The sequence below is a fragment of the Aedes aegypti genome, unplaced genomic scaffold, assembly GCF_002204515.2.
Source record: "Aedes aegypti strain LVP_AGWG unplaced genomic scaffold, AaegL5.0 Primary Assembly AGWG_AaegL5_hic_scaff_1270_PBJ_arrow, whole genome shotgun sequence".
NCBI lineage: Eukaryota > Metazoa > Arthropoda > Insecta > Diptera > Culicidae > Aedes > Aedes aegypti.
Genome location: NW_018734698.1, coordinates 1 through 59,996, shown reverse-complemented (window position 1 = coordinate 59,996; position 59,996 = coordinate 1). Strand labels below are relative to the sequence as shown.

Genomic DNA, 59,996 nt, shown 5'->3' with positions numbered 1-59,996 from the left:
ACGACGATGATGCACAATCCAGGTGCAAACCCTGCAAAGATAGAAAGCAGAAGAAACGTATGTTAGAAGTTGAAACTGATCGATACACGGTGCTCCCCAGAACGTTATTATCAGAGATTATCTCCATCAAATCTTTATACGTTATACGGCTAAGCTGTATATCTAAGCAAGAACCCGTTTTGAAGTTACCACCTCGCATGATTTTTTCCCAAGAAATTACAAAATTTTGGAAATCGATATACAGCCAACTCTCCATAACTCGATATTGAAGAGACCATCTAGTTAGGGAGGTATCAAGTTACAGAACACAACTACGATACTAGGGACCATCGAGGTAGCCATGAAACCAACTTTTATTATGGTTCGTGGCCGTGCGGTTAATGTTACCAAGCATTTAGCCGTATCAAGTCAAGGGGTGTGGGTTCGATTCCCGCTTCAGTCCGGAAAACTTTTCATTAGGAACGTATTTCGACTGTGCCACTGGGCGTTGCATGCTAGTCCGTTGTCTAGTGTGGTGCTTCCTTCAAAGGGCAAATCGTCCACTGGAAGCATTTACGTGTCGGTGTATGTAAGATACGATTTTCTAGTAATCGAAAGTCGACTGTAAAAGCATTGTATCACCTTATTTGTTACTCAATAAGCAATGCTTTAAATTGAATTTGAACCAAATAAATAATAAATATGGTCGCAATCGTATTTTAAGTACAGTATATAATTTTAATTAACTGTAGAAAAAGCATGATTTTAGTCTTGTTTGTCTTGCGTCCCAGTTTTGACCACTTAATTTGCTGCAGGATATCAATGTTAGTTTTGCACCAATATTTCAAAACACAATCATTGTTTTACATATAGATTCTAGTGGTTCTTCCCCATTACCTCGTATGTCATGACCCTGAATTTCATTTCCCCAAATGTACAATTACCCTACATAACATTTTCTTGGTCTAATGGGATTCGGAGTTATAGATTTCGTGCTAATGGTACATTCGAGGAAATGGAATTCGGGGTCATGGCATTCGGAGTAATGGGGTAGAATCTAAGATATGCAATAAGGAATAGAATAATGAACATTGAGAACAGCATAATGAAAGGTATATTTTATAATTCATATAATAAGAATAATAAGACGTGTTTTGATAACTGTCAAATTATTTTCAACTAAAATGTCGCATGTCAATGTCCAATACAATTTGAAAAAGCAACAAACTACTTATTTCTGAAGTAAATATATAAGTTGGTGCAAATTTAATAACTTTGAGGTACTACCAAAATTCAATGTCAAAAGTCGTATTTTTGTTTTCAAGTTCATTTTTGCCATGAACGAGTAATCAGGCTGTATACAACCAATAACTTCAGCGATACTTATTTTGCGGCTTAGGTGTCCGGTATTGGGGGATCTACCACGATTATCAGATGGAATATACCAGAAGAAAATAGTTCAAAGTATGTTTGTTTAGTTATTTGTAACCTCTAGGCGGAGTTTTGACTAAGAAAATCTATCAAATATTTAGTTTCGTCCTTCTTGCTGCATAACCGTCAAAAGCATTGATTTTAAATAAATTAATGAGACATTCTAATACTGTTGATCAATTCCGAATGTTATCAATGACAAACTGTAAACTAACTGTAACTGTAACTGTATGCCTCGAAATTTGTTAAAAAAAATACTGATTTTTGAAAAGCTCAATATATATATGGCATTATGGAGCCAATTTTAATAGCACAATAATTCATATTCAACAGCTCTGCAAATAACTAATCAAAGTTTGGATACATTTCTTCCGATAATATTGGAAAACAGGTAAACGATCTCTGATTTCATTTAATTTTTTGACTTATATCATCAAAAGGCTTAACTATACGATTTTTTTTTAAATTTTACCCAGACATGCAGGTTAGCTATAGAATACTACTGGTTTGATGGAAATATTTATCTGATAATAACTTCCTGGGGAGAACCGTGCGATAACGATCGTTTTCGTTATATAATCACATCATGTTAGATTACCTCACAAAAATAAAACAGATATAAACAAAAACAACGTTTGACCACGCAACCGAACAACGCAAAAGAATATCGACGAATTAAGCCGGAATGCACTGAATCGAGAAAGAGAAACCGAAAAGTCGATAGCAGAGAGACAGAGCGAGTAAGGAAGGCGAATACGTTCTTAACCGCACGATCGTTCCTTCTAGCTGCTCCGGTTATTTTCGTTCGCGATCACGATTAAAATGACAAAATCCACTTGGAATTGGAACACTCCGATATCGGGAAAACACTTGTAGCCTTGATTCTATGGCTGGAAAACACCGCACCGCGCTACTATTCGAATGAACTTGAAAACTGCTAATAACTAGAGCTCCAAATGAAAACTAAGCGGAAAGCGAAGAAAATAGTTGAAAAAATCGCGACTTAACTTGAGTCGCATGCCCGGAGTGATGCGCGAGAGTTTGTGTGAGCAAAAACACGCTCAGCTGGAGTAAGCCCGATGACGACGAAGGCGGCGACGACAACGACCGATTGCGCTTACGTTCACTGCACTTGAATATCGTTACATGGCCTACTAATGTGTGTGCGCGATTCGAATCTCTTCACTAAGTTAATAACACGATGCACCCAACCACCGCTTACAGCATCGTAGATTTGGCCACGCCGTGCGATGGGACACTTGCTCCGGAAGTACCTACGCGGGTTGCTGCCGGTTTGACCGTGATTACGCGACCGACTCGTTCCAGAACCGGACGGTTCCTTCCATTGCTGCCACTTTCCACATTCGAACTAAATCCTAAAGAAATTGCACTAGCAATAGATCCGCAGCAATGAATGACCGTTGGAAAATCTGATGCAGACTTAACCCTTTGGCTGTGTTCTGGGGTCACTATGACCCCAGTGCACTATGAAGGGCTGTAACTTTTTTTATCATACGTTTGAGCGTTTCCACTAGTTTTTTTTTTTTATTCACGCTTCAAATATCTTGTAAAAAATTGTTTAGTGTTTTTGTTGAACAAAAAATTTGAATCTTGATAACTTTGCAAAATTCAAACTGATGTTTAATTTCTCAATTGCTTTGGAGATAAGACTTAGCTTCTTTTTACCCCTATAGGCCTGAGTGAAACCAAAAATACTAAGACCCTTCCCGTTCAGCGAATACTCAGCGGATTCAAATATTGTTTTGTCAGTATACTCGTACACATATCTAGTTTCTAAAAGTGGCCAGAGGACCACGGGAATATTCACGAGGCCCGGGTTATTCCGGTGGCTCACTAGGTCAGGTTGAGTAAAAAAGGGCTACTTTGTGGGACATGCCAAGTTATCTTAATTCATTTGCAACGATAATCATTTTAATTTGCATATACCATTAAAATCTTATACCGGGTACCCCCGTTGGTTCGACCACATTTAAACACTTTTTAATTTGTACCCCGCTAATTTGCGCATCGTTCAGATTAAAAACGGTTCAAACGTCATTTAGCTCATGGAACGGAGTAAAGTGAAATGGAACGTAGAATCAAAACAAAACAGCCAAAGGGGTAACCAGAAGTAAGATTTTATTTTGCTCGTAGGGTGACTAGAAGTTCAAATTAAAAATGAACCCCGGTGGTTTGCATGAGGTACCGTTTAAATTATCGGGGGTGCACGATATTTCAACATTATAAATTAAGAATTTTTGACCGTTTAACATACACCGAATGTGGCCAATCGGACTTAATGCCTAAAAATTTGTTGGATACTAAACCTTTTCAATGCTCGAAAAAAAAGAGATCAAACATAATAATTCACAAAAATGCGTATCTATAAGCTTGGCCCAGGCGTCAAGATACAAATTAATCGCTTTTTTTTTAATTTGAAGTGACCCGGGACCCGCAATTGGTAGGATCAATCAAATGCATGAAACATTATTATCCAATTCGATTGTTTCTCAAAAGGTTTGCACTGAACTTTAGCTTGATTGGTCGCCCGTGATGGCTACTCCCAGCAGATCAGCTGTACTTACACAAGGAACCAACCAGATGTTCGCTTGGGACTAACAGACACCTTGGCACCAGCAACACCTATCCCTACCTCCTCGTGGTACTGGCCAGCCCGCATAGCAAAAAACGCTTTGGCAAATTTTCCAAACAACATTTAAATCATAAATCATACGTTAACTGCTTCCAATATTGTGGCTTAATTGTGTTACTATAAATATATTTCGGTTTTGTACTGTATCTCACACTACATCTACTGTATCGCTAATGGTTACCGTATAGCTAATTGCTATCAATCAGTTCCATATAGTCCATATTTGGAAACTATGAATAAATCAACTATTTCTAAACATACATGGGTTATATCGGAAATGGTTACAATTTGGCAAAACATTCAAATATGATTACATACTGTTTAGTATCATGAAAAGTTGTCACACATACTTTGAAGTCTTATGGTTTGATAGTAAACATACCGTACGCGGTATAGTTATATTGCACTTGTGTGCGTTTTGTGAAATCGGAGAAATTTTTCATCAGTCAAACCGCCATGTTTGTGTTCATTTCTGCGAATCGAGTGTCGAAACTTGTTTGGTAAGATATTTCATGTTAAATTGCTCAAAACAACGCACTTAATTTGGTTTCTGTGTTTTCAGAAGTGAATGCTTTCATAATAGTAAAGTTGATATAATTTGTGTAACTGAATCATGGCTATCGGATAAAACTTCTGATGATGTTGTTAGTATGATGGATATAAACTGATTAGAAACGATCGTTGCTATAGTAGAGGTGGTGGCATTTGTATCTATTATAAAAAGTGATCTATCCTGTAAAGTAATAGAATATTCTGAACTATATGTAAATGCAGAAAACAGTAACATTACAGAATATTTGTTAGTTGAAGTTACTGTACGTAACGAAAAATTCTTGCTGGGTGTTTTTTACAATCCACCTAGGTGTGACTGCGCCGAATTCCTTTTCGAAAAGCTTACAAATCTATCCTTGCAATATCAAAAATGCGTTCTAATTGGTGATTTCAACACTGATCTCATGAAGCATGATAACAGATCTAATAGGTTCCGTAGCGTTATAGACAATTTAGGTTTTAGTTGCATTGGTTCTGAACCAACGCCATTGTTCTTCAGAAAGCAGCTCCTTGATCGATCTTTTATTGACAAGTGATACTGATTTCATCGTGAATCTTAATCAAGTTGCTGCTCCAGGATTTTCTTATCACGATATAATATTTTCTTCTTTGAATATTCGACGCACTGAGCCAAAGTCTGTTTCGTACTTCAGAGATTACTCTCGTTTGGATAGAGCTAGTTTAGAAAACACCTTAAATTGTACTGATTGGTCACTGTTTTGCGCTATCAATGACTCTGATTTGGCATTAAATATTTTGAATCAATACGCTTCCCAGTTATATGATACTTTTATTCCTCTTCGCAGACATAAACCTAAGAGATGTAACCGCGTGGTTCAATAATGCGATTTCGTTGGCTATGATAGAGCGTGATATTGCTTATCGGTCTTGGGTCAGAAGTAAAAATCATCTTGATCATGAACAATATAAGAGAATTCGAAACCATGTTACGAACATGATTAAGGAAGCAAAAATGCAATTATGTTACTAATGTTGTGGATTCTCATATCACCAACAAAAATCTTTGGAAAAAACTTAAGGATATCAATGTCACTACTGATACTTGTACAATTCCGTTAGAAAATACCTGTGATGAGATTAATGAATATTTTTGCTCAAATTTCAATGTAGATCAAAATTTACCACCATTCGCAGTACCTAATGAACATGGCTTCAAATTTACATTAACTGACGAATATTCTGTTCAAACGCAATCAATGCTATAAAATCTAATGCGTTGGGATTAGATGGAATTCCTCTTAAATTTGTTAAAACTAATCTTACATTTCATTATTACTCCTATAACTCATGTGTTTAACACTATTATCAAAAGTTGTAAATTTCCTACTGTTTGGAAGCTTTCAAAAGTAATTCCTATAAGAAAAAAACCAAGGAAGAGTGATATACATAACTTAAGACCGATAAGTATATTGTGCGCTTTATCCAAAAGCACTAGAAAAAATTTGAAAAATCAAATTCAGGAATTTCTTACCGATTTTAGCCTTTTACACCCACTGCAATCTGGTTTCAGATCAGGACACAATACTTCTAGTGCTCTTTTGAAAGTACATGACGATATTCACAAAACTATTGATCAGAGGGGAAAAGCGCTTCTACTTCTCATTGATTTTTCGAAAGCTTTCGATAGGGTTTCACATTATCATTTATTAAGAAAGCTTTCAACTCAATTTTACTTCTCCAGAGATACTGTGAACCTTATACGCCTCGTATCTAACCGACCGTTTTCAGATAGTTGATGTGGATGGAAAAATGTCTAGAAAGCTGGCATAACGTCTGGAGTCCCAAAAGGATCAGTTTTTAGGTCCACTCTTGTTTTCATTGTTTATCAATGATTTACCTTCTATCTTGAGATATTGTAGCATACATATGTTTGCAGATGATGTTCAAATCTATATTTGCTCTACCAATCTTTCTGAATCAGAATTAGCGCGTCTAATTAACTATGATCTTTTAAATATTTTGGCTTGGTCGATTCTTAATCTTCTCCCTATAAATTCATCGAAAACAAAAATAATGTTTATTTCACGGTCACGCAGCGCACCTAGCATTTTACCTGAAATTAGAATTGGCAATGACATAATTAGCTATGTTAATAAAGCATCCAGCCTCGGTATTATTTTCCAAAACGACCTTGAGTGGGACTCACACATTGATTCCCAGTGTTGGAAAAATTTTTGGAGGTTTGAGACACTTGAAACAAACAGGAAGCATGTTACCAGCTCATGTCAAGCTTCGACTCTTTAAGGCCTTACTTTTACCTCATTTTACATACGGTCTCGAGTTAATTCTCAACGCCTCAGCAAGAGCTATCGACAGATTACGGATAGCTTTAAACTGTTGCGTTTGTTGGGTCTTCAATCTATCGTTCTACTCCAGAGTCACACACCTGCAACCAGAGTTACTCGGATGCAGTTTTTATGAATTCTTCAAAATCAGAACAGTTATAGCTATTTTCAAAATAATTACCACTAAAACGCCACGTTTCTTATCAGACAAATTTCAACCATTTCAAAGTATTCGAGTAAATAATTTTGTAATACCGCAATATAACACCTCACATTATGGAGCATCGTTTTTCGTTCGTGGTATTGTATACTGGAATCAGCTATCGTCCGAAACAAAATCATGTTCTAATATATCAGAGTTCCGTAGGCAAAGCACACAACACTTTCAGGAAGGAATTAAAGTTAATGTTTAAGAATAGATGTAGTATAACCATAATGTTAAAAACATAATAATTTGAAAATTGAATTCCGATTGCTAAATTTTAAAAGGATTGTCCTTACTTAGCAAGTATTTGTAATAAATAAAAAATAAAAATAAAAAAAATAATCCAATAACTTCACAAATTGTAAACGTTTTTATTCAAATATATTGTTTTACAATTCTAGAACTGTTTCTTTTGTGTAGATTGAGTGAAAAATGGATAGTATGTCTACCATCTGATGAACGGTAAACGAAAAATTTTGTTCGATAAAATCGACGATTTTCTATGGTTACATAACGTAACCGCCTATTCCCCACATTGTTATTTGTCTGATTACCGTTTCCCATAAGGGCAAAACAGTCTGTGGTACTGTGGGTATATTGTTATTCTGGATGTTGTCCGGAAAGGTTCAGATATTTGGGTTTATTCTACGACTGGCGTGAGGTGACAATTGTCGGTGTCGTATAGCGAGGTGACAATTCTCGACTCGAGTGAAGTGACTCGCCGTGCAAATCAAATGGAGAGTCACTTCACTCGAGTCGACAATTGTCATCTCGCTATACGACACCGACAATTGTCACCTCACGCCACTCGTAGATAAGCCCAATTGTTTGAAGTAGTTGTAGACAATATTGGAAACAATGCTAATATGGTTCATGATTATGCGGGAGAATACGAGTAACCTTAGGGAACGCGGGTAGATCACCTTTTCGTGGTGCGTTATGGGGTAAAGATCTACCAATGAACCCTAGTCCTGACTGCTTCAAACGAAGAGAACAGGATGCTATAGTAATCAAAGGAACACTATTAGTCCTTGTTACATTTTAAAACCTTGTAAAAGTGACAAGTCTCGGTTTTCCAGAAGCCGAGAATGACCTTGAGACAAGGATAAAATAATCTTTATTTATTGTTCTCTAGTTTGAAGAAGTAAGGACTAGGATTCTGATGCATGGACAATATCGGTGTCACTTCCCGACTTTATCAAGGGATCCGATTTTGACTGATAAAGGGGCGCGCCTGCGGAGAGTGTACCCACCACACCCTTCGAAAGGTTTAAAAAGCGGAACCTTTCAATTAGAATCCTTTCCTGTGATCAAGTTAGGAATGACAACTGTAAAAAAACCGAATACTTTATCACTTCTCGATAGTGACAAAGTAACACGACATGCACTACACAAAGGACACAGGATATGCTACAAAGGATCAAATATTGGTCGCAGTGGTTTATGTTCCGAACAGAAAAAAAAATAAAAAAAAACCTTAGGGAAGATTGGGTAGCAAACCCCGGTGGGAACTCTGGTCGTTGGTTGACAGGGAAGGGGAGGTTTGCTTTTGCTTCTGCAAACCTGGAGCGTCTGCACTCCGTGTTAGGAGCGGCTCACAACAACGTCTGTTCCCCATGGAGCGGCTGATCATCGTCCGAGTGCCAGAGAATGACTCTAAGCTTAACTGCGCGCTATGGTCCTCCGAAAATTTATTGAGAATGGTCCTCCGGAAATCTAGGAGGTTGGTGTCAGGTCCTGCAAGCCAGCCGTAAACAAATCAAGCAACGAATAATCAACGAAAGAATACGAACCGGGACAATCGGCGAAGACCACAGTGACGTGAAGGGACTAGCGTGTGGAAGCTCGGTACGTGGAATTGTAAATCTCTCAACTTCATCGGGAGCACACGCACACTCGCCGACGTGCTGAAGGACCGCGGATTCGGCATCGTAGCGTTGCAGGAAGTATGTTGGAAGGGATCAATGGTACGAACGTTTAGAGGTAACCATACCATCTACCAGAGCTGCGGCAACACACACGAGCTGGGAACAGCGTTTATAGTGATGGATGATGTGCAAAGGCGCGTGATCGGGTGGTGGCCGATCAATGAGAGAAAGTGCAAATTGAGGCTCAAAGGCCGGTTCTTCAACTTCAGCATAATAAATGTGCACAGCCCTCACTCCGGAAGCAGCTTTTACGCGCAGCTCGAACGCGAGCACGACAGCTGCCCAAGTCACGACGTCAAAATCATAGGAGCACGGAGAAATATTTTTACTTAATTTTTGAGTTTACTTTACCCAAAATTAAGTATATCGATTAGAGTTTCAACCCAAAATCTCTCGGTTTTCTCTTTCTCCCACACGAATGTTGTCAAAAATAGAGAGAGCTGCATCTACCCAATGGGGGTACTTTGGCCCAATAAGCCAAATTTGGGTAAATGCAACTTTTCTTATGTTTGGGTCGAAAGAACTCAATTTTGCGTTAAATCAACCCAAAATTGAGTATATTTTTCTAATGGAATCAAAGCCAAACTACCTTGTGGGGACCATGGAAATTTAGCCAAAATTGAGTTATTGGGCTCAACTACGGAATTGCGTTGAAACAACCCAAAATTGAGTTGAATTCCGTCTCCGTGAGATCTACACGTTCAGGTTGGCCAGGAGGAAGAATTCAGAACGACGATTGGAAAGGTTAGCGCCCACCGGCAGACGAACTAAAATGGCCTACAAATAATTGATTTTGCCGCCTCCAAGAATATGGCCATTCGTAGCACCTACTTCCAGCACAGCCTTCCATACCGATACACCTGGAGATCACCATAGCAGACAGAATCACAAATCGACTACGTTCTGATTGATGGACGGCACTTCTCCGACATTATCGACATCAGGACCTATCATGACGCTAACATCGACTCTGACCACTATCTGGTGATGGTTAAACTGCGCCCAAAACACTCCGTCGTTACCACTTCAGTCGTCGCGCTGTTGTATTTTGTACAACACCACTGAAAAAAAACCTCGCTTTTCGTTCACAACAGCAGCGCGGTGGTTCTGACGGTGGGGTTAACAACGTACGGTACCGACGGTCGGCTCGGTATGATCTAGAGCGGCTTAAGCAACCGAATGTCGCAGCTGCGTACGCGCAGCACCTCGAGTCTGCATTACCGAAAGAGGGTGAGCTGGATGAAGCCTCTCTTGAGGACTGCTGGAGAACAGTTAAAGCAGTCATCAACGATGCAGCTGAGAGCAACGTCGTATACCTCCGACCCCGGACGGAACGATTGGTTCGACGAGGAATGTAAGCAGATTCTGAAGGAGAAAAATGCAGTGCGGGCGGTCATGCTGCAACAAGGGACCCGACAGAACGTGGAACGTTGTAGACGGAAACCAGGTCCGTCACACTCGGGCTCAGATTGGGTACCACTTCTAGTACTGCATTTTGGTCCCTCGGTAGTGCAAAAGGTACCCAAGTTTGACAGATCGCAGTACACTTTTCACGGCATTCTAGATTACCTCATGAGCCATAAAATTTTGAGCAACTGCAAGGGACATGGAGGTCTTTAATTTGTCTTTGCGGAAACGGCAACAGCAAACCCACCTCTTTCGGAAGAAAAAAAACGCCACCTGGAGGAGACGGAGTGTGAGGAGATGGAACAGCTGTGCTGGTTTCAAGAAACACGCAAGCTCTATCAGAAGCTTAACGCATCCCGCACGACTTTGTGCCGCAAGTCGAGATGTGCAGGGATAAGGGTGGGACCATTTTGACGGACGAGTGGAAGCAGCAGTTCGACGAACACCTGAGTAGCGCTGAGAGCACGAGCCTCACTTTGAGGGAGATTAAGGATGCCATTCATCAGCTCAAGAACAATAAAGCTGCTGGTAAGGATGCTATAGAAGCTGAACTCTCGAAGATGCGCCCGGAGAGGCTGGCCATTTGTCTGCACCGGCTGATACGCACAATCTAGGAAACAGAACAGCTACCGGAGGAGTGGAAGGAAGGGGTAATATGCCCCATCTACAAGAAGGGCGACAAGTTAGATTGTGAGAATTTCGGGCGATCACCATTCTAAGGACCAGATCTTTACTTTACGGCAAAGCAACCAAAAATGTCGTGAATACAAGGTCCCAACGCATCACCGTTTTATCGATTTCAAGGCGACATACGATAGCATCAACCACGTAGAGCTATGGAAATTCATGGTTGAGAACCGCTTTCCCGGGAAGCTCACGAGACTGATAAGAGCGACGATGGAAGGTGTGCAAAATTGTGTGAAGGTTTCAGGCGAACACTCTAGTTCGTTTAGATCCCGCCGGGGACTGCGACAAGGTGATAGACTGTCGTGCCTGTTGTTCAATATTGCACTAGAAGGTGTTATGCGGAAAGCCGGGTTTAACAGCCGGGGTAAGATTTTTACGAGATCCAGCCAATTTGTTTGCTTCGTGGATGATATGGACATTGTCGGCCAAGCTTTTGAAAAAACGACAGACATGTAAACCCGCCTGAAACGCGAGGCAGCAAAAGTTGGATTGGTGGTGAATGCGACCAAGACAAATTACATACTAGCTGCTGGGGCCAAGCACGACAGGGCTCGCCTAGGTAGCAGTGTTACGATAGACGGGGATCCGTTCTAGGTGGTCGACGAGTTCGTCTACCTTGGATCCTTCCTGATGGCTGACAATAACGTTAGCCGTGAAATACGGAGGCGCATCATCAGTGGAAGTCGGGCCAAGATCCAACCTGCTAGGACTTTTGAAATGATTCTCAAAATATTTTCCAAAAAATCCTGGACATTGGGGTTGATTTTCAGTATTTATTGGGAAAATAGATTTTTTCAGGACTTCATTCATTACTTCCTTCGGGTTTTATCCCAATCCAGAGGATTACATTGGTTTCTTCCATACATATTGGAAAAAACTGGATACGTTTTGAAGGACTTTCTAAAAGAATTTCGGAAGTATTATTAGAAAAAAAAATCCTTAAAATACTTCTGAAAGGAATTTTCAGGATTTCTTGGGAAAAATTATGTAAAATGAATGGATAAAATTCTGGAGAAATATTCTAAATTATGTTCGAAGAAATATTAAGAACAGCTTCGGATAGAATAACTTTAAGGTGTTTCTAAAGAAACTCACAAAGTAGCTTTAAAATAAATTGATTTAGAAATGTTGGTGATCAAGGAGTTATTCTCGATTCTTGGAATAGTTGTTTGTGCTTATTCTGAAGAAGTTCTAGAAAACAAATCTAAAATAAAAATAATTTTTTACAGCATTTTCTTAAAGATATCCCTGAAAGAATTTTTGGAAAAATCTTTGGATATTTTTATTAAAAATCTCTAAAGAAATCCTTCCAAAGAGTTCCATAGCAGAATCCTTGTTGATAGAATTGTGAGACATGTATGGCAAGGTTCCAATAAAATACTAGGAGTAATGTTTAATGAAATATCTTGACAATATCCCAAGAAACAAAATTTGGGGAAAAAAATTGAAACAATTTTGAATTGATTCCTGAAATGGACATTGATAGCTTCCATGAAACAATTATGAGCATATTACCCCAGGTAACATTTTGGTTGGTATAAAATTTGTTGTACATCATTCTATATGAATCAATTCAATCGTATAGAATGCATGAAAAGGCTATATACATACCAAAGTGGAGGCTATATGCGTACTTGACACGACTTTTACAGACTTTCTGCGACCAGAAATACGATGCCTCAAAATTATGATGAAAATAAAAAAAAGTTTTCAGCAAGCCTCGAACACGGGATCTCTGAATTAGAATTCGGACACCTCACCACTGTACCACCAATGGTTACATAATAGAAACCCGTTTTTTTGTCAATATCAATGCATGTTTCATGTACAGCGACACTTGCATTATTGTTCTTTAAGGCCCATCGTCAGCTGATACCAAGTTTGGGTGGCAATTTTTGCTAAGTTAGGTATTGCGATTTCATATGATGCTTTCTGGATTGATATATGATCTGTTAGTTTATATAACTTAACGCGATTTTGTGATGCACTATTTACGACATGTTTTGCTGTCAACACAGATTGTCGTTTATGAATCGTATTGGAGATTGTGTATACATTTTGAGTTGACATTGATAACGCTTAGTCTGGTATCTTGTGCGATTCTGATGTTTGACGTACGAATATGTGATTTTGGATACCGTAAAATGGGGTAAAGTTGATCACTTCTGAGCGATTCTGTTCTATAATTCCTAGTAGGATGCATGTATTCTCACCCAAATATTTTTAAAACCTGTACTGGTTGGATGTTCATCGAATTATACAAATGAAAATTTTACGAATTGTTATCATAATAATAAAAACATTTTTTAGAAACCAAAAACTGGAATTTTTGATTCCGGGGTGAAGTTGATCAATTACTGTGACACGTTTCCTAAAATAAAGAGACATGCTATTTTATAAATTTGGGATCACTGATCCCGAATCAAGTCTTAAAAATCTTACAACTTGTTGATAAATCGGTCGATTTTAGAATTGAATGTTGTGAAATCCAGAATACACCAAATAAAACGCCTAAAGGTATGCAATTTTCTTTGAAATTAGCAACTCGCTCACAAATAGAACATTTTTATCTCTGAAAATGATTTTTTATCCTCAATTCAAATATAAAACTGGGTTCACAGAACATATATGGAATGTACAAAACAGTTTATTTAAATGGTGTCTTTATATAGCCTTGGCAATAGTCGAATGTTTGGGGTAGAACCCTTATACAGCTCATCAAACATTTCCTTATAAATCTGTTTTTTCCAGGGTATAACTATCTTGAACGACGAACCGAATTTCGAAACATCAAGAGCAGCTATCAGGTAATACGATATGACATAACTTGTGATAATTGAAAACGAATAATAGCTCTCTTGGCAGTTCATACATGTGGCTACGGGAATGATCAACTTCTCCCCACTGATCAACTACACCCCGAATTACGGTACACATTCTTATACGATACAAGGTTCACTGGGGTACATCTGTAAAAATTCAAGAAAAAATTTTCGAAGGAATCTATTGAAAAATCAAAGGTATCATTTGTGGATTTTTTTGAAAAATAGTTAGAGGAACCCCGGAAAAATTATTCAAGAAATCTGTAGAGTAATTTACGGAGGTGGTTTTGCAATAAATTTTACTATAAATATCATGAACTTATTCCTTGTGTTTTTAAAGTTTGCATTTGATAGGTAACAATAACCAGAAGAAAACTGAAATCAAATCCTAAAGAAATCTCTAAATGAATCCCGAAGTATTTTCTTGGTAAATTTCTTATTTAGGTATAAAATAAATGATGTTTGAACTCTTTACAAGTCTCACAAATTTCCAAATCATGATATGTTTCTACGCTCGACTGAAGAGCCCTAAACGACCCAAAGATCCCACCACAGTACTCATGGGGAAAGTTTTTGCAATCCCATTAATTATGATGCAATGATGATGATGATCAGTGGCGCGAGAAGTGGGTAGGACAGGTAGGACATGTACTACGCACAGAAACACCAGGGTAGGACTGTCAAAGGATTGTCTTACCCATGATTCATAAATTTGTTATCTAGAAATAGATGAGAAAATTAAAACCTCCTCACAAGACAAGCAGCTTGATCACTCAAAGGAGTTTTTCCCTCTTTCAAAATTATTGATTAAAATAAATAAATAAATAAATAAATAAGCAGTTTGATCAATTTTTAAAATAATGTTGAATTTGAAATCGATTCAAAAAGGATATAAATATGAAGGATATTTATAATATAATATTAATGATAGCAAAAGTTGTTTCAATGAATGATCCTAAAGACAGGACAAGGGTTCTTTTCCAGAGACTTGGTCTCTATTTTAATGCAAGTTTCTAAAAAGTCTCTATTTTTAAGGGTCTCTAGAGTATCTATTTTAACCAAAATGGATCTTGCCTTGAATTCTGCTGCAAAAATAAAGAGGCTCCAAAGAAACCCTCAGAGACCATAACGGGTTTGACAGGCTCTTGAAAAAAATGTCTCTGATTTTTGAGAACGGTGTTTTTTTAAGAAATGCTGCAAGAATTACTCCGCCTGTTCATGTGGATTTCTTCAGGAATTCATCAACGGTTCCTCCCAGAAATCCAAATTTCCTTGAGGGATTCTTTGAACAAATCTATTTTATTCTAGGAATTTTTCTATCATTTCATCCAAGTATTACTCCCTGCAGTTTTTTTTTTAGTTTCTCTAAAAATTCTCATGATTTAGTTTATTTAAGTTTTCACACCAGTTTATATTACAACAATTTTTCCAGTAATTCCTGCACAAATTTCCATAGATATTCTGTTCAAATTTTTCGAAAAAAATCTTAAAAAAATCCTGCATAATACTATCCCGAGCCTCGATTGATTTTTTCGATTGTCTAAGCAAATTATCTAACAATTTTTTCTAAAACTTCCTCAAGAGTACAAGAGTTATTTCAGAGATCCTTGTTCATTAACGGTGACTCAGAAACTTACACAAGTTTTCTCAGAAGTTACCCTAGATTTTTTTTAGAAACAGCTCCCGGATTAATTTTTCGGGAAAAATATCCTTGGAATCTCCCTGGTTTTCTTGTATAGAACCCTAAAGACAATTTTACACGGAAGCCCTAGCAATTTCTGGAGAAGTTATTGATTGAATTTTAGAAGATGATTTGAAGAAGCTGTGAATGTCCTAGGAAAATCGATGGATAAATCACTAGTTAAAATCTTGGAGGAATTAGGACGTTCTTCTCACAAAATTTTTGAATGATTACAGATGATTTCTAAAAAAATCTTCATTCAAAAAATTCATTTCTATGGTTCACCTTGGGAAAATCCTGGGTGAATTCTGAAAGTATTCTAAAAATAATATTGGAGAAAAACCCTAGGAAATTCGTGTGAAGGAACAATTATGATTTGGCACCACAACGATTATTGTTGAAATTTTTAAGTTTTACTAATGATTTTGGTGAAGATTTTCGTGTATAAATTTCATAAGTCAATCTATGAAAAACAATAATAAGCGCAATGATATTTGCTTTCTTAAAATTATCAATCACTAATAACGGTTGCCTTTTATATCAGGCGGAGGCGAGCTCAAAAATTGGAATGTTTTGATAACATTTAATCTGTTTTCGGATTAACTTGTACCCAACATCGAAAGCGGAGCAGTTTCTCTAGCGATTGCTATGAAAATTATTTCAAATAATGGTACTTAAATATTTCAAAGCTCTCACTTATGAAACTTACTATCCCATTTTCGAAATGGTTAAGCGTTCAATGAAACCATAGTTTTGTTGATTCATAAGTCATGATTTATGGAAAATCTAAGTATTTTTGCCTCAGTGTAGTAAATTTTAATTTCCAGTCTAGGGTTAAACATATTGTTTCGCTCACTGTGCTCAAAATATTTGTCAACGTTTGTCCCTACCCATTGTTTTGAAAGTGGACGCGCCTCTGATGATTTACCATTTTTGTATTTGTGACAAGCATGAAGATACTCTATGCTCTGGAAAATCAAGGAAATCTTCAAGTTGAGAAAAAAATTCGATCGACGCTATTCGTACCCACGGCCCTAAAATAGGTCTTGTTGAACAGTTGTACGTTTACCGCTACAACTATTTTCGCTAGGACGTCGATGAGTTTGAATTTGTATTGGTCAATAATGTCATATTCATCTTCAAATTATCACAAGTTAAAACAAAACCCGATGATGGATTCGCGTGATTTTGTTTTAATTTGTGGTAATTTGAAGAATACGACAAAAAGCATCTCCGGTGGTAGAACATTGAGCTAACCGAGCTTGCAGCACGTAGCCCTAACAAACAGTTGGCTTTCTAACTATTCTGCATCCTGAGAGGTATGAGTTCGGTATATTTGATGCTCACTAGCGCCTCTTGGCGACAAAACATGTTTATTAAAAGGGAAGCACTAATTTTCGACCTATACGAATTCTGGACCAAGTTTCGGATTTCCATAAAAAGTAGACCAAAATCGTATGGCGCAGACAACGTAACTCTTCTTTGGCACAGACAGAAGGTAACCGATCGATCCGTCCATGTCGGGCTTCCGATAGGAACCACGAGAGATCGCGCGCGCGCATCCAAAGCAGCCGGCGCGTAACGAGAGCATGGTTTGTGTTGTTTCACACCATGCTTGCGCCTTCAGCAATCCATTCCAAGACTCCGGCTGCCTATACCTATACCAGCATCTGTCGGCAAAATCGGTTGCTTGATTAGCTGCTCTCCGATCATATGAGCTGCTGCAGCAAGTCGTGTAATCACATTCTATTGTTTGCGAAGAGTTTAACGTTCGATTGATGATGGATGGTATCAGCAACTCTATTAGCAGTAGCTACCTACATTGTTGTGTGCTTACCATATCTCTTGGGTAAATTAGTCAGACAGTTCTGCATTTCTAATTCTTTCACCCCTCTAGGAGGCGATGCGATGAACTTTCGTTTCACCTTTCGCTTTGTTTTATTCAGTTAAGCTACTTGTTAGTGTCTGTATCATCAGTTGCATATGAACAGTAGGTAATCAAAGTTGTGGCTAGGTATTGCGACTGCGACCACGAACGCCATGTGCATATTAAATTTGGTTCTTCGAAAAGGCAGACGGATGGGGCTGTCCTACATAAGTTGAGCATCGATCGAATTGGCCTCATTTCATCCAGGTTTGTGTTATTAGTTGTGAACGATAGAATTCATGAATAACTCGATGGTCTCTTCGATCGCAGTTACACTGGTTTTGTCGTCTGTAACTCGTCCTTACTCGATGCTCCCTTCAATATCGAGTTATGAAGAGTTGACTGTAGCTAGAATTGTGTTGAGGTATAGAGGTCCATACTTTAAATTATTTTATTGATATTGTTTTCAATATTACTTTCATTGCTTGTACTTACACTCCAGTGCAAAAGTTTTGATACATCCCCTGAAAAGATACAGAAGATTTTTGTCCATATCTATGGGATTATAGACGTGGCTCAGTTTAACCTTTTTCGTATTTGTTGAATGTTGTTTACTAAAATTTTGACATATTTCAAAACTACACTACAAAAACAGATTCCGGGTCATTTGGCTGAATGCCGTTTGGTCGAACGCCATTTGGCCGAAAGGGTCATTTGGCCGAATAATCACACTAATGGGAAAATATAGATTGCATGTTAGAAAAAAGATGTGAAGTTTATATACGAGATATGAGCCATACGACTGTAAGTCGTCTAGGAGAAAGACATGCCTGCTTAAGTTAGCTTTAAGTCCGGCCACTTCATGCAGATACATTCTATCATTATCATTTGGAAGAATACCATATTTATAAAGAAGGTAAAATGAATTCGTCATTTATACTTGACAGCCTAGTTATAGTAGAACATGAATTCGGTCTCAAAACTCTTAGCGAAAACTATTTTTACAAACTGGGATCATTTTTTTAATCTAAGTCAGAAATTTCCATATAGCGTTAAACGCCTAAAGGTATGCAACGCCCTACAAATGTTCCGTAATACATTCAATTTTGTTCGATTGATGCTCCATTATCAAAGTTACCCCAAAACAGCAAACCAACTTTCGATTATATGAAACATTATATAACCATTCAGAATAAATCTTTTGGCAATCTATCAGCTGCAATCGATAGTTAGGATACCAGTACTTGTTTTAAAAATATGAATTATAATTCTTTGAAACAGCATGCATAAATACCCAACGAACATTTTTGCTGAATAAGAGTTAAACAAATCACTCTTAAGCTAATTTCAGTTCAATAAACTATTGTTCAGCTACTAATGTTACTGGGGTATTCAAGTTTTCTTCGAAAAAACTATCAAAGTTACCCCGTTTTACGGTACTTTATTAGAAAGAAATAAAATCGTTCGGCACGGTGATCAATTTCATCCTACTGAACAATTTCACCCGAAATTACGGTTGTTTAGCAGTATCATGTTTACATAATATTGTTGATGTGCTGCACGCAAAATAACCATTTGTTGGCATGTCATGCATAATATCACAAAGCTGAACACAACTGTAATTCAATATAACTCACCTGCTTTGCTTTAAATTGCAATTCAGCAACAAATTTTTACACAGAAATTATGTTTCAAATCTTCGTGCGATGATTATTTACATTTTTTGCGCCTAGAGGTAAACGTTCCTTGCAAGAACTAGACGCGATTCAGGCTCAATAACATCAGCTGACAAGTGCATCCTAAAAGTCAACATTGTCGCAATTCGCCTGCCGAGATGCAATACACATAGCACGAGTACATCTGATTCTATAAAATCGCACACAAGTTATTGACGTGCCGCACCTTCTACAGGTTCTACGCAGATTCACTACTTTAATTCACAAATCCTCAAATACTTGATCTTTTGACTGTTTTTATTGAAAGACTTAAACAATGAGTTGCCTCATATGACACTTATTGTTGAATCACTGTATACAGTAAGTTCCAAATTAATTGAGAGATATTTACTGGATTTAGTTATCTCTGTACTAAGCCAAACACAGGCCCAAGTGGAAATCTTCAAGGGTTTTAATCACCATAATGTTGCATGCAAAATTGTACTAGACTAATGAGGAAATTCAGTGGGATTCTTCTCCGGGAATAAGTTGGTGTAATCATATTTGAACTTAACTTACTCATCCAAAACAATTTCTGTCTGAGTGAACATATCATACAGTGAAAAAGGCTAGGATATTTTTATGTATCTTGAACAGAGCGTTACGCGTACACAGAAAGAAAAATTATTGCGGTCTTAATAATATTGCATCGTCATTCTGACAATAAACGGATTTCGATTAAACTAAGAATGATTTTTTATTACTCGCATTTAATTAATTTAATCTGAAATCGAAATTTACAATCAACTTTTCCTTTATCGATATTCCGTATTTAGTTAGAAAACCATAGTCCTCGACAAATTTCACTTCAGGACGAGCTGTCATTAGGGTTCACAAATTTCAATTTAATTGAAATATCAATGAGTTTACCGGCTGAAACATACACTGAGCCAGAAATTGCGTACGAATTTCATAAGAGAACGCTTGTGAATTGATTTCTTGACTGGTTTTCTCTCTTTCATAAGATTCTTATGAAACACAAAACGTCCGATATTCACAAGAAATTCTTGTCGTTATCATTAGAGATCTTATAAATATCTTTATTTTCCTAAATTCAAAGAGCGATTCTCTAAATACATAATGGTCCTAAAGAATTCCATAATTGATATCTATGATCCTTCATAAGAGTATCTTATGATATTATACCTATTTGTATTATGAACGCAATGATCGATGGAAGTTCACAAGTTTTTCTTATGAGTCTCATTAGATGCTTCTTATGTCTTTATTCCAAAAGAATTTCGTATGAAATTCTTACGTGGTTTTTGATAGCAAGTCGACTCTTTTTCACAAGTGTTACTAATCATTGTCATACGCGCGCTTATGAATCTCAATCGTGAATATTTTGTTATTAGCATCTCTCCACGTAATTCATAAGATTTTCGTATGAAATTGTTAAGAAAATCGTACTCCATTAGATTGTCTTATGAATGTCAATGATCAATGCGTTTGATATCTAAAAAGAGTTTCTTATGGAATTATATCTGTCTATATAATGAGTGTTATTTCATAAGTCTGTTGTGGAATGTTATAAGATTCTCGAATGAAGTTAAAAATACTTCTTATGTCGTTATTCCATAAGAAATTCTTATGTACTTCATACGTTCCGTTTCCTCAGTGTACACTCAGGCAAAAATTCTATCGATATTCATTGTTTTGACTTATGTTTATTTGCCACAAGAAATCGGTAAGCATTTCATTATTTCGCCTTATGAATTTATCTGAGTTATGCCCAAGCGTTAGCTCGCTTAATTCATAGAATAGCATTATGAAAATTGACATAAAATGTTAAGAATCCAATTCATCAGCAGTATGAAGTACATTATTATTAATGGCGGAAATCATTGTTTACAGTTCGTTTTTCATTTATATTAAACTATATATTGCATTCAGGATATTATTAAATTTTTTAATGTATTCATCAGCTACAGGTGAGAAATTAATTAGCCAACTAACGAAAATAGAATTTGCACGAACTTCGCCCAGTCTCGGCTTAGCGAAGTGGATGAAAATTCTATATTCATCTAGATTTTCACTTTTTGGGCGTTTCATATTCTAATACAAAACAGACGTTAAAAACCAAAAAAAGAATTATTAGCTATAGTTCATTTAGTAATGTGTAAGCTCAACCATGCGTAAACATATATAGCGATTTTTTATTTTATAAAGAGAGAGAATTTGCGTGTGACAATGTTGACTTCCCATAAATGGATATCTTAAATGTTTATGGTTCCAACGAGGGCGATTGTTTAATGGTGCTCTCTGGTATTCTTTCCGTTTAGGCAGCTTTTCTCGGGATTTGTCCCGCAACCTCAGAGACGTTCTGACGAGGCCCATTTAGTGTTGTTTTTAGGGAAAGCCCGTTATCATGTTAGCTAGCCGTACTGAAAGTAATAAGGAATACGAATTACATTAGTGTGTGCTACGACAACTATATTTTTCTGAACAAAATATTACTAAACGATTTCACATCTATGTCCGCATTAGACAAAGAATTTAGCTTACCCCAGTATTATCAATTGGAACTCATCTTTTAACAATAAAGAATCACTAATTAAATATGTCGACGTGACGATTCAACCATTGCAACTGAAAATGAAGACACAATCACACTATGGGCGGTTTTCATACAGACTGGCGGCCAAAAATATTTTTTCCATCTCATGTCGTATTTATGAGTTTTACGATACGAATTTGATGTTTTATTTTCAAAAACAAGTTTTCGAGACTAACTTTTGAATAGGGCCTATAGCGAAATATTAAACTTTGTTACTTATAATGCATATAAGCCATTTATGCGATTAACGTTGTGCAAACCATTATAAATATTAAAACTTACATAGAAATGATGATTTGAATGATTTAGCGAAATTCAGTTATTTTGTGAATTAGTTTTTAGCTGTTTTCAATAGAAAATGGTTAAAAATATTGGAAAAATTCAAAAAGCCTTAAATCAAAAAAGTGCAAATTTGTGCAACTAAATTCTTCACGATCATTTAGTTTACATCTCAAAGTACCCTTGGAACTGAATTTAAGCCTGGGACAACTTGGGACAAAAAAGTACTCGATGTGTTAACTATAAGCTTATTCGATTTTTTTAACCGCTTTATAAAAAAACATCATCAAAGCCACTATTTTGAACCTTTTTTTAATTTTTTTTATTGTTTCTAGGAAGCCTTTTTTGTAAGCTTTCAAATGGTGTAAAAACATTTTACGTAAGTATTATAGAAAAAAAGTTATATTCATTTGAGTAAACCATAGTTTTTGTTAATAAAAACAAGTTTTTCTCCATAGGCTCAACTTTGGCACCTCATATCTGAGTGTGCAATGCAAATCATGCCCTAATATTTTGGGGATTTCTTAGCAGACATGTTTACAATGAAATGGCGAACAAGAATTGAAATTTGGGGCACATCACTTTTTTGATTATTGGCCACCTGATAAGCCATAGTGAATCAGTGTAAGCTCTTTCAACACAGTGCTCATAATAATAACAACATCATTCACAATAACAACCTTATAACTTTTTCACAGTAATGACATCAATGAGAATCATAAGGCGCGCAATGAAATTTGTATACTTTCACTAAGTTCAGCTTACTTCTTAATTATGATTGCCATTTCAATGTTATGAAATCAATTATAGCCTTATGAAATCGGGTTTTATGTTTTTTAATGTTGAAAATCTTAAGGCGCACAATGAAATTTATATACATAATTTAAGCTTATTTTCTTTCTGGATTATGATTGTCATTTCAATAATATAAAATCAATAAAAGCCTTATGAAATCAAGTTTTGAGTATTTTTTGATGCTTCATAAGGGGGATTTGATGAAATTCGATAATTAATTTGCCTGAGTGTAGTTCAATCATTTATAATATCAAAATTTAAATATTGAGCCACAATAAAATTATGTTATACTTATAGACAAAAATGCTCTTTTGATTAAGTTATAAAAATGTGTACATTTTTCATGTAAATTTTGTTGATTGCAGTTTTTTGTTGAATTCCCGGAAACTGTTCCCGATTTTCTTCATTCAACATCAAGTAAACTCATCACACGATATTCAATTTCAAGCCATAGTCCGGATTGACAGCTGCCCCGCTGTCAAACCGGCTGTCATTCTAGTACTACTTTTCCGACCCGTTCTCTCTTTCTGATCCGCCATTGTGTCAAGTTTGTTGTCCGACGATTTGCTCTGACCTAAAAAGTGAGTTTTTCCGCTGTAAAACAGTGTTTTATTCGTTATTGTCGGTTTAATACGATTACTTATTGGGTTTTGTATCTTGCAGTCACCAAAAATGGAGAACGACGCCGGAGAATTCGTTGACTTGTACTGCCCAAGGAAGTGGTAAGTTTCACCGCAATGTTTTCGTCTGAATTACAAACACGTGTCGATCAAAATCCTACTTAAATTGCTGTTCATTGCGTGGCTCAACTTGGCGGGACCAGATTGTAACTCGGATTTTGGAGAATTGCGTTCCACACCGTCCTCGGTGGCCATCCCAACATCCTTTTTTGTTTACTGATCTAACCTCACTTCTTTGACGTTTCGTTTTGCAGCTCGTCCAGCAACCGAATCATCCACGCCAAGGATCATGCCTCCATCCAGATCAACATCGTCGATGTGAACCCGGCGACTGGCCGTATGCTGGAAACCTCCAAGGTGTACGCCATCTGCGGTGAGATCCGTCGTATGGGAGAGTCGGACGATTGCATCGTTCGCCTTGCCAAGAAGGATGGGCTTTTGACTAAGTGAGTACTAAAGTGTACTATTCAAACCAAATCAGATGAACTAATCTGTTGTTTTCTCTTTCTTTTTCCAGGAACTATTAATTTCAATGTATCCTAAGGGTAAACAATGAAAACTCCGTAATTTAAAAACGTACTTAATGGTTTGATTATATCCGATAGCACTGTCAAAGTAATTGAATTGATCTCGAACCGTTCTAACGATTCTTGATTACAGTCGACAAAGTGTACGTATAAATATTCAACATAGATCTATGTCTACACTTGGATACAATTATGAGCCTTTCGGAGATGAACCAGTCTAGGGCTGAAAATCTCCTTAATAAAGCTATAATAATAATAATAATAATTATGAGTCTTCGGAACCAAGCTGTGCTTCATATAACTTCGTTGTAGAAATTCATTTATAGGTGTAGATCTGCGAAGGGTCTGGGTCATTTGGCATAGCATTTTTTTACAGCCATCTTTTGAAAGCAGGTATATAATTCTGTTTATGCCAAATGGCCCGGTCTGCGAATAAGTTTCAACTCTAGTAACTATAGGGGAGTCTGGGTAGACTTGACCCCATCCTATTTTCTCGGAATCTAAAACAGATTGATTCTAAGTTATTTCGTGCAATGATCTATACGAAAGATATATTGGGTGGTATAAATATAAAGCGCTTAACTTTACTACTTGCATCATCTACTCTCAAAAACAAAATCCACAGAGTATATTACATATAGTAAGGTGGTTCAAAAAATCGTTTTTGCTCCACACCGCACATTCGATTCTAGATCAAATTTTGAGTGTCGTCCCAAAATTGGAGCTCATTTGGATGAAAACTGAGGCTACACAAGCCCTTGAAAGTTTGTATGAGAATTACTATGGAAATTACAAGCATCTAATTCAATCGGTCATAGTGTTTGTACATGTGCTATTGAAAGTTAGTGAAACGCTGATACTGTTAGATACATTCATCAGCTACAACTTTGCCACATTAATTAATTATTCATTTTTGTATCACTGGATACATGCAGTGAAACATAGTAGCAATGATTCGTGTGTGATATCTCTCATTTGTCCCTCTCAAACAACAACAACAAGCTATTTTTCGCGCAAGATGCAGCAATGTTGCCTATTCAGAAGGTAAATGAGAACCATTGAAGAATTCCATCTGGATATACATTCAACTCTCCATATCTCGATATCGAAGGGATCATCGAGATAGGGAGAGATCGAGACAAAGAACATACAGTCAACTCGCCACATCTCGATATCTCTCCCTATGTCGATAATATTTTTCGATCCCTTCATTCTGCATACATTTTTACTCTCCCTATCTCGATGTGATTTTCATTCCCGATTTTCTCTCCGTATGTCGATATACCCATTTTTAAAGGTTACTAGATTAGATTTTGAAGATCAAAAAAATTTGCAAAGACGACATGACGTCTGTTTGTTTGTCAATTTACCTGGTAACGAAGTGATTTTCAATCTCCCAGTAATCTTCAATGATCCCTTCGATATCGAGATGTGGAGAGGCGACTGCACTTTTAATGAATACTAGATGAGCTGCAGTATTACATCATGATTTATCATATAACTTCTAGAAATACAGTCAACTCTCCCTTACTCGATATTCTGTATCGATATTTCCCTTAATTCGATGATTCCAGTCCCTTCAATTTAGCATTCTTTGATACCTCTGTGAGTCGATACCCCTCTAACTCGATACTATCTGTTTCAGTTTCCCATGTAAGTTTACCTCTCTAACTCGAATTTTAATGAAAAGTTGTACGTAAGTGTGGTAAAATTGTATTATTTTTCAAGTTAAAATAACTATTTTGAATGTATTTCGTAAAAAAAAATGAAAAGTTTCAAATTTGAAAAATATATGTTCTGTATCTCGATACCTCCCTAACTCGATGGTCCTTTCAATATCGAGTGAGGAAAGAGAGTTTACAGTATTTATTTTTAAATCTACAAAAAAAAAATTGGATTATGGTAAGGTACCGTGGGGCAAGAAGGTAATGGAAATCGTATAGTTGAGATTCTTCAAATTCCAAAGACTTTAAATTGAAATAAAACAGGTCGTATACATTTTTTAGCTTTAAGCAGTATGCTGAAATAGATTTTTATTTAAAAGTAAAGAAAAAAAAATACAGAAAAACACACAGACCTATACCCCTTGAAACATTTTTTTCACTAACAAATCACCTTATTACGTATATCCATGAAAAAGTTGTGCGTTTACTATCATATTCATTGATATTCTTGTATCAATAAATCTATTTGAATTAATTTCAATAAACGACAATCATTGAAATGATGTACTTGTCAGTAATTTTAAATAGGTGCTGGCCCAGAGTTTACTGCACTAAATTGATTTACTTGACTTTCTGTATTTTGAAACTTATTAATTATCTTGAATTATTTATTTTTCAAATTACTAAATCGAGTAATAATTTTTTGACGATTTTAAAACGCCAAAACATAGAAAATACATATGAAAATCCAAAAAATGCTTATTATCTTTTTCACTGCAATGTAACGTGAAAAGGTTTTTTTTAACACTTCAGTCGTCGCGCTGTTGTATTTTGTACAACAGTGGTGAAAAAACTTCGCTTATCGTACACAGCATCAGCGTGGTGGTTCTGACGGTGACAAACCGCGCGACGACTGAAGGGTTAATTTTAGAACAGATTTTTTTTCTGTAGCTCTGGAGATTTCAATCCGATATTTCTTTGAATCTACTTTTAGTTGCATGATTTATGTCTTCGGTAATGATTGGAATTAACCCTCTCTTTCGCATGGTAGCACAGATGATCCACCGATTTTCGACGAACGCTTGCTAAACTGAATTGGTACGATTAGCTCAATAATGATTAGAATACATTTCTACGCTCATTCGTCTCATCATACATCGAAATAACTGACCTAAGGGTCAAACTATTGAAAAACAATCAAAATGTTTGATAGTGTTTTAGAATAATATAGCTCATTTGCAACAACTTTTGTTAAAGCACTTTGTTTAGAAACCCAATTTTGATAGTTTAAATGTCGAAAAAAGCTGTGCGTTGGTACTTGGTTTTTTTCTGGTAAAATTTTCTGAAATTGATTCATAAAATAGTTTGTAAGTAATAGTTAAAATGGTTATAAAATATATAAAACAGTTGTGTAGTTGTGTTGAAAACTTCGCCAGTGATTAATCCCAGATTTAAGTAATCGTAACATTATTATTAAGTTCTTTCACAAATGAAATATCAAATAATTTCTTTTAGTTTTTCAAATCAATTTAAAAAAAATCTAATAATTTTCACATATGTTCACTTTAGAAACACTTTCAATGTCATCTGTGACAACACCTAGATAGCGTCGATCTGAATACGTTATCTTTTGAGAAGATTTCAGTTGTCAATTCATAAACCATATTGAACACAAAAGCATTTTAAAAACTGAATGTTTATCAAGCATATTTCGTCATTGACATTGTTTGTCCCATTTTCGTCTATTGTGATTATAACATTAATATGTTAGCATGTTCAATTGAATAAAGGGAAAAAAGTTTAATGTGTAATCAACTAGTCTTCACATTATTCAAGTATAATCAGTGCTGTAAAACGGTGAACAGAGTCTGTTCATGCACGATACAAAAATGATACCGCAACGTTGGTTTCTTTTTGTGCGATTGCGTTCTTGCTTTCTTTGCTCACGATCGCCCGAACACATATACTGTAGAGGGCATCGCATCATTTTATTTCGACATGCAATCACGCGTCCGATTCCCTGTGATATTTCTACAATAACATCATACATCGGTCAATTTTCCCAATACTGTCGTAATCTGGTTTGTAATCTATCTATTATAATCATAATCCACCCAATTATTCACAAAAATAGTTATGAACGGAAAAAGAACGGCTCTCTGCTCATCCAGCAATCACGCTCTTTTTACATTTGTTTTGTTCTGGTTCTCCTGTGCAAGAATCTGTGAGCAAATAGGTCGCTGTTGGTTTGTGAGCGTGGATCCTGCTTAATATTGGTTCATTTTGCGTGAACGGCATGATTCTTCCCTGCCCTTAGGTGATGGGATTGACGGTGATTTATCTAGTGATTACATATTGTTGATATTGTGAAAAAATACTCTAATGCTAATATATTGATCGCGAAAATAATCGTAATTATAACTTATAAAATGTAAGCTAGTCTAATGTTTTAAGTTAAATAATGACATGTGTTTCAATGCTTAAATATATTTTACACTTGATTTATCACACCTTCAGCATGAGTTTAGTTACTGTCGCATGATCTAACACCAGATAACTACGCGTAATGCTGGAGGGACCGGCAGGGCCTACTACAAGTCTCTACTAACACTCAAATCACTAACAAGACTGGGAAACCAACGATCACCTTCATCAGTAGCACTATTTCTAATAGTAGTATTAGTTCAATATACATAAATCTTTTTCAGTAGACCACGAGACGCAAGAGTGGGTGCGGGTGGTCTCTGCGTCTCACAGGTCATTGAAAATAGACATTTATGTTAGGTTCACTAACAATGTAGTAATTATTACCATATTAATACCGTAAGGTGCCGGAATTCAGCGCATCGCCTAAATCCGCGTATTTGGTCCAAAATTAGTCGAAATTTAAGTAAAATTCTGAAGTTTGCCCATACCGCTATTTGTATATGCTGATAATGCATCATGATTCCAATTAAAATTATCATTAACAATAATTTACGATTTTTGAGAAATATTCCAAAATGTTCTGAATTACGGCATTTTACGGTATTGCGTTCTTTAGTAAAGTAGGTTGTAACGGTATTATAGATAGTTTAGTAGTGTTACTGATATATGTATAATAATTAGAAAACTGATGGCACTGTTGTTACTGAAATGTTTCATTTTCAAATATCTTTTATAATATAATATTGTTGAACAAAATGCTGTGATTTAGAACTTATTTAATTCTCTTCGCAGTTTTGCGCTACTTTGCATTTATCACACCAACACTGGCGACATTAGCGTTCTTTGGGAAGTATTTCTGTTATGTAGTAGTTATCTCTATCTATTATTCTAAGATCATAACATAATTATCGTGAGCGTAGTAGCGGATATAACATAGAAGTAGCTTTTGTATTTGTAGTTAAGGTATCATCACAGACAAACAGACGTAACACGTAAGAAATTTCCATCGACCACGCATTTAACGATCATTTCAAATTCGCTATGTTACAAATCTCACAACCAGAGGCGCGCGCATCGTTTTCCCTCGTGTTTGACGTTCCACACTACCGCCATCTGCAGGTCTTGTTGCACAAAACAGTGTTTCGTGCAAAATGCTCACCAGATGATGATGGTGTATACTGGGCGATGGATTTTCATGGAATTTGTTCTAAGTGTTACGTCTGTTTGTCTGTGGTATCATGGTATCAGTTCCCTGTCCTTTGGTTCAGAAAGGGGTATGGGCGCGTTCTGCCAACTCGGTCGAGGCAGATTTCTTGTGTGAACAAGTTACAACATGGACGTTCTAAAGTTCCAGAATGAAGTGTTGTGCATTTGAAGATGGGATGGATTCGCGTTCGTGCTTTACTTCTGCTTATCTATAAAGTTATATGTAATAACCGACCCTTAGCTTAACTATTTAAATTAACAGTTGCAAATATAATAATCGTTTTGAGCTTACTAACATGTAGTCGCGTTAATTTAATCATAATGATCTTTTATCTACATCCGTCGAACCATTCTGAATGGCCGTTGTGAGAATATCACCAAGAACTTCTCACATGCAATAAAGCTGGATTGTCATACATTGAAACATCAAGGTTCTCGCTCTTTCGGATTCATTTTTTGTTGTTTCAGGGATTATTATCGTGGGAATCCAAAGAGCGAATTTTGTATGACTTCAATGTACGTCAATACTGCCATAAAGCATGTAACAATCACTAACATTCCTTCTCTCTTTATCCTTGTTTTCATATCTAATCCGCTTCGAGGAATAATTCATCGAAGAGGAAAGGCATCTCTTATCATGGCAGCGTAATGGTCGAGAAAACGTCGGTTTGCGGTCGCATCTCTCCATCCTCGGTTCTGCCCCACGCTCGCCAAATCGATACGCACTTGATCCGCCCACCAAGCTTGCTGCACTCCACGCCTTTGTTAAGTATAAAGTTTCTGTAATCATTGAATACTAATTGAAAGGTAAATCAAATGAACTTATTATTTAACTAATAACAAATTTGTTCCACAGAGCGATTTACAAAACATCACACAAAATCCCTCCTTTCACATATCCTTAGGCAAAACACTTCACTACCGTTATATGTATGACTGATTCATGTTCTTTAGACCTTGCATCATTCATACGTGTAGGGGAAGTCTAGAGTAAAAGCAAAACTTAAAGAACCTTCTGGTCAAAGATGTTGCGTTGCCTACTTCCCAAACTCCAAAACCCCCGGTGTATTATGGAAGGTGTGAGTTTTTAAACTTATGCTGGAGACTTGGCCCCTGACCCCCTTGTACATCAATAAAATAAAATAAAATAAAAATAAAATTTTGCGTGAACGGCATGATTCTTCCCACCACTGAGTATAATCTTCTACAGATAACTCTTCCTTACTAGATATTCCATATCTCAATATCGAATTAGAGAACCATGGACCAGTGCACGAGTTCACTATTTGACGTTTGAGCGGTGCCGAATTCACTCGTTGCCATGGTCACATAAATAACACGGCACCGCTCAAACGTCAAATAGTGAACTCGTGCATTGGTCCATAGTAAAAGTTGGTTTTCATGGCTAACTCGATGGTCCCTTGGATCGCTGTTGCACTGATTTTGTGATCTGTAACGCCATACCTCCCTAACTCGATGGTCCCTTCAATATCGAGTTATGGAGAGTTTTTTTTTTTTTTAATTCGTTTATTTTAAGGCTCACACGCCGTATTCAGCTTAACAGAGCCGATTATCATTTTCTACATTGTATAGAACAATCACAACTAAAAGTTTATTTATTTTTGCTTTTTTCATCTGGTGATGAAAACATTTCCGCATGGTCCGTGTTTGGGGAACACTGACTGGAGCAAGCCTTTTTGGTTCTACACCCTTTGTTATTCTGCCTCGATCGCCGTCGCTTGTATGTTGCACCATTGTATTCGGATGAAGAGTTCGAAGCACTTTCATCATCGGTCCAGTCATCGTCGTTGTTGTGTTCGCTATTGTCGTTCTGTGTAGCTTGAACTGGTTCGGGAACGGGAGATGTAGTTTTTTGCAGGTTATTTGCTATCGGCGGGAAATCATCCTGCGTGAACAAACCGTCAGGTGATTTTGTTGCCGTCGACGTTGGTGGACTTCCATTTGAAGTAGTGTTTGGCTCCTGACATTTGCCAGGATGGGACGATTGGTCAGATTTTGGCTGGCCATTGTAAGTGACCATTGTGTGTTCATTTTCAATGGTAATGAACGATGGGATATGTCGTAGAATGTTCATTCTTAGAACCCGCACTCCGTTGGAAATCCCGGGAAAATAATGCTTCCATTTTTCCTTCCGTATGGAGATCACCTCTCCATACTTCAACATATGGTCCGCAATAGTGACGTGACTCATCGATGGCGGAAGATCATGGACCCGGACCGTTACTGCCTCGCAATCAACGTAGACCGGAATACGAAATTTCGCATTATTTGAAAGCATTGTTCGCTTCCAATTATGCTCTAATTGGTAGCGTGTGACGATTTCCTTCGTCTTCATTTCAATCAATACACAGTTGCGTGCGTGATGCAACTGTATACTCTTAACGTCCTCATATTTAAGCTTCAATTCTTGCTCCAAAAACTGGTGCACCTTCGCAACTTCAGGGAGAACACTGAAATCCACCACTAGTGTGTTAACCCGCGTACCGGACATTTTCCACGAACTGCGAATGTGAAATCGAGAGAGGTAACGGAGAGCGTCCGACGCGTGCGATGTCTGGCTGATAACTGAGTTATGGAGAGTTGACTGTATTAATTTCCCTAAAAGTTAAATATCTTTGTTTTTAGTTTATTTCATTTTCGTCCACTTTCTGGTTTTTTCGCCCCCCAAATCTCATTTTACTAATTTTTGCTTCCTTGAATGTGAGTAAGGACTGTTCATTTTATAAAGTGGACACCTTGTACATGCTATATCTTTTTAATTTATAAATGAAATCGCAATCGGTTTTTTGTACATCGTTCAACTAATATTGTATACTGTTGTGATAATTTAAAAGCCAACAAAACAATTAAATTTCACACTAATAAGGCACAACGTTTAGAACGGTCGGTTTTTGGAGGTTATCAACATCGAAGATTATTAGAAATTGGTTGGAAAATTCGACAATCTATATTTTTTATTTTCAAAAAACGCTTGATTTTCCAAAGCATCTTCAATCAGAAGCCTGCTGAAAAATATCAAGTTATTTTTGGAGGAACAGTTTTCCATATATCATAGAATCATTTTTAATCAATTTTTTTAGAGAAAAATATTTTGAATTTAAATGGAACTGATATGATTAGAATTTTAAGATGTAAAGTGCGTCTCGACGGAAGTACTAATATAGTATAAATATGAAAAATAACCTACGCTTTCATAGAGTTGTTTATTTAGTCCCAACGTCACATTTAATGCAAAAAAGAAAAACAAATGTTTTATTTTGAGAAAAACTTTCAAAGCACAATGACAATCATCAAAATTGGGAACACTTTTTCAATGAAATCGAATTAATTTTCCATGTATTATATTCATAATTTGTTATTCTGGGATTATCTATCAAAATATTCAGAGAAAAACGCTTAAAATTCGTTGTAGATCGATAAATATGCGTACATAATTTTAAAAGTATGGGATTTTTCAATAAAACGACCATAACGAGTAAAAATTGTACCTATGAATAAAGAATAAACCACTAAAGTGACCTAGTGTCAGATAATGGTAGAATATTATTGATTTGTTGAAGCTCTACCTTCAGTAGAATAGTAAAGGATACCATCATACAATTTGTTCATAATAATGAAGATTTTTGTTATACGAAAAATAATGCTTAACTTTGACGAACAGTTTTTCTTAGGAGCTTTGGAAAAACTATTCAGTTCTTCAACCAAAAGCATTTTGTAAGTTTTTATATTTTCATAGTATTGTAATTGAACCATGCACAGAAAACCGATTACGATTTTATCAATAAATAAAAAAGATACACCATAAACAAGGTGTCCACTTTATAAAATGAAAAGTCCTTAAATGCTTGGTAACATTAACCGCACGGCCACGAAGCGTACAAATAGTTTTCCTTTTGAAACAGTTAGTCGACTTTTGGATTAATCTGATGAGTATTAAATCACATTCTTGTAACTATTGCATAGTATTCATCAAAAATCAATGAAGCTCTGGAGCTATATCATGGGAAAAAGAGGGTTAAGATAACGAATCTCGTGTTGAGTGTCAAAACGGATTAGAGAAATCGATCACTGTAGATACGCCTTTATGACACTAAGCATGAAAAATAAATTATTCGGCGCGATTGAATAAAAATTAAGTATTTTATGCAAAATATTAGCAGTTTATTGACTTCACTATGTACATTTGACTTGTGATTTGTTTTTTACATTAATCCGTTTGTGGTGATTGATTAGCTTGGCTCAATGATTTCTTAGAAACATATTGCTAGATCGAAACGGTCAATTACCAACGTAAAACAATGCAACAACAGATACGACGATGATGACACATAATTACCCTTTTGTTGATTGCGTTGGAAACTTTGGAGATCGAAATTATTGTACAAATATAGCCTAAATTTAGCTGTGGGTATGACAACTAGTATGTTTCGATTAAAATCGCGGGTTGAAATCAAAATAGCTTTCGACTATGCTACCAGTTTATCCGCATGAATGATAAGAAACTATATAAACGTATCTTATAAATATCTTACTCGTTAAAGCGACTTGTGTGTGTGTGTCCAGATTCCGGACGCATATTTACAATAATCCCGTGCCTTACCAACTGGTAGCCAACGTTATATGCTAAGACGCAGGCACATTCAGTTCCTCGTCGTCTGATATATCAATATCATCGAATGTATCGGGCTTCACGTTCTCTTTGATCAACATCTCATCTTCTTCGTCTTCTTCCTCATCATCGTCGTCATCGACGTCGTCCTCTAAAGCTTCCCCAGCAGGAGTTTTAGCAGCAAGATCGTCACCTCCACTTTCTTCGGCATTGACTTTACTATCCACACTGCTCGTTTCGTTTTCTTTTTCTGTGGTTTCAGCAGTAGAACTAGATCGATCGACCACCACTGGAGGGTCTTCGGAGGACGTATCAAACTGACTTATCGTAGAAGATGATGCAGGAACGTTGCTTTCTTTGGAATCACCTGTTGTATCCTTACTACTAACGACCGTCTCTGCCTTGCTACTAGATGGCTTTGAACTATGGCTAGGCTCACCTTCCTCGTCCGTATCGTTGTCTTGCACCCTGGCGAATCTGTAATATAAAATGAACATAAATCAATGGGCATCTTTTTACAACCTGAATTCTTGCTGAGATTGACCCACTATTTACAATTGAGTTTTCAAAATACTACTACTTATAGTTGAAACCGTTTTTGAAGACCCCTCGATTTTTGACAATTCTTGGCTTACTAAAATTGCAATAACTCAGGAATTTCTTCGACGATCTCTTCACAATACAGTAAAAACCCACATGAGTCGGTATTCCATGACTCGATATCGACTCATGGAACCATACTAAATACAAAATTTCATGATTACCGTCGTAATTCAGCGCATCTAAGACCCTAATTCCGCGCATTTTAAAACTTTCTAAGAAACTGGAAATTATTGATAACAGGCAGCTGGGAAAATTTTCATAAATTTTGACAATTTTTGGACCAAATGCGCTGAATTAGGGTACGATGGTTCCTTCAAGCAGCTTCACAAAGCATTTATATTTCATGAGTCGATGGTCATTTCAGAGACTCATGGGTCTGTAACATGTTTTTGGAAACAATAAACATAGGAGCTAAGTTTGCAAAAATAAAATTGTATGTCTGGATTAGCTTTTCAACACACAAACAGCAATAAGTGCAATATCTTTAAATAAATGAAAATTTAGTACTATACCATTCAATTCCACTAGAGTTTGTATCCTTCAGTGTCGTGTACTAGACTCGACTTGGAAGAAATCCATCGTATGCACACATTTAAGCTAGGTATAGTCGTAATTCCTTACCCGAGTAGTTACGAGTCCGCGGCTACAAAGCAAAGATATGCTGAAGGTGTCTGGGTTCGAATCCCGGTCGGTCAGGATCTTTTCGTAATGGAAATTTCCTTGACTTCCCTGGGCATAGAGTATCATATCATCGTACCTGCCACACAATATACGAATGCGAAAATGGCAACTTTGACAAAGAAAGCTCTCAGTTAATAACTGTGGAAGTGCTCATGAGAACACTACGCTGAGAAGCAGGTTCTGTTCCAGTGTAATACCAAGAAGAAGAAGAAGATAGTCGGAATTCCCTTCCTCCAAAAGGGCAAACAAATACATGTTATTATTAGGAACAATGGAAATTCACGATTTCGCGGATGCCGCGAAATTTGGCCTTCGCCGCGAAATTCAGAAAAAAAACGTGAAACGCCGCGAAATAAGTTAAATTTTGAGAATTTCGCAGAATCGCAGTGATTCCAGATTTTGACTCATGAAAATGGTTTATTCATTTTAGAGCCCAGGTTCCATCAAAAATGTTTTTATCGTTTAGTTTAAGTTGGGCGTCTTTCTAACTTACTTGTTTTGTTTCCAATTTAGAATGGCAAATGTGATATAAAAATTATCATCACATTTTAACAACAAACATGTTATTTTATGTAAAATATAGTCAAATCTATGGGACCGAAACAAAGCCGCGATATGTTGGTTTGATCGCCTTGGTCAAACGCGAAATTTCAAAAATTTTATCGCAAATTTCCATTGTCTCTAGTTATTATGGAGGAAACGTCGAAGAAATGTCTGAGTTATAGCAGTCTTACAAGAATTTTCAAAAATCGAGGACTTCTCATAAGGCTCCATCCACAAATTACGTAACGCTCTAGGGGGAGGGGAAAGTAGGCTCAAGTGTTACGGCTCATACAAAAATTTAAAAAATTTCATACAAAAAGCGTTACGGAGGGGAAGGAAGGGGTCGAAAATTTTCAATTTTAGCGTTACGTAATAAATGGACGCTGCCTAAGAAGTTTAAACTGTAAGTACTGAGTGGACCAATCGAATGCAGTTTCTTTACATACTCGTCAAGAGCTTTCGAGCATGCCAGATTTTAACATTTGTTATAAATAGTTATTTTAGCAAGAATAAGCTACTCATCACTTACTTGTCGATAATGTCTCCGATTTTCCCATAGTGCTTCTTATTCTCCTCCAGTTTCTCATGCAATCCCTTGTCTACCACTGCCGGGTCCTTGTCCGTTCCACTGTAGTAAGACACCATCTCGTACAGATCAGTCTTGCGTCGTTTTTGTAGCAGCTTGCCAATCTTGATGAACGCATCCTGGGCAATCTTTGTCATTTCTTCCCGCCGCATCCTGTACCCGTACTGTGTGTTACAGTGCTGCAAGCATTTCAGCACGTCGAAAAAATCCGGAAAGGTGTTCGTCCTGTTGACGAACGTCTGAATTGTCCGGTTAAACTCAGTATAGTGTGTTCCATCGAATTTAATCGGCTTCCGCGTGATACGATGTGCGTGTTTGCTTTCTCCAGTTATATCACAGATCTTCTCGTAAATTTCAAAGGCTCGCTTCTTGTAACGTTCCTCCATCATGTACGAAGAATTTATACCCTCGTCAAAATCCACCTCCATCTCTTCCAACTTGGCTATTCGCTTCTTCAGTATGTATAGGGCGCGGTTCAATCTTCTTATCTGATTGTCCTTCTTTTCACTTCCAGTGGTGGTCACGTTTTCGTTAGTCATTACCGAATTTCTGGACTTTCGACGGATATTTAACTCTTCCACGATGCTAGCCAGCTTTAGATATACCAACTCAGGATGCTCATTAACGTCCTGTGTGACTGAAGCTAGCGTTTTCTTGAAGCTCTTGGAATTGATATAATCTGGATGGACGCATTCGTAGTACTTGATTAGTTTCTTCTGAATCAGCAATTCCATCTCTTTGGATGAATCTGCTTTCCTACACGCTTCTAGCAGTTCCGCAAACTCTTTACCAATAGGATTTTTATCCACATTGCTACTTCGCTTCTCTCTTTTTTCGGAAGATCGACTAGTGGAGTGTGAATCTGCGGTACTGCTGCTTCCTGGTGTTGCTGTTTTCCGATAGTTGTGTTCTTCTTCCGCAAGTGCAGAAACTGGCGATTTTTTCTTGACCTGCATCCGTTGTCTTTGCTGTTCATGTTCCTTTATTATCTGTTGGTACTTCAGGTGATCCTTTTCCCATTCATCGGAGAAGCTGATAACGGCAAAGTTTTCATTGACCGGTGTCCGATTGTTATTTTCCGCTTCCTTGCTGAGATTGGTGGCAATGGTTATTGGCTTGATGCGCCGGATTTTGTTAGGTTCGGGATTCTTGTTCAACGTATGGGCACCACCATTAAGTCCTGCCGGGGTTTGAGGGAGCACCTTACGACGCTTCGGTTCTCCAGACTAAAATAGAATAATAGTAAAATTTATGGTTATATTAATGTTCTATCTACCAAAAATTGCATTGCGTACACTGAAATTAATGTTGGAGTAACTACAACCACTTCATGGTTCTTAAAATTACTATTCAGAATTATGTTGAAATTTAATGTGTTTGTCTTTATAATTACTGAAATGTTGTTGAAATTACTATGCCAGCAATGGATAAAATTTACTACCATGTGCAGTCAAGTGCACTATTGTCATGTATTGGAGATAAACACAAGATCCGTAATTTTTAATGAGCAATGTTATCATTTTTACCATGTGCATGGTAATTTGAACAACAAAAGCGTAGTAATAATGCCCCCATCAACATGGCTGTTTTTCTCTGTCAGCTTGTGAAAAGTTAACACAAGTGTGGACAGAAAAAGTATTTTTTTCAGTGTTTTGGGGGTAATATTGAATAAAGTTTTGTTTATTTTTCATAATATTGTACCCATGTTGCTGTTGATCTCGAGTTGGTAAGAAATATTGAAATTTAATATACAAAACAAACAATTCGCTCAACAACTTCTTTTCATGTTGCAGATGATACCATTCAATTTCAAGGCCCAATTAAGTTATCCAAATTATAATTAAGATTAATTTATACTATGTTTCTTGGTGAGTATTCTACTAATCATCGATTTGTTACTTTTTGTAAATTGACGGAATATTAATCGTGCACATTTTTTTTTTCAACAGATAACTCGAGCGATGTGGAGCATAAGTTGAATTAGCCGCCATAATAGTGGATCAGAGATCGGTGAAAGCAAATACGGACATTAAATTCATTACAGGACTCCACTACAAGCGCCGCGTCTTCATATCTAAGATTCGCTTTTTATGGATTAAAGAACAATAAATTATTATAGACATTATTATTAAATAAACGATTATGATTTTAGTAATGGAATAGGTATATTGATTTAAAAAAAATAGGAATAAATATAAAGAGTATTCAAATTTACTATCCGATAGCTGTCTTTTTAAACGCATCGCATGGTAAAAAAAATGACAATAATTCGTTTTCAATATTACCATGTAGCATGGTAGTTTTAACTGATGCTTCGAATATCGTCGGCATGGTAAAAAAGACCACACATCCCGTTTGAGATGAATGTGTAACGTAGTCTGCACAAATCAAGTGGTGCGATGTATTTAATTTAAACCATCAACATGGTAATTTTTACTGCAATGCTGCTCTCAGTGTAGGCTGAATGATGTCGGGCACTTATGTTTTTTTTTTTTTTGCATCTGGAATAGGTACGTTAATGGCGTATTATAATGTTACTCATAATGGCGTACCGAGACGGACTTCAGACTTGGACCCTGCTTGATAGAGTGGTTCAAAAAATCGTTATCACTTCACACCACTTATTCGATTCCAGATCAAACTCTAAGTTTCCTCTTACAATTTGAGCTCATTTAGATAAAAACTATAACTGCACAAGTCCTTCAAAGTTTGTATGGGGATTACTTTGGGACAAATAAGTAATTCATTCAATCGGTCATTTCGTTTTGAAAATGGTCTTTGGCAATATGAAAGCTAACGAATGCATCTAATAATTTCAACGTTGCTCTAACCTTTAAAAGTACGTGGGCAAACACTATGAACAAATGAATGAATTGCTTGCATATTCCATAGTAATTCCCATACCTACTAACTTTTAAGGGCTTTTGCAATCTTTGTTTTCATCCAAATGAGCTCATATTTGTAGAGGACACTCAGAATATGATCTAGAATCTAATGAGCGATGTGGAGCAAAAACGATTTATAAAAGTAGACCGGACATCTCCAAAAATCAAGGGACCTTACTCATATGATAAATATTTGGGTCAGCATTGAAAAGTATTTTTATAGAATTTCAATGGATTAGCTGCTTTACTCTTGTCCACAGTTGATCAGCAGAAGTTTTCTCGTTTCATTTTGTATGGGGAAAGTCATTGTCATCACGTACAACCGGAACAAATCTCGATTACTTTTTCAAATCGACGTAAGTAACTTCCATACGGTTTTGAGAAAATTAATTCAGAAGAATCACGACCTGTCTTCTAAAATTGTTTTAAAATGAATCACGTTTTTAACATTTTTTCGACGTGTACATTGCTTAAATTTGCGATTTCTTACGCGCCATACAATTTATTTTTAATTTTCATACAAAAAAACTTACCATGGGGGAGGGGGGGTTGAAAAACCCCGAAAATTGTCTTACGTAATTAATAGACCGCCCCTTATGTGTTTTGTACATGATACATTTGGTACAAATAAGTTGGTTAAGGCTAGGCTTACCAGATGGTATCCCTTGGGAGGACATGTCCTCCTTTATAGAACGAACGAAGTTAATATCCGAAATCCATTCATATAACTTCCTACTCTATTTGTTCAAATATTCAAACATTTCTGTCTTAAGTAAACCCTGTTCAAGATCCAAGCCGTAAGAATTAGGAATAATGAATATTATTTGTGGTGTGGTCAATTTTGGGATATTGAGTTTAATGTGCTGAAAATCAGATTGCGGGTTGCTGACATTCGGGATGTTGGAGAAGAACCAATGGCATCTGCGTCAGCTCACTTAACATAAGGCCATGATTTCAATCCTAGGACAATATTTTATGAAACATATTCTATAGCCACCAGTCACAAGAACGTAAACGTGAACGTGTGGAAAAAATCGATGTCCTCCTTTTTCAAAGCCAGTCACGCGAAATGTCGTCCTTTTCACAATTTTCATCTGGTAAGCCTATACTTAAGGATGGCCATGATGGATCACAGAAGGAAAGAATCCCCATAACTTTCAATTTACAAATCAAATTGACCTTATTAATACTTAGCTTAGATTTTACACACACAAACACATGCACACTAATAAGCTATATGATAAAAGGCGAATAAAAAGTCATAAAGCAGTGGTGCTCAGCCTTTTTGAAACTACTCCCCTTAGAAGTTTAACCAACATTCCGCGGACCCCTGAAAGTGGATGGTATCGAAACGAAAAATTATGAAACAACAGATATCCTTGGCAGACACACCCAAATGTGTCGTCAGTAATTCATCACAGATAATGCAAGAATTCTTCCAATATCAACTGGTGTTCACATGGTCCACTAAGAATCTTTACAGGAATTTAAAAAATATTTTGCTCAAATTCATTTTGGAAATTGTAATCACATAACAGTCACATTGAGATTATACATGAGTCTTGTAATGTAGCAGCAATGCAATTTCTATCAGAATTATTTTCAGACTATATGCGATTTGAGCTCAGGGTAATTTTTAGAAATTTTAGTTTCCTCCCACACTGCCATGCAATGCACACTTGGTATTCAATTTACTCAATGCCAACTTTTGTCGAATGTTACAAATGTTTCACCAGAATCCGCGAAGTTCTTGCCAAGAAATGTTCCTCAGATAGTAAAGGAATCAATCAAGCTTTCTTTTTGGAAGCAGCTTTCAATATTTAAAAAAAAAATTTTTTCAAGAAACGTTTCTCTTCGGAGGTTGAAACAAGATTTTGCAAAAAAAAAACTCCTAAACAATCTTGTTGGATGTCTGTCGAAAATCTCATAAAAAAATTCTGTTGATTGTTTGAGATGGAACAGTGAAGAATTGCGAATTTCTTCAATCCCGTAAATAATTCTCTAATAATAACTCTACTAATAATGATCTCTTGCAAAAAAGCGAGGTAAAAGATTTCTCATTAGAAACGACACTTATTAACAATTGCTTCGCGGACCCCCTGAGAAGTCATCAAGGCCAGAGTCTATGAATGGAGAGTTGTGCAAAAAGAACTGGCAACAGGTTCCCCCCCAGTCACAAATCAATAAATTATTCTGGCCACCTATTTTACAGTGCGCGCTTTCCAGTGACTTCACTCAAATGCACTCTCAATTCGAATGTTTGTTTTTTTACAAAGTCGCAAAGAATTAAATTGAAATTGATCTCTTGTTTTGTAATTATAAAGTAATAACAATGAAATGTTTAATAGAGAATTGCAACAACACATACGACAAACAGCATGAACTCAAAATTTTGATCTTTTTCGGTTTCCGCGCGACGAGCAACTGAGACAGTGAATTTCTCTTAGCCGTTTGCTCTCTGGGAATTGACCGAAAACAGCCGCATTTGTAGCTTAAATCTGGGTTGAATAACTAATATATAGTTTTCAAACTATCAAATTTTGTAAACGGAGTTATATATTTCCACTGATGGAGGATAAATTACTTACATTACCGTTACATTACATGTAACAAGACGGAGGTTCATTCACAAATTATAGGCTCTAAAGAGCAATTATTTTGTTACATCATCGTATCACACCGTAAGTTAAACCGTAGCATTTTTTTTATTTCGTCACGATAACAATACTTTTCTCGTCCCAAAACGTGTTTGTTTATGTTGCTCAATAGGTTGATGATTTGACGGTTCAATAGGTAGACTTGGTTTCAGCCTTCGCGCAACTCTCCATTCATAGACTCTGATCATGGCCAGTTACCTGCCAGACATCGTTCGCGTCGGTCGTATTACTTTGCCTCACGCTTCGTTCGCAGTTCGTTGAAATGGAAGCTACTTCTAACGCGCAATTTTCAGAACGCACCTACATAAAAAAAACAAAGCTGATAATTATAATATACCTACAGCCTTCTTTATTGCTGTTGTAGTGGTAATTTGAGGATAAAAAAAGTATCACGATAAATAACGAAATTCGAAATAATGCATTCTTCAGTATGTTTGTCATAAAATCTGTTTGCCGTGAGCCGAAATAGGAACACTTAGATACAGTAGCAAACCCCTTACTTTGAGCTGCATCGTGACATAAAAATAGTATTGATCGACTCAACAGTTAAGTTATAATGAACATTTGAACACATGACTACCCTTAAATCTCATGCACTGATGGGATTTGTACCGTCTGTCTTGAACAATTGATATGATCAATTGACGTCCGATAAGTTTCATTCGACGGGAGAATTTGTATAATTTGCTACCATTCAATTCAGCTTACGAAAAAAACAGGTTTTCAATTTCAATTTGCTTAACCAGTTTGCTAATACACACGGAGAAAATGGAAAATACTAAATAGTGTGTTTTATATCATTTCTCTTTCATTTTTAGTGTTTATTCATTGTATGGAATACAAATTTATACTATGTCATGCATTTGCGGAAATAATTATTTCACGTGCATTTGTGCTGGTGATTGTTACACTTGGGACTTCATTGTTTTACAGTTTCAGTTTTGGTCAGGACGTGTGCATTTTTTTTCTGGTCTGTCCTAAAAAGTGTCGAAACTTCTGTTTCCTATTTTGTCCGTGGCCTAAAGACTTCAATTCAAAAGGGCAAGTTAAAAGTAATTTTTGCCTCCCGGAACGGGAAGTTAAATGCCTCTGTGGAAAAGCGAAAAAAACAGGTGCTCCGATGACTTAACGACAGGAGGGAACTGATAAAAGTGTTAATCAAAATCTGAACCGGATGCGAAGGAAAATCGTTTAGTAAGTTCAATATATATATCCATATTTTGTGCATACAATAGAATTCCCCGACTTTTTCTAGCGAATTCCACCTTCTGCAAATGGCTGGCCTGATCATCAGTAGGTGCAGACATAACAAATCAAGGATTCCAACATTATGCAAGCAGAACAGCACCGCCTCCTGTGATGTGGTAGAATTTCTGAGAACATAATTCCAGCGTGACCAGTAGGAGCATGTTTAATTCGATGGATACGCGGATACGTAAGCAAGAGCGACATCTCCGTTGGAATTCCAGTAGCAATATAATAAACTCTGTCATATTGTTAAAAATTATTGAGTTCTCGAAATAAAATTATGATCATCTTATTTCGTTTTTGTACATTTGTTTGTTTTACTTTTCACTTTTTGCCTTTTTTCACGATAATCAAAACAAACGACCGCGTGAAAATATAAGCCAAATAAGCTTTATGAATATTAAAACCCATTTATACTTTGGATGATTATTGTATTGATATGCATTTGAAGGGGTGGATGGACCAAATATGGATTTAGTATAGTTTTTATTCATTTCAGAATTTTATTTTTTAACCGTGTAGATTGATTTTCATGTTTTGAGTTATCTCTTGTATCAAATGTCATATTTACCCACAAATAATCAAACGGCCTGTTGAAAATTCTGTACGAGTCGTGAAACCCAACATAAAATGGAGATTATTGAAAGCAACAAACGAACGATGACTGTGGCAGAACGATTAAGGATCATTGATCAGGTGGAGATTTACGGACGGAAGGTCAAATACGTGGCTAAGGCATTCGACTTACCGTATAGCACGGTCTCAACGCTTTATAGGAACAAGGACAAGTGGCAGTGAAAAGCATCTTCTGGATCTGAGAACCTTGGAAAGAAGCGACTGCGTTTGGTAGGGAGTGATACACTGGAGCGATCTATGGAGGAATTCGTGAATCAAGCCAGATAAAATCACGTTCCATTGTCAGGATCCATCATTCGAGCGAAGGGATGTGTATTTGCTGAGGAGCTTGGCATCCCCAAGGGAAGCTCTGGATGGCTGAGTAAGTTTTTGCAACGACAAAAAATATCATTCTGAAAACTGTGCGGAGAAAGTGCCAATGTCGACACCGGTATGACTAGTGACTGGATGTCAAATGTTTTGCCTGGTATAATAAGCGACTATGCAAATGCCGCTAGACCAACGAAACGGGGCTGTTTCAACTTAGATCTTTCAAGAACATTAAATCCCTACCAGTGCAATACGAAAGCAATAAGAAGGCTTGGATGACCTTAGTCCTTTGAAAGATATTGAAGACGAAACGGTAACAATACTAACTTATCCATGATCACTTCGTATTCTTATTATTAATAACTAGTGGTCCCGGCAAACTTCGTCTCGCCATCAAGTAGGCTATTGAAAAATGCCCTGTAACGTCTCATGCAAAATGACAGTTCCGTTCATTCTCGTTTTTTAAACTTTTATGCGTAGTATGCACCTGAAACGTAATGCGCTGAAGTAAATTTTCTCTTTTTTACCAAAGTAATTTTGACAGCCGATCCAGATGAGCGAAGTGTTACTTGCGGAATAATTGAGTGGCACATTTTTCCGTACAGAAAAGTGTCAGCTCCTGATTTGTACAGCAGGCGTTAAGGCCCAAACGCAATGAAAGCGGAACGGCAACGGAAAGCGGAACCGGTTCGCCAGGACGAACTATGACATGCTAGTCGACTCAGTTGGCTCACTTTCATTCGTTGACAGCTCAGTCGAGATGATGTGATTCATGCTGGCGAACCGGTTCCGCATTCCGTTGCCGTTCCGCTATCATTGCGTTTGGGCCTTTACCGACTTTATGAAATCAACTCTGCTTCTCAGCAGCGTACAGCTCAAGGAATTTTGGTAGAGGAATCATTCCCTGACCGTTCCTTGTCCTATCCTTTTTCACAGTACATACTTATGATCAGCGTACCGGCCAGTGATTATCCTGTACTTTTTGTACATACAAACACGTCGGAACACTTCAGGTACATAAATGTAAGAGTTTTTTCAAAATCCGATAATCCGTTCTCAAGCCATTTCGTGACATACAAACACCATTCCATTTTTATTTATATGGATATTTCATCATTGTAGGCTGTTTCTGAAATAACAGTTCTGGACGCTATCAATATTTTATCGAGAGCCTGGGCCGTCAGCGTCAAACCACAAACTATTCGCGTCTACGAAGGTAATTGCCACAGTTGACCCTATGCGTGAAGCTCCGATTATTTTACATGGCAAAGCATAGGAAGCCAATTTTTGAATGCTTCTAAAAAATTCAAAACACTTTTAAATTAAATTCTGTTAAGTGTACGGTGTTAGACTATTGATCAACTGTAGAGTCAGCAGAATATTGAGAAAAAAATATAAAACTCAAAATTATATGCCTATAATGTAGCCCATCAAAAGTATATCAACATACACTGAAAAGATTTTAAATAACTATTGCAATTAATGTTATGTGAGCATTTGAAATGTTGCTTCCTATACCTTACCGGATAAAATTTTCGACGCTTCACGCATCGAGCAATTTTTTCCCAGATGGCAGCACCGTACCTTCGTACATTCGAATTGAAAACTGTTTCAAGAAAGCTGGAGAAGCCTCGTTGGATTTTGAAGCCTCATAATCTTTCAACGAGTATTGCGCAATATATCAAAACGTTTCCTGCGAGTTGATGACGGATGAAGATATTTTGGATAGTATTGTAGAAGTTGATGAAGCTCCGAACGAATATAATAATGAGTTGCAGATTCCGGTTGATTGAGTCGAACCTCCATTCGAAATTACACCGAAAAATCACGAATACACCTGCACCAGTCCGAAATTCCCCAATCAACTGAAAAAGTACATGATAATAAATACCATTTAATTCCACTAGAGTGTGTATCCTATGTACTAGACTCGACTTACACGATACACGTACACGACGAAAATAAGTAAATTCCCCTATTTGGAATAGGTACACATTAGACCTATTTATATTTTCAAAAATGTCGGGAAATCTGCCAGTAAACCATTATTTAGATTTTTCATATTGAAATGAACTTCTGGTCAAAATTTCAATCAATTTGGAGAAAAATTGGATGTGCTTCAAATCAATTATGTATTTTTGGGCTAATTTCAAGCTTCAAAAAATTATAACCACTGCATGAATTACCAAAAATTATTGAAAATACCTCTACACACTAGTTGATTAAATTCTACGGTGTAGTGGTTAGAACACTCGCCTCTCACGCCGAGGACCTGGAATCGAATCCCATCCCCGACATAGTCACTTATGACGTAAAAAGTTATAGTGACGACTTCCTTCGGAAGGGAAGTAAAGCCGTTGGTCCCGAGATGAACTAGCCCAGGGCTAAAAATCTCGTTAATAAAGTCAAACCAACCTAAATTCTACGAACTTTTGTCGAACACGATTTTATGATTGGAGCAAGTTTTAACATAGTTTGGTTGAGGTTTGTGCTTCGAGGTTCTTGAAAATCACTATTTTTAGGAAGTGTTCTCTCTAAAACACATACCTGTATGAAAATTTCGGGTTTTCAATTTCCAGGACATGATAACTACGCATATTTTTAAATCAATCCCGTTGTAAGTTACAAGTTATCTTGCGAAGATAAATTGTAAAAAAGAGGGAATTCTGAAGCACATATGTAAATCCGCTGTGGGGAGCAAAAAGCACCATCGTGAGCTTTGAGGAATATAAAAAATGAACACGTTAGCACTGGGCAAAGATGCCCTAACTAGAGATCAGGGAGTCGTGAGTTCGATTCTCACTGAGAAGACGTGTAACTTTTTCGCAAAACTTCACATCAATTTGTCCATTTAATCCAATTGCAAAGTATATGTAATGTTTAGCTTTTCAGTAGTTGTTAAACTTCCACTCGGCTGGTTAGCCGTAAAACCACGATTCATAATTAAAAACAAGTATTTATCGAAAAACGGACTCATGTTCCGTAACCGGTCGTTTGAGAACGTCGCGACCCATTGGAAGCCCACACAATAGAAACCTCAGCCAGCACAGTTGCTGGCTATAGTGTAGTGTGCTATTTCCATACCTAAAAAATAATGCGGTCTCGGACTAGACATTGGATATGAATAGAAAGCGTTGTGTTTGGATGGGCATCTAATTCTTTCGAAAGAGGTGCACTTTGCGAAAAAGGACGTGATTATTGAGCTGAAATCGAATTCAGGTTAACTTCTGCGTTCAAGAGTCCTCTCATAGCGTAGTGGTAACGCGCCCTAACTAGAGATCAGGGAGTCGTGAGTTCGATTCTCACTGAGAATACGTGTAACTTTTTCGCAAAACTTCACATCAATTTGTCCATTTAATCCAATTGCAAAGTATATGTAATGTTTAGCTTTACGGTAGTTGTTAATGCTAACGTGTTCAATTCAATCATTCGTCGGTACATGTGACATGCGCGATTTAACTATCATCAGGTTGCGATGCAGTGTTCGATCTTTGGGCATTTTTAATAATGTTAGCCTTTGGTAACATGTAATCTGTTAATGGTTAATGAATTTATAGCTTTACAATATTCTATTCCCTTTGACTATGCCCTGAAAAAATAATGTCAATGTGTGTTTTTTGTACCATATAAAAACTGTGATATCAGGGTACTGTGGAGAACAAATCTTGATCAATTTGATCCTATTCGTGTGTTCGACAAACTTTAACAGAATAGAATTAGCTTTCAAACAGTGGTAATAGCAAGTAGTTTTGATTTTTCAAACCTTGATATAAGCTCAGAAACACATTTTTAACTTGAAGCATATTGAAATCTTTATGAAATGAGCTGAAATTTGACGAGACATTGTTCTTAGCATGAGAATTCAGAATATTGCTTGACCGGTAGATTTCCAGACATTTTTTCAAATATGAACAAGTCTAGTACATATGCTATAGTTAGGGCCCTATTTTCTAAATGGAGTCGATCTGAGTCACATCGATTAAAACAATAAGCCTGTAAATTAGATGGAAAATCGGTCAAAGAGGTTTAAGATAACATCTTGTTATTCGATCCATAACTCATAAGATAAAAAAGTTGAGATGAAATGTAATGCCCGATGTGAAGTCATGTTATATTGGAATTTATAATTAGGAATTTTCAAGGGAATAAAAAAATCTGCGCAAGCAAGATCCTCTTAAGAATCGACAGAAGAACGATGATGAAGTGAAATTAAAATTCATCTATAATTTTGCGGTTGTCGCGCAGTATGGCACCACCAGTACCATTAAGCTTGTGTTATTATGAAAAGCGAACTTTTTCCATCAGTGTGTACAAAATACAACAGCGCGGCTACTACTGAAAACATTCTACAAGCACGATCAATGTGTTTCATATGTGAATTTCCACAAATTGTAAAACACATCAATCGATGGCGTAAAACTAATCGCTATCGGCAATAGAAATTCACATGTAAAACACGTTAATTTACAAATTTTCGAAAAGTTTGCTGTAGAATTTATTAGCGATTTCTCGATTTTATAATACCAGGCACCCATAACGGGCGCACGGTTTCCCAAAAAAATACATGTCAATAAACATGTCACGCGTGGATGGCAAATGTAAGTCCTTGTCAGGTTGGGCAAACTAGTTCTACTAGTGATAGATATCGCAATTGTAAAACACGTTGAAATTGTATGTAAAAGCCTTTGCTATCGAACCATAGTCAAACCTTAACATAATTACAAGTTTTACACGTTATTTCACCTTGCTTCACCTTTGACACGACAGATCCACGTTGAAAAGAATATGGATCAAACGTGTGGATTATTTTCAGTGTACTCAAGTGTTATAGTAACATAATAATAACAACAGACAGCCTAAGTAACGATGCACACATTTTGAAAACTCATGCAAAATTTATTCGATATGTAAACATTTATCACTGTAATGTTTGGTAAACAATGGACTTATGTGGTTTCGCAAACAAACAATTCATAAGGTGAACGCATCAATCAACAAGCAAGCACCAGCTATTATGTTCCTGAATGTGCTGAATGAAATCCTGCGCCCGCCCTCAACCCTTCAAACCCACAATTACTAAAGTTGTAATACTTTTCTTACATAATTCGGTTGATTTACGTGCACATTCGAGCCTCTATTCATTGATAGATTGTAGTTTTAGCCCGATAGATCACATTGCCCAAATGAAAAACGAAAACAACCATTAATATTAGCTGTAGCCGCAGCTCCAAGTCTGACATTTCCATTGCTCTCACTTTGCTCCGCACGCACCCACCAAAAATGACACTGGCGTTCGCCTGCAGCAGCAGCAGCAGCATCAAAGCAAGCCGAGAAGAAGTTTAAGCGCGATCATGCAAACCCACAGAAATTTATTCTTTTTCCCCCCAATCGCATTTTGCTATCTAACCTACCTCTTCGTCTGAGGAATCGAGCACGATTATCGAAGAAGGATCCATCTTGTCCAGCAAAAAATTCTCAACTCCGGAATACCAATCACATATACGCTAATACGACGCAATTCGACGACGTGTAGACATTAAAATTAACTATTTTCGAAAATCTAGCAGAATTTTTTCGGTTCTGCTTGTCTCACTAGCACAAATTTACACGATTTAAGGTGACATACACACCGCCTACTTCACCATCATCAACTAAAATTGCTGCTGCAATAATGTGTAATAACACCATAGAGAATAGCTTCCTTCCCCGTACAAAGATGCCCTGCTATATAAATGTATTTTGCTGTTTTCTTTCATTTGTATGCTGCTGAATGGATGAGTTTTGGACAGAGGCACTCACTCTGTTTTAATACGCGCTGAATAACATATACAGATAAAGAGGGAATTTTACGACAGTGACGGATTAGGCCGAGGTTAATTGCATCTGATGGGTCCACATTATATGTACGATAGTAAAGAACAAAGCAATACTTAATTCTAATTCATAAATTTACTAACCCAACCATGTCATTCAAGTCATAAATCCACGAGTCTTGTGAAAGACACGCGACATCACGATTCACGCCGTGCTATCGCCGCCGAATGGTTAGTAAACACACGGTGCCCCGCTTCACGCGTAGACGCATCGCGCGAATGATTTCCTCTCGAGTTTCTGTGCTTGCTGGGAACACTGATCGGAGAGCAAAAATGAGTGCCAAGCATTCAGAACAAAACACAAGGAAAATAGTTCTGGAACAAGTCTGCAAAAGGGCGAAAACTTAAGGTCTGTCTCAATTGCGTTGTTAAAATGAGTCCGAACTTAAATTTTACAGTTCGGAAATAATTTCCCCTCCAATTAATCAATAAACTGTCAAATTTAATTTTTGTCTGGTCCAATTCGCAATCGATGCCGATCCAGGAAACTTCAACCCCAAGTGCATGCAAGTTATTGTCGCACCGCCACCAAACCGAACTGCACACAACTCACTCACGACGCGCCTCAACTCGCCGCGCTTCGAAATATATATTTTTTTCAAGGGAGGCGCTGCATTCTTATGATTTTTATAAACACAACGCACTTATCACATATTAGTTGCGACGCTCGAACAACGGTCAGAAACAATTTTAAACATGTGTTTTCCTTGTTGTAGGAGAACGAAGATGCAAACCCGTTGACTGCATGAAAAGCGTTTTTTTTTTTGTTTTTATCATTACCTTTTTTTTCATTGTATCTCTGACCGTTGTGAAATAAACACGCCTCGGAAAACCCGGTGTTTGATTATCCTGCTTCCATTTTTTCACTGGCCTGCAACACTTGTTTCTACCGAATTCTTAATATCATCAAAATAGTTATTTGAAGTTATTTTTAGTTTTGGTTGATATTTTCACTTCTTATTCTTCTTCTTCTTGGCATTACGTGTTCACTGGGACCAGTGGCGCGGGAAGTGGGTAGGACAGGTAGGACATGTACTACGCACAAAAACACCTGGGTAGGACACTCAAAGGATTGTCCTACCCACGATTTGGCAAAAAAAAAAAAAAAAAAAACAGCAGAAAGCTTGTAAAATAAATTAAACTATGCTTCAGAGAAATTTCAGAGACTATCCAGCTTTTTACGCTAGCTATAAACCAACGGGGGGTGATTTGACTTTGACATTTCTTGCCTATCAATTTTATAGTTTAGTCTTAGTAGGCAATAATTAAAGATTGTTGATTGAAATGTCAATAGTTTTCACTGGATTTGTTTTGCTGCTGCGGGTTTTTTGTGCATATTGCAATGTCTACTCCATTTTACACAAAACTTTATTCCTTTCATTTTAGGCATCAGTAGACCACAATTTCTCATGAAAAGCGTTACTGAACCAAACAAATAGGGATGAAAAACTGAAAAGGAGAGTATTCTGTATGCCAGCATTGAACTTTTGGACAAACGCAGTGACCAATAATAACGAAACCCTGACGATTTTCAATAACCTCCCGTAACCCTTATAGAGAATGGGAAGAAATAAAAAGACATGCACATTTTCAAATATATAAAAGGTTTTCAAAGATGATCAAATATTGATCTCCGTCCAGACCTTGACGTGCATGTACAGTGAAATACACACTTTTACATGACTTTAGGCATTCTCGATCTGCGGGGTTACCGTGGAATGGGTCTAGTCACTGCATACAAAATTAACATAATATTGTACACCGTGGGATTTACAGTCCATGTGTGGGATGTAGCAAACATGACACAGGGTTGTAAAGAGTTTTTTTTTTCAAATATTATTTTACTTCCTCCGTAGTTTACTCCAACATAACAAGCAATAATGTGAAAAAGGGTCAGGAAACGAAATTATCTTCTGAAATAGTAATCACAGGCCTTTCAAGGCCTAAAGCCATCACTTTGGCATCGTCGTTTTTCTTGTAACACTCATTTGCATAGACCCAATCCCAATGATGTCTGCAAATCGTAGACCTAAAATGGCAAAACATTAGTATTGAATAGAAAATTAGGAAAATAGTTTTTTTAGATTTCCATTTCCTGCAACCAAGAGATTTTATGACGTTTCTCTAAATTCAACAAGAAAAATTTTCAACATCGCAAGGTTTGCTTTGACCAAACCATAAAAATATTATAGTGTTGACAAGAAAAGTCAAAAAGGGGTGATTGAAAGTTTATAGCGAGCTAGCGTAAAAAGCTGGATAAAGGGTCCAACAGGCTCTTCATGAATTCTATCTAAGAATAGCTTCAGGAATTTTCATAGTGTTTTTATTTAGATTTTTCTAGGGTCTCTTACAGGTATCTCTTTCAAAATTGTTCTAGAGATTTATCTACTAATTTTCCCAGAAATTCTATTTTACAAAGGATGCTTAGAAGAATTTCTTCAGAATATGCTCCAGGTTTCCTTGCGACTACCTCCAGTAATTTCCTATCATTGAGTTTTCACCAGATATGTTTTTCACTATCTCTTCAACTGAGTTCTCTAGTTGTATTTCTAGGAGATCTTTCTAAGATTTCCACAGGTTTCTACAGAATTGAGGAAATCCTCAAAGGTTTTCGAATTTTTGAAAAAAAAAAATCGCTGAGGGTTTTTTTGTCCAAGAAAGCCTGCAAGAAATTCTTCTGTTCATGTGGATTTCTCCAAGAATACATCCTCGATTTATCCCAGAAATCCTAAATTCGAAAAAAAAAACATTTATTTACTTAAAAATTTCTTCAGCATTTCATCCAAGTATTACTCCTGCAGTTTTTCCAAACATTTAAAAAAAAGTTTTCCCAAAAATTCTCATGCAACTTTTGAAAGTTTATTTAAGTTTTCACACCAGCTAATACTATACCAATTTTCCCAATAATTCCTCCGATCATTCCTACACAAGCTTCTATAGAGATTGTTTCCAATGTTTTTCGAGGAATTTCTTTAGAAAATCCTGCAAAGTGCTATCCCGAGACTCGATTGATTTTGTTTTTAAGTTTCTCTTAGCAAATTATCTAGGAAATCCTCTGCAACTTACTCAAGAGTTCAGGCGTTATTTCAGAGATCATTGGTGATTAATAGTGACTTTAATACTTCCACTAGTTTTATATGAGATAACTTCAAAATTTTCTTTAGAAGTTCTTCACGGATTTATTCTTCCAAAATAATTCATTGGCATTTTTCTGGAGAAAATATAAGTATGACAGGAGGAATTTCTGAAGAAACCTTAGAAGAAATCTCTGAGGGAATTGCTGAAGGTATCTTTAGAGAAATCTTATATTAACTCTCAAAGGCAGTTTTATAGGAAATCCCTAGAAAGGTTGATTAATCATTGGATAAAGTCTTAGAGGAATTGAGACTTTCTTGAAAAAATTCACAAAGAATTTCAGGAGGAATTCTGATGAGTCTCTGAAGAAATTCTGTTTCTGTGGTTTTCTTTGGGTAAATCTAGGTTGAATTCTTGAGGCATCCAAAACAAAATTACCTAGTCAAACTCTTTAGGAAATTTTCGGAGTAACATCTAAACATTTTATCTTAATAAATTGCAGATGAAATTCCTGGGTAAAATCACGTAATTCCAAAAAGATCTTGGATCTTGAAATGCCTGCTCTGATGCTATGAAGAATCAAACTCTTCAAGAAGGTACTGCCTGAACTCCTGGATTCTAATAGGTTTCGTTTTGTTTTCTTGGTTCCTGTTACGACTCTTTACAGCCTCTTTCTGAATCTTTTAAAGTCTCTTTTTTTCAGGCAATAGGTCTCTAATTTCCTATTTTAAGCCACTTGCATAGTCTGGCGTAAAAATGAGGGGGTTAGAAGCAAAGGGATGTCAGTGAAAAAAAAACTCAGTTTTGAGAAAATCTACTTCGAACTTTAACTGAAATTTTTCATTCCGTATGAGAGCCAAAAAATAAAAACAAGCCAGTTTTCTAACAATCATGTTATTTAGTCTATTGAGCGGATAAGTCACTTGAAAATATCTTTAGAACGCTTGGAAACAGAAGAATTTCCTCAACTCAAAACCGATCAAAATGTCACTTACACCCCTTTGAATTTGAGCCCTTTAAATACGGTAACTTGAAATTTCCAGTCTAGGATTCCATAGGGTTAAAATTTTTCTTAGCTTCAATGTGCACAAAATATTTTCCAACGTTTGTCCTACCCATGGTTTCGAACGTGGACGCGCCTCTGACTGGGACAGAGCTTGATTCTCAGCTTAGTGTTCTTATGAGCACTTCTACAGTTATTAACTGAGAGGCTGAGAGCTTCCTTTGCCAATGTTGCCATTTTCGCATTCGTATATCGTGTGGCAAGTACGATTATACTGTATGCCCAGAGAAGTCAAGGAAATTTCCATTATGAAAAGATGGGTTTTTCTTGAGTCGAAATGATCCATGTCAAATTGATCTATGGAAAACAACTTCTATAGAATTTCCCAATGAAATTACTGGAGAATTCATCAACAATTTTTGTTTCGAGAGGCTCCAGAAGTTATTATGGTATTATTAAAAACTTTTGAATGATTCCTAAGAGATTTTTTAAGTAATCTTTGAAGAAACCTCTGAAATTATTGAAAAAATCATCGATTCAAATTCATCATGATAAATTTCTAATGTAACTTTTGTAGTAGAATCTCCTAGAGGCATCCTTAATGTAAACTCGCGTTCAAAAGTTTAAATGTTCTGATTAAAAGCAAGTCAAATTTTCTCAGCTTTAAATCGACCAATAGCGGAATTTGGGGCAAGTGTACCACCTTGAGCAAATTGTACTCTAACTATGCCTAAAGCTTATAAAATCCAGTTAGCCTAAAGCTTATAAAATCCAGTTAGCCTCATGATGTTAGTTTCACATCTTTTCATAACCACTGTGCTATTTAAAAAGAAAATAATTTCAAAAGTATTAGTTTTGGAGCTCTCAAATACCATCCAAAATAACCAATTTTTCAACACTATGGGGCAAGCGTGCCACCCATATGGGGCAAGACGGCCACCGTATAAACATCGCATGTAATTCTACTTGTAATAAAATTTTATTTATTTCCCATTAAAATTACTTACAAAGCGATAATTTAACAAATAGTTTAAAGTTTACCGTAATAAGGGGATGCTTTAAAATAAGGTTCAAAACATGCGTAACTCCCTATTGCTCAATTCGAATAACTAAAATGATTATTTTCGTCTCCATTCAATACAATATATGTACTGCCCTTATATTACGACAAATATGTTCAAAATTAAACTAGATCAGCACTAAATAACGGTAAAATATTGATGTAGATATGTAAAACGGTACTTAATAAGCCGAGAAACATGTTATTGTTGAATATTTTGAGAAAAAATCATTTTGGGGGGGCAAAAATGTCAGTTATTCCCCTACTATACTTAAGAAACTACTACTGGTGCCTCATTTTGGTTTATTATTATGATATTGTTGATGATGTTTACATTTTTATAAATTTCACTCCAACAACTTTTGTTTACCAAATAGGTGACACTCTTGCCCCAATAAGTATACATTTCAACCAAACTGGATTTTGTATGTAAAACGAAATACTTTTTTGGTTCAAATGAAACAATAACTTACACATTTGAATAGTTCCACGATGTACAGTACGTTAGAAACATCTGTTAATAATTTACCTTTCACCATGCTATTTAGAAACAACGAAATCATATAAAAATCCACTCAAATTTGGTTGTCTTTGCACAAGTCGATGTAAATACGTGAAAAATAGAGCAATTTTCATCATATTTAATCATTGTATTATGAACTATAAGCGAACATACTGTTATGCTCAAAGAAAAAATATATATTGTAGTTTTTTATAAAAAGCAGGGGTGGCACACTTGCCCCAAAGTACGCTATTTGGAATCAATGAGGCATCAGAAATTTAATCCAGAAGGGTACTTGCAAAATGTTGGAGGAAAACCTGAAAACCACTGAAAATTAAAAAAAAAGTTATTCAAGTCATCTTGCAAATGTTTGAAGTACCCTCTATTCTTCTTCTTAGCATTTACGTCCTCACTGGGACAGAGCCTGCTTCTTCAGCGTAGTGTTCTTATGAGCACTTCCACTGTTATTAACTGAGAGCTTTCTTTGCCAAAGTTGCCATTTTCGCATTCGTATATTGTGTGGCAGGTACGATGATATCCTATGTCCAGGGAAGTCAAGGATATTTTCTTTACGAAATGATCGTGGACCGACCGGGATTCGAACCCAGACACCTTCAGCATGGCTTTGCTTTGTAGCCGCGGACTCTAACCACTCGGCTAAGGAATGTCCCATATGTACCCTCTATTATTGTGTATGAAACGTAGAAAAAATATAAAATAAGGGTAATGATCTTGAGAGAACAGATGAAAAACTAAAGAAGGGTTTTTCTTAGAAAATCCTGGAGAATTTTTTTTAAGGAATCCTTGCTGGAGCACCGGGAGGTATCTCTAAAGGAATATTTAAGGCAATCCTGGAAGTAATCACTGGATTGTTTCCTGAGAGTATCTCTATACGCATTTCTGTATCAATTCGTAGTCAAATTTCCATAAAAGAATTCCAAAAAGAATATTGCATAAAATCCCAGAGGTGTCGCTTGGAATATCCGAAGGTTTCCATGCTGGAACTCTGCATTTTTTTGATCAGGAGGTTCTTTAAAACTTCCTGAAGGTACCCTCCTGGAGGAAGAAATTCCAGAAATAACTCATCTAGCATTTCCAAAAATTATGCCTGAAGAAATCATGAACTTCTTCAAGAATTCCAAAAGGAACAAATTGAAAAGTTCTCAATAGAAATTTTGCAATAATTTCACTCAATTCTCACTTTTTGTGGAAATATTTAAACAAGTCCTTGGAAATACAAAAGTGTGTTCTAGAGAAATAAAAATAAAATTGTTTGTTGATGATTTCCAGACAAATTTCCTGGAGGTATTTCAAATGTATCTTTTGGAGAAACTCCAGAAGGTAGGTTTGGCCGGAATCACATTTTATAAACCCAAACCCTACCCGTACCCGACATATTCGTGCCTATTCTGCGCGGCGTGTGAGGTGACACGAGTCGAATGAGGTGACAATTGTCGACTCGCTCCCATTTGATTAACGTTAAGTCGTCTCACGTCAATCGCGGTGAGAGCGACTCGTCTCTACTCACACGCCGCGCAGAATAAGCACGATTCTATTTTTTAAAACCCGGGTCCAACGTAAACCCGAAATAATAATTCGTTTCCAAACTCAAACCCAAAATTTTCTGTTTATAAACTCGGAAAGCAATTTTTGAGGAACTCCTTTTGAAACCCCAGTTTGAAATTACTAGTAAATTAAACTTTTCTGACATACGTTGGAGTACGCTTGAGAGTGTTTTTTTTTTTCAATTCTTATTTAGCATAAAAGTTATTGGCGATTGTTGCTCTGTTCATAATGATCACCAAAGACGACTCAAACCCGACCGAAACCTGACATTTTCCAAGTCAAACCCTGACCTAAATCTTTCAAACTCGACCCGAACCCGTCGGGTTGGAAACCCGAGATCCGACTATCTCTACCAATCCAGAAATGAATATTGGGAGATCAAGAAACTCCCAATTATTTTTTGAAAAAAACCTTCGTTGAAGTTCCTTGAATAATTCTTGAAGTCATTCCTGAAGCAATCCTAAAACGAATTACTATGTTGTTGTTTTGAGTTATCTCCAGTATAATTCCTTGTAATTTTCTTCGTGTAAAGAGGAGATAAATTGCTTTGGCAGTCTCTATTGAATGTTCTGGAAACGCTGCTTGTGATTTTTGTGCTTATTCTGCGCGACGTGTGAGTCGAGACGAGTCGCTCTCACCGCGAGTGACGTGAGACGACTAATGTAAATCAAATGGGATCGAGTCGACAATTGTCACCTCATTCGACTCGTGTCACCTCACACGCCGCGCAGAATAGGCACGTTTGAAAGGAACCTTTACGTTTTTTCAATTGGAAAAGAAAACCACTCGGTTAATAACAGTGGTAGTACTTACACTTAGCTGAGGAGCAGATTCCTGTTGTAACGTAACACTAGAAAAAAACTCTCTGAAAAAAATATGAGGTTTATCTAGAGGAAGAAATTTGTTTCATAGACTTTTCTAGCAAGGCACATTATGCAAAACTATGTTCTACGCGATTATAATATTCCTACACGCAAAAAAATTGTGCGGCAAAAAACTACCATTTTACACACTTAGATTCATTTCGTTGTTCGGTAAAATTTGTTACCGAAAACGAACTGTAAATGAATATTCAACTGATGTTTCGGTATTCCAAACAAGCTGTACCGAAAACACGTCACAATAAGGAAAATTCAATGAATGTTTGTTTTGTTTTCGCCGAAATCGTCAATTCATTTACCGAAGAACTTGCGAACCGTTCAGAATCACCGTAGCCAGTAAAAGTTTACCGTACACTTCGGTACCTAGTGCTAACAGTGCTTTACCGAACAAATGGTAATTTGAGATTTTACACCGCCATGTTTATTTGTGCAAGCAAGAACTGCTAGAACGGAAAATGCACTGTCGGGAATCGTTCAAGGTAAAACAATCGAATAAGTGTTCCCACAGAATAATCCAAATCGTTATTTTTCTAGACGGAAGTTGACCCATCCAAGACGCAATCGGCGGCACCAACTTAGTCCACTATAATGGGCGACTAGCTGCAAACGTCCAGCTGGGATGTTTCATTAAGTGGATGTTCAATGGCGCTGAACTTGCAGCTTGCTTTTAGTTTGATGGTGGCCTCCAGTTAGTTTCACTTCATTGACATAAAAATTAAACATGTCAAACCGAATAAATAACGTTCTAGGAATAAATTAGATTATTTCATTAAACATCAGAATGAACTGTCATTCTTATTTTGTTTTTAATCATCCTATCCCATTTTGACGGCCTGCAAATATGAACAATGCGTTCGGTAATAATTTTAACAAATCGTTCGGTAACCATTCACGAACGATTTGTAATATTTTGACAGCTGCGCTTTGATTCAAATTACGGATTGTTCGGTTATTCTTAACTTTTCCGGAAGCATTACCGAGCGCTCAGCAGATTATATTTCGGTAAAAAAATTACCGGAGTCGGTGATATTTTCTAAGTGTGTAGGGGGTTAACTTAAGCGCTCGCACCGGCAATTTTCAGCAGACCAGAAATGCGCTTGATTTACCATGTCTGTAGTTGGAATCAGATTGTTGTAAATTATTTCTGTCAAATGTACCAGTAATGCCGTTGTGGTGTACCGTAAACATAGTAAATTGGTCTGAATTTCCATGGTAGTTTCAAGAATGGACGTAGTCAGCTAAAATAGTTATTTTTACCACAGAATTTTTTCCCGTGTACATATCATATCATATGCCAGCCATAGCGGTAATTCTGCGAACCATACTGTTGATCGTGGGTTCGAATCCCGCCAATTGAAGGTCGTTTAGGGTTAGACATTTTCTCGAATTTCCACACTGCATTGAGAAATTGACCTAAGACTTCACCTCGCTTGTGCTGTGTATCACGAGCGAGGTATACGAGGTTACATCACAAGTACAACATTACAACGATGCGCGTAGGGTGTGAAAAGAGGTTATCCATGAATCACGTGATTTATACAAAAACATAAAATAAAATTTGTTTGTATCGTGTTCATTGGCCACACCTCTCTTCCCCCTATATGGTTCTTCAAAAACCGACCTCTCCCCCTGTATGACTCCCTCGCCCATCTTTATGTACATCGCTTACAATATGGGTCAAGATTATTAATCCCTATATCCCACATGTAATTCAAGTATAAATGACCCATAATAGCATAATAATGCATTAAAAGTGCAACGTCATACACGAGAAATGTACAAATTGAGTTCTCGCTGCACGCGCACGCGCACCCCCCATCCGCTCTGCACCGTAGCTCAGCTACTAGTGCGAAGAATTTAAAGGGATCAGTCATAAACACACATTCGCTA

General features: G+C 36.7%; 2 protein-coding genes and 1 long non-coding RNA gene across 3 annotated transcripts; 2 read left to right on the top strand and 1 right to left on the bottom strand.

Annotated features, from left to right (window-relative positions):
- The first annotated feature begins 23,292 nt into the window (after nucleotides 1–23,292).
- LOC5564931 (40S ribosomal protein S21) lies at nucleotides 23,293–24,119 on the top strand. Its single transcript, XM_001649222.2, has 4 exons — nucleotides 23,293–23,445; nucleotides 23,528–23,586; nucleotides 23,799–23,990; nucleotides 24,062–24,119. The coding sequence occupies exons 2-4, from the start codon at nucleotides 23,537–23,539 to the stop codon at nucleotides 24,069–24,071; spliced, it is 252 nt and encodes an 83-aa protein (XP_001649272.1). The 5' UTR covers nucleotides 23,293–23,445; nucleotides 23,528–23,536; the 3' UTR covers nucleotides 24,072–24,119.
- Nucleotides 24,120–33,526: 9,407 nt separating this feature from the next.
- LOC5564935 (death domain-associated protein 6) lies at nucleotides 33,527–49,877 on the bottom strand. The gene is made up of 3 exons (XM_001649224.2): nucleotides 49,558–49,877; nucleotides 36,355–37,637; nucleotides 33,527–34,475 (listed from the first exon to the last, which is right to left on the bottom strand). The coding sequence occupies exons 1-3, from the start codon at nucleotides 49,600–49,602 to the stop codon at nucleotides 34,013–34,015; spliced, it is 1,791 nt and encodes a 596-aa protein (XP_001649274.2). The 5' UTR covers nucleotides 49,603–49,877; the 3' UTR covers nucleotides 33,527–34,012.
- On the top strand, nucleotides 38,205–38,566 carry LOC110680386. The gene is made up of 2 exons (XR_002502855.1): nucleotides 38,205–38,279; nucleotides 38,361–38,566. It is a non-coding gene; the product is annotated as an uncharacterized LOC110680386 (long non-coding RNA).
- Nucleotides 49,878–59,996: the final 10,119 nt, after the last annotated feature.

Excerpts from the sequence above, each read along its gene's own strand:
- LOC5564931 (XM_001649222.2), top strand. The coding sequence starts at position 23,537 with ATGGAGAACGACGCCGGAGAATTCGTTGACTTGTACTGCCCAAGGAAG. Across the intron at positions 23,587-23,798 it reads TTGTACTGCCCAAGGAAGTG|CTCGTCCAGCAACCGAATCA; the intron begins GTAAGTTTCACC and ends TTCGTTTTGCAG.
- LOC5564935 (XM_001649224.2), bottom strand. The coding sequence starts at position 49,602 with ATGGATCCTTCTTCGATAATCGTGCTCGATTCCTCAGACGAAGAG. Across the intron at positions 37,638-49,557 it reads TCGATTCCTCAGACGAAGAG|TCTGGAGAACCGAAGCGTCG; the intron begins GTAGGTTAGATA and ends ATTCTATTTTAG. Across the intron at positions 34,476-36,354 it reads ATCGGAGACATTATCGACAA|ATTCGCCAGGGTGCAAGACA; the intron begins GTAAGTGATGAG and ends TTTATATTACAG.